This window comes from Phocoena sinus, chromosome 4 (assembly GCF_008692025.1).
Source record: "Phocoena sinus isolate mPhoSin1 chromosome 4, mPhoSin1.pri, whole genome shotgun sequence".
In the NCBI taxonomy this organism is placed as follows: Eukaryota; Metazoa; Chordata; class Mammalia; order Artiodactyla; family Phocoenidae; genus Phocoena; species Phocoena sinus.
The window spans coordinates 63,597,539-63,669,627 of NC_045766.1; the positions used below are offsets into that span (position 1 = coordinate 63,597,539).

At 40.4% G+C, this 72,089-nt stretch overlaps 3 protein-coding genes across 12 annotated transcripts in view; 1 reads left to right on the forward strand and 2 right to left on the reverse strand.

The window, feature by feature from the left end:
- LOC116752624 (mitochondrial assembly of ribosomal large subunit protein 1-like) overlaps positions 1-723 on the reverse strand; it is an 8,605-nt gene extending 7,882 nt beyond the window's left edge. Inside the window, 1 exon segment of the mRNA XM_032629396.1 lies at positions 687-723. Within this exon segment, the coding sequence (XP_032485287.1) occupies positions 687-723 (37 nt within the window).
- A 13,831-nt stretch (positions 724-14,554) lies between these two features.
- TBCCD1 (TBCC domain containing 1) lies at positions 14,555-43,498 on the reverse strand. 10 transcript variants are annotated; one of them, XM_032630963.1, is made up of 9 exons: positions 43,413-43,474; positions 40,543-40,636; positions 36,191-36,346; positions 32,478-32,844; positions 30,491-30,677; positions 29,859-30,356; positions 20,335-20,401; positions 15,471-15,713; positions 14,555-15,074 (listed from the first exon to the last, which is right to left on the reverse strand). In XM_032630963.1, the coding sequence occupies exons 1-9, from the start codon at positions 43,439-43,441 to the stop codon at positions 14,802-14,804; spliced, it is 1,914 nt and encodes a 637-aa protein (XP_032486854.1). In that variant the 5' UTR covers positions 43,442-43,474; the 3' UTR covers positions 14,555-14,801. The 10 variants fall into 10 exon arrangements, with proteins under 10 accessions (XP_032486854.1, XP_032486850.1, XP_032486853.1 ...); XM_032630959.1 differs by having other exon boundaries at positions 40,543-40,921; XM_032630962.1 differs by having other exon boundaries at positions 40,543-40,777; positions 43,413-43,463.
- Positions 43,499-48,190: 4,692 nt separating this feature from the next.
- Positions 48,191-63,381, forward strand: DNAJB11 (DnaJ heat shock protein family (Hsp40) member B11). Its single transcript, XM_032631244.1, is given in 11 exon segments — positions 48,191-48,453; positions 51,104-51,260; positions 55,015-55,112; positions 56,897-56,990; positions 56,992-57,030; positions 58,840-58,982; positions 59,805-59,887; positions 60,560-60,617; positions 61,749-61,860; positions 62,313-62,472; positions 62,932-63,381. Coding segments are annotated over 11 exon segments (1,077 nt in total). The 5' UTR covers positions 48,191-48,385; the 3' UTR covers positions 62,997-63,381.
- The last annotated feature ends 8,708 nt before the right edge of the window (positions 63,382-72,089 follow it).

Consider the following 72,089-nt stretch of genomic DNA (forward strand, 5'->3'; position numbering starts at 1 on the left):
ATGACCCCCACAGTCACACAGCCCTTCAGGGACTCAGTTTATTCACATGTAAAATGGGAATAACAATAACTGCCTTCTTTTTCTCACATAACCCGTGGTTAGGGGCACGTGTGGAATTGCACGTGAAAGAGCCCTGTAAACTCTGGACTAGCACCTGCCTACATAGCGCCTATAGCAGCTGCTGCTGAACGGCGGTGTGACACAGCCAGCGTGGTGTGAAAAGCGACTCCCTCCCCACTGCAAGGACCCCCGGCCTTTAGAGGAGGCCCCCGGAGCTTGTTAGTGGTCGAGATACTTTCGTTTCTAGTTTATAACCGACCTGCGGGAAGCCCCCTTCGCCTCCCCCGCTCACCGGAACACAATCTAAAGATTTCTCTCGCTGTCCTGAGTGCTGGATCCTGCAGGACCCGCCAAGCCAGGGTCATCGGCTTCCCCGTGAGCTCGGCATAGCGTGCGGGTGTGCTGAGAAGCGCCGAGGTCAGCACCCCAGCCGGGACCCCCTTGTCCGGCCCCAGTCAGCGCGCCGGCTAATGCGGCCTATTCAGGGAGGCGGGGCGGGAACAATGGGAACAAATCTGTGCCCACAGCGCTCCCAGGGGACAAAGTGCTGGCAGCCTTTCCCTCGGAGCTCATCAATTCCGGAACCACTCAACCAGGGTGCTGAGCCCCGGCGGCTGCTGACTCACAAAGGGCCACGTGGACGCCGGGGAAACAGGAACCCATTTCGCGCAAGTGAAAGGAAATGCGATCATTTAGCGGAGATAAGAGAAGACCGAGGGCATAAGGCCTGGCAGAAATGAAGTGAGAGAGATCACGTTCCCCTTTCTGTGCAAGTAGCTGCTCCTCTCCCCCTCCGAGGCACGGAACTCTCTGCTCTCCTGCGGCCCCGACCCCACCTCGCTCCACCGCGCCCTCCTCCCCTCCACCTGCTCCCCAGACACCATCTCATAGCCATTCACAGACTCGTAAGTCACTGGTCATTAAAGTGGGGAGGGGCTGAAGAGACCACCAGCCCACTGTTCCCAACCTTTTCAGCATCAGTGGCTCCTCTTAAGCCTCCTCCTGCAGGGATTCCATATTTGGAGAGATTTTAGAATAGCTGCCTTTATTGAGTACCTGCTCCTTTGGGTCGTTCCCTGGACAAAGAATTTCCCCCTTACTATCTCATCTAGTGCCAGCAAAACTACTGGGAAGTGGGTGTAATTATCTCTATCTTACATATGAGGAGGCTAAGACTAAGAGAGAGGTGTGTTTGCCTGAAATCCTACAGCTAGAAAGTAGCAGAGTTAGAATTGAACCAAGGTCTGTGTGGCTTCAAGTCCCCACAGGCTTCCAGCATTTGAGAAGAGATAGCTCATGCTCCCAGCAATTGCACTGCTAGGTATGTACTCAAGAGAAATGAAACTATGTGTCGACATAATAACTTATAGCAATACTGTTCAAATGTTCATCAACTGGTGAATGGATAAACAAAATGTGGAATATTCACACGATGGAATATTATTTGGCCATAAAAAGGAATGAAGCATGGGTACACACTACAACATGGCTGAATCTTGAAAACATTTGGTTAAGTGAAAGAAGCCAGTCACAAAAGACCCCATATTATATGATATCTTTTACGTAAAATGTCCAGAATAGGTAAATACATAGATACAGAAAGTAGACTGGAGATCACTCGGCTGAGGGACAATAGCAGTGATCCCTAAAGGATGCAGGGTTTCCTTCTGAGGTGACAAAAATGCTCTAAAACTGACTGTGGAGATGGTTGCACATATCTGTGAATATACTAAAAACCATTGAGCTGTACATTTTAAACTGGTGAATTGTATGGTATGTGGATTATATCTCAATAAAGCTATTTAAAAAGAAATAGCTCATGTTATGACTGACAAGGTATCCTGGCTCTGTGTCGTGAAGGTTGAGAAGCAGAAGCTGCATGGTACAGTGGAAAGAACCAGAACTTTGGAACCAGCGACCTTGGACAAGTTGTTCAGCCACTCTGAGCCCGAGTTCCTTGTCTGTAAACTGGGGTTAGTAAGCCCATCTCACCCCATTGTTACAGTGTAAGGGAAGGCCCCCAGCCCCTCCAGGTATACAGTTCCCTGATTTTGAAGTTTGAGGCTTGAGTGAAGAGGCAGAGGTGGGAGGTGCCTGCGGGCAGAGTGGTTTCCCCTGCATAGAAGGGATCCTTCTCTCCAGATGTACCAAAGGCTAATCAGGCAAAGGGCTGAAAAGAAAGCTTGGTGATTCACTGCCCTCTGTTGCCTAAGCGACCCCAAATAAGAGAGGCTGAGAGGAAGTGAGAAAACAGGGTGGGTGTGTGTGTGAGGTCTCGGGGCGACCCTGCTGGCCCTGGGACTGGTGGGAGCCAGAAGCAGGAGGGAGGCAGATGGGAGAACTAAAGGAAACCAGCCTCCCATGGAAAGCGGCTCTTTTTCAAGGCAGCAGGATGGGTTGGGTGATCCTGATGTATTTCTGCCCGACTATGAAGCATCTGCCAAAAATGCCGCGATGTTTTTCTGAAAACAACTGGGGCATTAGAAAGAGGTACGAAAAAGCTAAACAAGTAAAATAACAAAACCCAGAAAACAGAGTCACTTGGTAACAGAGGTACTTAAGGTCTAGGAGGTGGTACCAGCATGTTGGCCACGGTGGGAAGTGCAGTCGATCTTCGTCATTCACAGATTCTGTATTTGTGAATTCACCCACTCACTAAAATTTATTTGTAATTCCCACATCACTGCTCATGGCGCTTTTGAGGTCATTCCTGGACATGAGCACAGCAGCAAAAAATTTGTCGCCCAGTGTGCACGTTCCCAGTTGAGGTAGAATAAACGCTCTGCCTTCTTGTTTCAGCTCTCATACTGTAAACAAGAGTCCTTTTTGCAGTGTTTAGTGCTATGTTTTCTGCATTATTTTCCTTTGGTTCATGATTTCACTGTATAAAACAACCCACAAAGGCAGTGCTAAAGTGCTGTCCAGTGTTCCCAAGCACAAGAAGGCTGCGATGTGCCTTACAGAGAAAACGTGTGTTATATAGTCTTCCTTCAGGTATGAGTTAGCTATGAGTTCAAGGTTAATGAATCAACAATGTATATTAAATAAGGTGTCTCTAAACAGAAATACACGTCAACAAAAGGTTATGTATTGATTAGTTGACAAGAATGTTGTGACCAGAGGCTCACAGGAACCCAGCCCTATATTTCCTTTAGGAAAAAGTACTTCAGTACTGTATCTGCTGTTCAGGGTTCACATAGGATTCTATAGTCATAGAATATAACTACTACAAATAATATATGCTCTGTATTTTTCATATATTATCTCATTTTAATGCCCACAAAGTGTTATATTTTACAAATAAGGAAATTGACATTATATATATTAGATTATGTGACTTCTCTAACATGTGAAAGTGGCAGGATTTGAACCCATTTCTAACTCTCCAGTGGGGAAAGGAACTCTCTAGCCCTTGAGCTGAAATGCCAGTTCTTAGGGAAGTGTGATCAGGCTCATATCAGGGCTTGTAGGAGGGCACAAGGAGAGCTGAGCTTGGTCAAGAACAGTATAGATCTGAGAAAGGAGGGTGAAAGAACTAACACGACCCTCCAGTTGTAGTCTGCACTGATCAGACTGTAGCCAGGACAGCGGGGAAAAGCCAATCTGCGATCAGCACAGAAGAGAGACACCAGTGAGGGGAGGAGACTGGGAGCCAACCATGTCCAGAGAGAAACAATGGAAGGACTAGGAATTGTTCAGCCTAGAAATGAGAGCATGGAGGCAAACAGGGAGGGATCTTCAAATATCTAAAGGATTATCTTGGGAAGGCAGAACTAGATGGAAGGCAGAACTAGGATTGAGGGCTGACAGTTAGTTACAGCGAGCAGATTTTGACTGGGTGTAAGGAACATTTCCTGATACTCAGAGCTCTCCAACAAGCCAAGATTGGAAATTGGTGGTCCACATGTCAAATCAAGCTGCAGACATGTTTTGTTGCCTCACAGAAAGCACAAAAGTGTTTTTTAAAAATTGTATGTAAATGCCCCATGGGACATGTATCCCAGGGCCACAGCCTGCAGCACTCGCTTTTAGTCCCATGTCACTCATGTGTAACTTGCCTTACCCGTCATGTATGGGGTTGACTGATTTAGCAAATAAAATACAGGATGTACAGTTTAATTTGAATTTCAGACAAATACTTTCTTAGTATAAGTATGCCCTGCAATACTTAGGATATACTTATACTGTATTTGTATCCCAACACTTGAGACTTACTAATACTGTCCTGTATTTAATCTGGCAACCCTACCCTGGTAACTTAAATGGGAGTCCCTGACATTGCATTTTGAGGAAGTGGGCTCCACCTTTGGGAGATAACCAGAGACTTGTCTCAGAGGAATGTTCAGGATGGAAGCAGAGCTAAAATGGTCTAAGAATGCTTTTGCCCAATTTTCTTGAAAACCCCCATTTCAGAGCGACAAAACAATAAAAGGTAGAGGAAGTTAATAATTCTAAGTAACACCCCCGGTGCTCTTCTGGGTGTGCTTCATGGGAGAACGCTGGCTTCTTGCTCTAATGGCAGAATATCGTACCAGAACTGGGACTGATTGCTAGATAAGGACATAATGTGTTCCTGACCTCTAATATCAATTGCTAGTAAAATTCCTTTTAAGTGCAAGTTTACTGATGTCTCTACAGCTTGGGAGAAAGGTTGCAATCTCTTTCTGGATCAGGGCATGAACAAAAAGACATCTAATATCTCAAAATTATAATTCAGTTTTATCTGTCAAAAGCCATCTTCTGATTCTCTGAGGCTGTGGTTAGTCATACTGACACTTGTTTTCCTGCCCTGCTGCCAGAACTGCTTTTCTGGTTGTTTTGAACAGACGGTGGCTGACTTACCATGGATTGGAACGTGGTAGCAGTTGATACGGGAGGAGAGACTGGCCCTAACTCACTGCCTCAGTTTCCTGGGCAGAAAAGGAGGAGCGGTATCTCTGAGCCACTTCCAGAAATTGTGCCTCTAAAAATGAATGTCAGTAGTCCTTGGTCATCAGCTAGTCCTTCAGCCTCCAGAGAATCCAAATGTTGATGTTTGACGGAATTTGAGTAAGCATTTGGTTCAACTCGCTGTTTTGGAGATCAGAAAAGTTAGCTTCAGGTAGGGTGACAGCGCCCAGAGCCCTCTGATGCTCAGCGAACGGCCTCCCATTCCTCCGCCCCAGTTCATCGTGGATCCCTCCCTTATTTTCACTCAGTTTTCTCAAAGCCCCTCCCTCACTCAAAACAGACAAAATGGCAAAAGGCAGGGGAAGTTAACAAAATGCATAAAAATACTTGAGGGAAAGTATCTACCACACATTAGAGTGTAGACTAGAGTACACACAGAGGCCGTGTCCCCAGCCATCCTAACTTGTCCTTCTGGGGACAGCTCCTAGGAGACGGGCTTTGCTGTCTCTTTTAAAGACAGATGAATTCAGCATATCCCCAGGTTCACTTGTATGCTCACAGAATATTCCTAACGATACTGTTTCCTTCATCATTCTTCATTAAGATTCAATAGGTAAGATCCCAGGGGTCACTCAAAGTAAATAAAACTCCATGTCAACTACTGTAGAGTAGGGATAAATTGTTTAATATGTCCTTTTGTTTTAGAGGAACTGAACTTAAGTTGAGAAGTAAGAGACCTAGGAGTCTCTGGATCTTAAACAAGGGAATTCCAGTGACTTGTGGCTCTGTTATTTTCCAGTAGTAGTCCTGTTCTTACTGGCTATTCTTGATAGGTGTTCTGTCTCCTCAAGCAGAACTTCAAGGGGACCTGTCCTTCCTACCTTTTAAATTTCTCAGGGTCTTATTCTTACATTATGCACACAGATCCCCAGCCAATATGTGTTGAATGAACGAGTTGGAACTAAAAAGGACAAGGACTTTGGAAACATTCATATCCTGGACCAAATCCAGGTTTCTCCATTTACCAGCTGGTAAACTTGGGCAAATTTTGAACTTCTCTAGACCTCAGTTCCCTCATCTGTAAAAAGCAGATGGACCCCCTCTCTTATAGGGCTGTTGTGAAGAGAACATGGGATAATGAAGGCACACGATAAATGGCAGCTGTGATTATTGTACCTGTTGAATTAATACAGACCTTTTTTTTTTTTACATTTTAAAAATCAGTTTTATTGAGATATAACTTACATGCAATAAAATTCACTGATTTTAACTGTACAACTAGATGAGTTTTGACAAACATATACAGTTTTGTAAATACCACCAACAATCACGGTATAGATTTCCATCACCACAAAGAGTTCCCTTGTGCCCTTGTGTAGTCAGTCCCCTCTCTCCATCCCTGACCCTTGGCAAACACTGATCTACTTTCTGGCACTATAGTTTTACCATTTCTAGAATTCCATATAAATGAAATCATACAGTATGTGGTCTCATGTGTCTATCTTCTTTCACTTAGCTTAATGCTTTTGAGATTCATTTATATTGCTGTGTGTTATCAGTACTTCATTTCTTTTTACTGGTGAGTAGTAGCCCATTATGCAGCTATACCACAATTTGTTGATCCATTCACCTACTGATGGATATTTGGGACTTCCAGATTTTTGGCTATCATGAATAAAGACTGAAGTACAAGTCTTTGTGTGAATATCCATTTTTATTTCTCTTGGGCAAATACATAGGAGTGGGATTTCTGGGTCAAATGACATATTAATTTTCTACTGCTGTGTAACTACATATCACAAATGTAATGCCTTAACACAACACCCATTTATTACCTGATAATTCTCTGTCAGAAGTCTGGGTGGGCTTGACCAGATTCTTTGCTTAGGGTTTCACAAGGCTGAAGTCAAGGTATTGGTCAGGCTGGGTGCTTATTTGGGAGAGCTGGGAAAGATCCACTTCTTCCTCCCGTTGCAGGGGGGCGGGGTGGGGCTCTTTCAGATCTTTAAGGTTGCCCACATTCTTTCTCACACACCCATTGCATCTTCAAACCAACAATGCATGATGAGTCCTTTTCACACTTCCAGTCTCTCTGGTTCTTCTTCTTCTACCAGCCAGAGAAAACTGCTTTTAAAGGACTGGTGTAATTAGATTGGACCCACCCAAACAATCTCCCTTTTGCCATGTAATGTAACCTAATCACAGGAGTAACATCTGGGAGCAAAGGTCATGGGACCATCTTAAAATTCTGCCTACTACATACGGTAAGTGTATGTTTAACTTTATAAGAAACCATCAGACTGTTTTCCAAAGTGGCTGCACCATTTTTCCTTCCCTTCAGGAGTGCACGAGAGTTCCAGTTGCTTCACATTCTTGCCAACATTTGGTAGTCAGTCAGGTTAAGCTGTTGGTGAGTGTGTAGTGGTATGTCAAGGTGGTTTAATTTACATTTTCCTAACCCTAAGTTCTTTGTTATGCTTATTAGAGCATAAAATTTTGTTTGATGAAAGGTTCTGCTGCTTTAAAAATAGATTTACATGCACTGGTTTAGATAAACTGTGTGGCTCTTACAGAATCTGTAATTTGTGAATCTTTTTTTTTCACATCTTTATTGGAGTATAAATGCTTTATACTGTTGTGTTAGTTTCTGCTGTACAACAAAGTGAATCAGCTATATGTATACATATATCCCCATATCCCCACCCTCTTAAGCCTCCCTCCCACCCTCCCTAACCCATCCCTCTAGGTCGTCACAAAACACCAAGCTGATCTCCCTGTGCTATGATGCTGCTTCCCACTAGCCATCCATTTTACATTTGGTAGTGTATATAAGTCAATGCTACTCTCTCACTTCATCCCAGCTTCCCCATCCCCCCGTGCCCTCAAGTCCATTCTCTACGTCTGCATCTTTATTCCTGCCCAGCCACTGGGTTCATCAGTACCACTTTTTAAAATTCCATATACATGCATTAGCATATGGTATTTGTTTTTCTCTTTATGACTTACTTCACTCTGTATGACAGACTCTAGGTCCATCCACCTCACTACAAATAACTCAGTTTCATTCCTTTTCATGGCTGAGTAATATTCCATTGTGTATATGCGCTACATCCTCTTTATCCAATCATCTTTTGATGGACACTTAGGTTGCTTCCATGTCCTGGCTATTGTAAATAGTGCTGCAATGAACATTGTGGTACATGTATCTTTATGAATTATTGTTTTCTCAGGGTATATGCCCAGAAGTGGGATTGCTGGGCCATGTGGTAGTTCTATTTTTAGTTTTTTAAGGAATCTCCATACTGTTCTCCATAGTGGCTGTATCAATTTACATTCCCACCAACATTACAGGAGGGTCCCCTTTTCTCCACACCCTCTCCAGCATTTATTGTTTCTATATTTTTTGATGATGGCCATTCTGACCAGTGTGAGGTGATACCTCATTGTGGTTTTGATGTGCATTTCTCTAATGATTAGTGATGTTGAGCATCTTTTCATGCATTTGTTGGCCATCTGTATGTCTTCTTTGGAGAAATGCCTATTTAGGTCTTCTGCCCATTTTTTATTGGGTTATTTGTTTTTTTATATTGAATTGCATGAGCTGCTTGTAAATTTTGGAGATTAATCCTTTGTCAGTTGCTTCATTTGCAAATATTTTCTCCCATTCTAAGGGTTGCCTTTTGGTTTTGTTTATGGTTTCCTTTGCTGTGCAAAAGCTTTGAAGTTTCATTAGGTCCCATTTGTTTATTTATTTTTTTTTTTTTTTCATTTGTTTATTTTTGTTTTTATTTCCCTTACTCTAGGAGGTGGGTCAAAAAGGATATTGCTGTGATATATGTCATAGAGTGTTCTGCCTATGTTTTCCTCTAACAGTTTTATAATGTCTGGCCTTACATTTAGGTCTTTTATCAATTTTGAGTTTATTTTTGTGTGTGGTGTTAGGGAGTGTTCTAATTTCATTCTTTTACATGTAGTTGTCCAGTTTTCCCATCACCACTTATTTTTTTTTTTTTTTTTGTTGGTGCGTGGGCCTCTCACTGCTGTGGCCTCTTCCGTTGCGGAGCACAGGCTCCGGACGTGCAGGCTCAGCGGCCACGGCTCACGGGCCCAGCCGCTCCGCGGCATGTGGGATCTTCCCGGACCGGGGCACGAACCCGTATCCCCTGCATTGGCAGGCGGACTCTCAACCACTGCGCCACCAGGGAAGCCCCATCACCACTTATTGAAGAGGCTGTCTTTTCTCCATTGTATATTCTTGCCTCCATTATCAAAAATAAGGTGACCATATGTGCATGGGTTTATCTCTGGGCTTTCTATCCTGTTCCATTGATCTATATTTCTGTTTTTGTGCCAGTACCATAGTGTCTTGATTACTGTAGCTTTGTAGTATAGTCTGAAGTCAGGGAGCCTGACTCCTCCAGCTCCGTTTTTCTTTCTCAAGATTGCTTTGGCTATTCGGGGTCTTTTGTGTTTCCATACACATTGTGACATTTTTTTTTTTCTAGTTCTGTGAAAAATGCCATTGGTAGTTTGATAGGGATTGCATTGAATCTGTAGATTGCTTTGGGTAGTATACTCATTTTCATCAAGGTTGATTCTTCCAATCCAAGAACATATTATATCTCTCCATCTGTTTGTATCATATTTAATTTCTTTCATCAGTGTCTTATAGTTTTCTGCATACAGGTCTTTTGTCTCCTTAGGTAGGTTTATTCCTAGGTATTTTATTCTTTTTGTTGCAATGGAAAATTGGAGTGTTTCCTTAATTTCTCTTTCAGATTTTTCATTATTAGTGTATAGGAATGCAAGAGATTTCTGTGCATTAATTTTGTAGTCTGCTACTTTACCAAATTCATTGATTAGCTCTAGTAGTTTTCTGGTAGCATCTTTAGGAGTCTCTATGTATAGTATCATGTCATCTGCAAACAGTGACAGTTTTACTTCTTTTCTGATTTGGATTCCTTTTATTTCTTTTTCTTCTCTGATTTCTGTGGCTAAAACTTCCAAAACTATTTGAATAAAAGTGGTGAGCGTGGACAACCTTGCCTTGTTCCTGATCTTAGAGGAAATGGTTTCAGTTTTTCAACATTGAGAACAATGTTAGCTATGGGTTTGTCATATATGACCTTTATTATGTTGAGGTAAGTTTCCTCTATGCCTACTTTCTGCAGGGTTTTTATCATAAATGGGTGTTGAATTTTGTCGAAAGCTTTCTCTGCATCGATTGAGACGATCATATGTTTTTTCTCCTTCCATTTGTTAATATGGTGTATCACATTGATTGATTTGCATATATTAAAGAATCCTTGCATTCCTGGTATATACCCCACTTGATCATGGTGTATGATCCTTTTAATGTGCTGTTGGATTCTGGTTGCTAGTAGTTTGTTGGGGATTTTTGCATCTATGCTCATCAGTGATATTAGCCTGTAGTTTTCTTTCCTTGTGACATCTTTGTCTGGTTCTGGTATCAGGGTGATGGTGGTCTTGTAGAATGAGTTTGGGAGTGTTCCTCCCTCTGCTATATTTTGGAAGAGTTTGAGAAGGATAGGTGTTAGCTCTTCTCTAAATGTTTGATAGAATTTGCCTGTGAAGCCATCTGGTCCTGGGCTTTTGTTTGTTGGAAGATTTTTAATCACAGTCTCAATTTCAGTGCTTGTGATTGGTCTGTTTATATTTTCTAATTCTTCCTGGTTCAATCTGGGAAGGTTGTACTTTTCCAAGAATTTGTCCATTTCTTCCAGGTTGTCCATTTTATTGGCATAGAGTTGCTTGTAGTAGTCTCTTAGGATATTTTGTATTTCTGTGGTGTCACTTGTAACCTCTCCTTTTTCAGTTCTAATTATATTGATTTGAGTCCTCTCCCTTTTTTTCTTGATGAGTCTGGCTAAAGGTTTATCAATTTTGTTTATCTTCTTGAAGAACCAGGTTTTAGTTTTATTGATCTTTGCTATTGTTTTCTTTGTTTCTATTTCATTTGTTTCTGCTCTGATCTTTATGATTTCTTTCCTTCTACTAATTTTGGGTTTTCTTTGTTCTTCTTTTTCTAGTTTCTTTAGGTATAAGGTTAGATTGTTTACTTGAGATTTTTCTTGTTTCTTGAGATGAGCTTGAATTGCTATGAACTTCCCTCTTAGAACTGCTTTTGCTGCGTCACATAGGTTTTAGATCGCCATGTTTTCGTTGTCATTTGTTTCTAGGTATTTTTGATTTCCTCTTTGACTTCTTCAGTGACCTCTTGGTTATTTAGCAGTACACTGTTTAGCCTCTGTGTATTTGTGTTTTTTACTGTTTTTCTTTCCTGTAATTGATTTCTAATCTCATAGCTTTGTGGTTGTAAAAGATGCTTGATAAGATTTCAATTTTCTTAAATTTTCCAAGGTTTGATTTGTGACCCAAGATGTGATCTATTCTGGAGAACATTCCGTATGCACTTGAGAAGAAAGTGTATTCTTCCACTTTTGGGTGGAATGTCCTAAATATATCAATTAGGTCTATCTGGCCTATTGTGTCTTTTAAAGCTTGTGTTTCCTTATTTATTTTCTGTCTGAATGATCTGTCTATTGGTGTAAGTGGGGTGTTAATGTCCCCCACTATTATTGTGTTACTGTCAATTTCTCCTGTTATAGCTGTTAGCATTTTCCTTATGTATTGAGGTGCTCCTATGTTGGGTGCATAAATATTTATAATTGTTATGTTTTCTTCTTGGATTGATCCCTTGATCATTATGTAGTGTCCTTCCTCATCTCTTGTAACAGCCTTTATTTTAAAGTCTATTTTGTCTGATATGAGAATTGCTACTCCAGCTTTCTTTTGCTTTCCATTTGCATGGAATATTTTATTCCATCCCCTCAGTTTCATTCTGTATGTGTCCTTCAGTCTGAAGTGGGTTTCTTGTAGATAACATATATAAGGCTCTTGTTTTTGTAACCATTCAGCCAGTCTGTGTCTTTTGGTTGGAGCATTAAATCCATTTACATTCAAGATGATTATCGATATGTATGTTCCTAGTACCATTTCCTTAATTGATTTGGGTTTGTTTTTGTGGGTCTTTTTCTTCTCCTGTGTTTCCTGCTTAGAGAAGTTCCTTTAGCATTTGTTGTAAAGCTGGTTTGGTGGTGCTGAATTCTCGTAGCTTTTGCTTGTCTGTAAGGCTTTTGATTTCTCCATCGAATCTCAATGAGATCCTTGCTGGGTAGAGTAATCTTGGTTGTAGGTTTTTCCCTTTCATCACTTTAAATATATCCTGCTACACCCTTCTGGCTTGCAGAGTTTCTTCTGAAAGAGCAGCTGTTAATCTTATGGGGATTCCCTTGTATGTTATTTGTTGCTTTTCCCTTGCTGCTTTTAATATTTTTTCTTTGTATTTAAGTTTTGATAGTTTGAATAATATGTGTCTCGGCGTGTTTCTCTTTGGGTTTATCCTGTATGGGACTCTCTGCGCTTCCTGGACTTGATTGACTATTTCCTTTTCCATGTTAGGGAAGTTTTCGACTATAATCTCTTCAAATAATTTCTCAAAGCCTTTCTTTTTCTCTTCTTCTGGGACCCCTTAATTCAAATGTTGTTGTGTTTCATGTTGTCCCAGAGGTCTCTTATGCTGTCTTCATTTCTTTTCATTCTTTTTTCTTCATTCTGTTCTGCAGCAGTGAATTCCACCATTGTCTTCCAGCTCACTTATCCATTCTTCTGCCTCAGTTATTCTGCCACTGATTCCTTCTAGAGTATTTAATTTCGGTTACTGTGTTGTTCATCACTGTTTGTTTGCTCTTTAGTTCTTCTAGATCCTTGTTAAATGTTTCCTGTATTTTCTCCATTCTGTTTCTGAGATTTTGGATCATCTTTACTATCATTACTCTGAATTCCTATTCAGGTAGTTTGCCTATTTCATCTTCATTTATTTGGTCTTGTAGATTTTTACCTTGCTCCTTCATCTGTAACGTAATTTTTTGTCATTTCATTTTTTTTGTGTGTGTATGTGTGAGTGGGACTGTATTCCTGTATTACTAGTTGTTTGGCCTGAGGCGTCCAGCACTGGAGTTTGCAGGCAGTTGGATAGAGCCAGGTCTTGGTGCCGAGGCGAGGACCTCTGGGAGACCTCACTCCGATTAATATTCCCTGGAGTCTGAGGTTCTCTGTTAGTCCAGTGGTTTGGACTTGGAGCTCCCACCACAGGAGCTCAGGCCCGACCCTACAAGCCGCATGGCATGGCAAAATAAAAAAAGAAAGAAAAAGAAAAAAAGGAGCAGTACAATAACAAAGAATAAAAAACAATATAAAATTAGAAAGATAAAAAATACATTAGGAAAAATAAAACTATAATTGAAACAACTGCAACAAGGTAGAATAAAACCACAACAGAAAAAAGAAAAAAAAAGGGGGGGGGGGAACAAGCCAGAAGGAGCAGAACAGTAACAAAGTATAAAGCATAAAATAAAATTAGAAAAATAAAAGATTAGAAAAAATCAAAATATAAGTGAATCAACAGCAATGAATCAACAAGGCAAAACAGAACCCCAATCTAAAAGAGAAAAAAACCAACCCTTGGCTATGGGGGTGGAGTTTAGACGGGGGGTGGAACTTAGGCAGGGGTGGGGTTTAGGGTGGGGTAGGACCTAGGCAGGTGGGGCGGTGACGTTTGAGCGTGGGCGGGGTCTAGGCTCAGGACCCTAGACTCAGCTGGAAAAGGCCTTCGGGGCACAGCCAAGGTGGGGCGGGGCCTCTGCTCAGGACCTGCGCAGAAAGGGAGAGGCCGCACGTGGAAAGAAGGGCCTCTGGAATGAGGAGTTACAGAGTTTGGAGGTAGGGCGCTGAGTGAGGGTGTGGGGGTGGGGTTTAGGCCCCGTGCGTTGGAGGGGGACCGAGTGTAGAGGTGGGGCCCTGGGTGGGGGTGAGGGGGCGGGGCTTGGGTTCTGCACAGCAGGAGGGAGGCTCTGAGGACAGAGGATTAGGCCCAGGAGCCCAACAGGCTTCCCGGTGCCTAAGTGGACAGGGAAAGCGCTGGCCCCGTTCCCTTACGTTCCTCCGTGCCCCTCCCCCACCGTCTCCCCCAGGGTCTCCCCCGTCCCGCTGGCCCCCTAACCGTGGGTGGGTCCCGCTGGGTGTAGGAACTCCTCCCCTACCCCAGCCGCCCCTCAGGGGTGCCGGTCCTGGAGGTACGGCCTTACCTTTGCTCCCCTTTCCCTCCCTCCCACTCCCTCAGGACCCGCACGGCTGGAGGGGGCCTAGGTGGGCAGAGGATCAGGCCTGGGATCTCAACAGGTTCCTGGGGGCCCAAGTGGACAGGGGAAACCTGGCCACGCTCCCTTTTGATACTCTGCCCTCCCAGTGGTCCCGCAATTTCCCCCATTGGGCGTGGGATCCTTTTCTCTCCCCCAGCTGCCCCTCAGCGGCGCCAGTCCCGTCCTGCCTCCACTACTCCTCCCCCCTCACTCTGCCCCACATCCTACCCGGTTGCTGGGGGTTCCTCCCATCCCCTTCGGTGTCCGTGGCCCCCAACCGGTGCCTGATAGGTGCCCTAGTTGTGAGGAGACGCGAATTCCGCATCCTCCTAGTGCACCATTAATACAGACCTTAAGCAACAAGAACCACCACATGGCAGTACGATTTTCTAACCTTTTAATCCAGTCCCATTTCGTCTGGCACAAAGATATAACCTGAAGGATGAGTTGCTTTGTGTAACTGCCTGCTGTGGTGGGCACTACTTTACTGGTGCCTACAAGTGTTTAAGGAGAGGCATTATAGTAAACAGTGGAATGCATGCCAATTGTTTTTATTTATGATGCTTATTTGGACGACAAGGCCAGCCAGCATTTGGCCCCAGGAAGACGCTTACAGCTGCATCCCTATCATCACTCCACAATGCGGCGGAAAGACTGGACAGCTGGGGAAGCTGCGCCCCAGTCGACGGGCTTCCGGTACTCCTTCTTGTCCAGGAGGTACTGCCTGCCGCGGTAGTTGGGCAGCTCGTAGAAGATCCACGCACCCTCCAGCACCTTACAGGAGTGGACCTCTCGCATGTGAAACTGCTCCATGATGGAAGGGCAATCTTCGGTGGTTTCATACATCTGACCATTAAAATCCCCTTTCTCAAAGATCTGAATCTTATACTGGCCTCCACTAGACTAAAGAAACAAAGGGGGAAATGAACAGCAAACATTAGCAAAATCAACAGCAGGCCAGGAACTCAGAGAACAGTGAGGTTTGGGACCCACCATCTTGAAAGTGAGATGATCTGAACGCCCATCCCCACTGTGCACTGACTGAAACAGCTGACGTTCAATAAGAAAAACAATTCCTTAAAGTATACAAGAGGTAGAGAAAGTACTATGGAAATAAGTCACATAGTCTTGTGATGAACTGACCTAAGATTTTATTGAAGCCTCAGCAGCCAACAAGAGACAACCACCCATTAAGAGGTGGGAAAATCTTAAGAAAACTCTTTCACGTAAAAGCAAAATGGCAGGGTAGGGGGTAAGAGACGGAAAGAGAGGGAGCACGCCCATCCTCTGCAGACTCACCAGGTGAACAGCCCTGCAGGAGCTGAGGCGGTCATTGAGGCCCATCCAGTGCTGGTACTCAGAGTAGTCGCCCCGGGGTAGGATGTACATGTACCCAGCAAAGTTGGGCCTTTCATACACAGCCCAGGTGCCTCCTTCCACTCTAATGGAGTTGCAGCGACTCAAGTACATGTGGAAATCTGCACAGTCGCAATCGCTGTCATAGTGGCGGCCTTGAAAGTTTTTGTCTTCAAAGAAAGTAATCTAGAGCACAGGGCAAACAAAGTGGAAAAACTGAGGGGTTAAGTGGCTGTGTTCACAGAAAAATGAAAGTTAAGAACACTTTCCCCACTTTAGAATTCCTTTCTCCTCCATTTTGAGGAGGAAATATCTAGTTCTACCATACCTCACAACATTTGCCTTCTGGCAGACAACTTTAGTTGTTAACAACAGGAATGAGCACTTTCTGAGGCCTTAAAATGAAGCAAAACAAAAGAATGCTCTGCTGTAAGCCAGCATTTTCAGACTCAGGCTCATGGCTTCTTTCTCACTGTACTTACGTAATAAATTTTCCACTTTTCTATCTGTCTCTCCCACCGACACCTACTAGACTTCTTCCAAGGGCAAGGACCAAGCCTTATTTCAGCTATGGACCTCTATACCCTGCACTTGACAAACCCTCAACAAATGCTAGATGAAGATGAGTGAGTTCCAAATACAGAAATCCATTCTAGGTGATATGGAAGAGATATACAGAGAAAAAGAAAACACAGACCTTAGCATTAGAGCTTATTTTAGATGGATATAGAACATACAGACATGAAAATATATCATATGTTCTGTATTATTATTTCGTTGCCAACAAAGTAGTTGCAAAGTAACAAAATGATAAGGCAAGAATGTCCTTTGCTTCAAACTCTTACCAAGTTGCATCACAATCTTTGGGGTAAACTTCTGAAGCCTGTGATGGCACTGGGAAATATGCAGCCCTGAGAAACGGGAAATACTACGCCTGGGCTCTAGAGCTGCATCTCTACAATCAGCCCTACTATTTTAGTCAAGCCACCTCTCAGGGCTCCAGCTTCCCATCTGTCAAATGAAAGGACTGGACTAGATTTGAAGCCCTGGCTATAAAATAAAACTTTTCTGTTTGAAACAGGCAACAGAGTTCCTGGGAAGTCCCAGGGATTCATGATGCAGTTTCTGAAAACCACTAGACCAAATGGACCACAGAGTCTGTCCCTTCTTGTTCTGTAATTCCACATCCAAGATCAATGCCAGGTTATAATTTAAACTGAAATCACAGGGGTCATTGATTTGAGCAGTTAATTCCCTGGTGTTGTGCCGCCACCTTGTGGCTAATTTGCTTTGCACGTTTAGAAGGCGAAAAACCATGTCAGCCATTTCAGATGAAAGAAGCAGACAGAGCCAGTTAGAGTCTGGAGAAGATTTTTGAGGAGAGGATCTTTGAGGCAAGGATTGAAGGATAAGTAGGGAGTTTTCCAGAGGCAGAGCAAAAAGAACAGCTCGTTTAATGGAATAAAGGAGTGGAAGGACATGGCCCACTATAGGGACAAGTAGTTAGTTCATTAAGCCTGGTGCAGACTGAGCATGAGGTGAAGTGTTAGGAAATAAAGCCAGAAGTGACACAAGAGCCATGCTAGAATCCCTCTGGTGATGATGTGGGAAATGTAATGTAATGGTTTGTACCTAGAAATAGCTGGTTGCTATGGGCGGAGGTGAGAGATGCTGAGGACCAACCAAAGGCAACTGCAATGTGAATGACCATGAGGACAGTCACAAGAAATGAGGATTTGGTGACTAATTAGATGCAGGGAATGAAGGAAGACACTAAAAATAGTTCGCAGCTGGGCCTCATTCTTTTTTAGGCAGGTGAGCCTTTCTACATAGCAACCTACTAATAGCTTTTCCTTCCACTGTAAACTTTCTCCTTCCTGCCCTTCCCATTACTCAACTCTTCCCTTTCCTGTTCCCTAAAAGGCTCCTTACCCTTCCTGCCCCTAAATCACCTACTTCACCTCCTTTCTTCCCTTCCCACAGTCATCTTGATCTCTTCCCGCTCCCTTTCCCATTTTAGCACAGCACAGATTTAGATACGTGGTACAGGTGAGAAAACAAAATCGCAGCACCACTAGTTAAATCTGGGTAACATTATGCACTGTAGAGGGTTGTTCTGAGGGTCCGATGGCACAGTGCCAATAGAGCAATTTTAATAGCTGCCTCATGATTTCCAATAAGCTTTCGCTACAACTGTTACAGATAAAGAAGTTAAATGACTTGCCTAAGGTCATTAGCTAGTTACAAGTTGGTTGCAGGCAAACCAGTGGACAACAGTGCAGACTCCTGGTTAGTAATCTGTTGTTCACTTTACTTTACTTCATCTCCCTCTGTTGTCTTCCTACCTGCACAGCTAACTCTGTTCAAAATATACCATTTACTCTCAGCAATGGAACAAGACCAATCCTGAATCTCAGAGGCTTTTCCCAAAACCTGTGGGAAGATCTTTAAGAAAATCAAGGTAAACTCTCTAAGAATTGATAGATTCTAAACTTAATTAAATTTACCTTTGGTTTTTGGCCAACTATTCACCAAAGAAGAGGCTCTGCAAGGGATATGCCATGGGAAATTAATATTATCTTTCTTCCTTCATTGTTTCTCACACTTACTACCCTCTGCACACTTACCTGACTGATTTCAGTATATGAAAAGTGGAAATATATATGATTTTTTCCTTGCTGTCCACCTTTCCAGCAGACCAGCCAACCATCCCAAGGCTGAAACAAAGCACTAGCATTGCCACAGAACCATTACTGAGCTCCAGGGCCAAGCTCTTCTTTCAGTAGCAGACCTTCCAAGTTTCAGGGCCCAGAGAATGTTGCACCTTTACTCAATTTCCATTTGTAGAAGACCATGAAATCCACTTTACGGTCAGCTGAGAAGTTGGGACTCTTGGACAAAAAGTTTTGTAGAGAAGGCTAAGAAATGTGCAGGAGATTTTCCTAGAAGTTATTACAAAATTACTCTAATTGTCAAGTTAATTTTTTGAAAAATAGCCTACCAATCCAATATAGCAGAGGGGAAAATGTCTTGACTATTCCACAGGTAACAAGAACAAACTTATTAAAATGCATTGCTTTTGCCCAGCCCATAACTCCTCTGATTAAACTGCTAGCAAGACAATGAGAAAGGGAGAAGAAATAAAAAAGTAAAAGATAAATTGCTATTACTATCTCCTTTGGCTTAGCAAGCAAAAGTTTTTACTAAGTGAACAGACCAGCTACAAGAAATAAAAGAGTACATTATCCCTACACTGGAAACCATTGAAAGTGGGGCTGTTCTGTAACCACCTTCCCTCCAGGCACGTGGATAGCCCTCTAAGGACTTCAGATGCTTTTTAGTGGGATTTTCATGGCATATTTTTCAAAAACCTCAGAGCACTAAAGACCCTGTCTCATTTTTCTCCCCAAACCTTCTGGATGCAAATACGACTATTAGTTCTATTTTCCAAACGGGAAAAAAAAACAGGCACTCACCAGTTATGCAACAAGTTAACAGGTGCCTCCTGAAAAAATGCAATGCAAAGTGCCTGACATTGCCTATGTAGTTTTTGTGCCAAGGTGGTTAGTATGAATCTAAACATGAGAAAACAATTAGACAAGTCCAGATGTCAGGACTTTTTATAAGACACCTGGGTTTGGACTTTGAAAAATGCCAATGTCTCACAGCAACAAAAACTAGGGGGATTGCTCTATATTAAAGGGGCTAAAAAAAAGAGGCTAATGAAACTTGACAACCAAATGAAATTCATGACCCTTGACTGGATCCCACATCAGAGGAAAAGCCAGCCATGAAGCACATTTTTGGGAGCAACTGGAGGAAATGTGAATATAGTCTAAATATTAGGTATTATATTCTGATAAATTTGGAGGACCTGATAATGATATGATGTTTATAAGGGAATGCCCTTGATTTTAGGATATACATGCCTAAAAACTTAAGGCAAAAGTATAATGAAGTCTGCTATTTATTTCCAAATGGTTTAGTAAAAAGAGAAAGAGAGACACAGAGAGAAACCAGATATGGCAAAATGTAAACAATTGGAGAATATAAGTAAGGGACATACAAGTATTCATTTACCATCTCTTACTTATTCTTTTAAGATTCAATGGGCTTGAACATTTACACAGTAAAACATTAGGTGGAAAAATCAAGCACCAGAGGCTTTGCTTTAGACCTACAGTCAGTGAAGAACTAGAAAGAGAATGAAGGTATATTCCCTCATTCCCAAAGAGAATCAATTTCCAGTCCAACAATCGTGAATCACATATTTTAGAGGCAATTTTCCTAAAGTAAGTAAACAATTTTTTGGGGAAAAGGGATAAGAGTAGCTGCTGAATGAAGGGGATATGTAGGATTTAATTCACTTGATTGGTCCATCCGTTTTGGCCATTTAGAATATTAACGGTTGATGCTAAATTTCAAAAGACAGATTTTTAATTGAACACTGAAAGTTTTCTACTCCATATAATCCTCTTATCTGCATGTCTTATGCCTGTGGAAATACAGAGATTAGTTGCTGGAAGGCAGAAATCATGACGATATTTACACATTACATACCTGTACAGTATTCAACATAGCAAGTACCACACATGAAGATAAACCCTTAATAAATTATTTGGTAATTCTGTTAGAATAGAAAATAAAATAAGCATTCCTTAATCTTTTCTTCAATCAATCCCAGCCTTCTATCCACTATCATACTCACCTCCAGGTGAAGAAGCAAAAGCTTTTCTCCATGTTTCTTTCAATGTATCATTAGGTGAAAAAGTGGGTAGGCTAGAAATCAGCATGACCATTTACTTACCTTGGTTCCAGCTTTAGACATTTTTGGTGCATAGATTGGTTTCCCCAGTGCTGAAATCCAGGAATAGCTACAGAGAGTTAGAGGCACAGAGACATTTATACTGGGTTGGTTTCAAATCAAACATTTGCTTAGTCAAGAGAATAGGATCCAAAAATTGAGTCAGTCATTTAGAGGCTATTGATGGTTTCTAGAAAAACAATCAGGATTATGAAATAAAGGAAAGCTTCAGTACCCTCTTTAATGCTTACCAAGCCTTGCTGCATTATAGACTTTGCTGACTCAAGACACCAAAACCCAGCCAAATTTTTCAAAATTGAAAACAGAAAAGTTCCTCTTACTTGGGCAATTTGGTTTTCTAGCAAGTAGCCACCTTGAAATCCCCCATGTCTTTTTTTCTTCAAAAGAACTTGCAGGAGATGAGTCAAAAAACCACCCTCTAATTCTGAACAGAAGTGAAACATGTTCCAAAGCAATAAAACTGACATGACAACTAAAGGCAATGCATGATCTTGTGTTTGGGAAAAAAGTCAACACAAGTGATATTTTGGGGATAATTAGAAAATTTTAATACAGTCTATATATTAGGTACTACTATTGAGCCATTATTAAACTTCCTGAATTTAATCATATGTACTACGACTATGTAAGAGAATGTCTGGTTTTAGGAAATACATGCTAATATATTTAGGAGTTAAGGTCCCAGATGTCTTCAACCTACCCTTAAATTGTTGAGCAAAAATAAAATAGTAACACTATACAGAGGGTTGGTAAAGTGAAAGTGGCAAAATGTTAACAGTTGGTGAATCTAGACAAAAGGCATGTGGGAATTTACATTCCTGCCACTGTTCTTTAAGTGTGAAATTTTTTCAAAACACACACATACACCCAAAAGATCCAGTCCACAAGAAAGGGTGGTACAATGTGTAGCCCGAGAGACAGAAAGTTACTGTGCAAATCCTGAATTTGCAAAGGTTTAGCTAAGCCCAACTTGCCACCTGCTAGGTGGCATTTCTCTGCCATGATATCATATTGGAACCTGTGTAGGGAACAGTTTTTGGTGCTTCATATACCTCTGATTTTAGGAACGAGATTACATCTTACTGAAACTCAAAGAAACAACAAATCAACTGTTCTCCATTTTAATTTTCCTGGTCAAATATAGTCTTCTCAAAAGCCCAACTTCCTCATCTTTCCCCTTAACAAAGCCTCCAGCAAATATTTTTATAAATGGGATGCCCCTAAAGTATATTTTGGTCAGCCAGAAAATGACAAATGTGCCTTGATATGAAGACTGTTGAATTACAAAGTATTAAGTTATATGCTTAGTTTTCTGAACTTTATAAACTTTAAAGAAAGTATCTAATTAATACCATTAATTTCATTAAACAATAGCGGTTTCCAAAAAGACACTTCTATTATTCCAGTGTTTCTTTATTTGGTAATGCTCTCCTTGCTTGAATTTCATCAAGCAAGTTTAAAATAAAAACTCCAATTATAATTAAAACACATTCTGAGGGTTAATTTTCATTTTAGAAATAAGAGGTCAAGCGCTTTTAGATATAATTACTAATTAAATGGCCAAAAAGCATATGAAACAATGTTTATCAGCAATCAGATTCATTAAACTGGTAACTGTTTTATCTTAAAGAACATAGCTTTCCCATCAAATGTAAACTTTATTTTGATATAACATCACAGAATGACATTGGAAATCTTTTCTAAAATTAAAAGTAAAGCTTTATCTTTTTACTGAAAGGAGAAGATTACTTTTTAGAGTTTGTTTATTGAAAATCTGAAGCAGAAAGTGAAATGAAAAATAAAGATTTTATAGTTTAATTGTTGCATACTTTAAGAACTAAAATATCTTTATATAAAATCTTTCCTGCTGTATTTATACTCCAAAAATCATACTTTCATTCCAATTCTTTTCTAAAAGGAGTAGTAATTTCCTTTTAAATAGTTACAAAGAACTATAAAACCTATTCTCAATCACTTTAATATTAACATATATACAATGCCTTCATCAACTTTTTCATTTTAGCATCACAAAATGAGCCTTCTGATATTCTATAAACTATATGTTTATATAATAGAAGTTTATCTAAAATTCAATGTAAACAGTAGCAAATGACATTGGAAGGAAACTTAAGGGAAGGTCTTAAATAGGAAGAAAAATCCCCAAAGTCTCTTAAGCAGCAACAGCACCTTCCCAGTTTAGTTTCAACACGTGCACCATCTTGCATTCATCCTCCTGTTTCCAGGGCCCTGAATATGAAAAAAACAAAACAAAACAAAAAAACTAACTTTCTATCACCGTGTAAAAATAGGAAAAAATCCTTTTCGTAAAATCACATAAATCGGTCAGATGATAATTTAGAGTGATAAAATATGTGAAGTTAAAAGTTAATTACATTCCTTTTCTCTGAGGGTCACATTAGTTCATAATAGAAGAAAAGAAGTTCATACATAGACATAAAGTAGCAGGCTGTGGGGTTAGTCTAAAGTAAGATTTTATCCTCTTATATTTCCCATTTCCTTTGTATAATCTTCATCAGATTTCCAATTCTTAATCTCAGTATTTATTAACTAAATATTATAAAATTCTTTTTTTTATAAAAAGTAATACACACTTTGAAAATGTAAACAATATATGAAAAATAAAGAATAAGTTTACGCAGCTTTGGAAAACAGTTCAGCGGTTCCTCAAAAAGTTAAACATATTATCTTGCAATTCTACTCCTCTGCATAGTATACTGAAGAGAAATAAAAACATCTCTACACAAAAATTTGTACACGAAAGTACATATAGCAGCATTATTCACAATAGCTAACAAGTGGAAGCAACTCAAATGTCCATCAACTGATGAACAAATAAAGTGCAGTATATCCGTACAATGGAATAGTATCCAACCATGGAAAGGAATGATGTACTGACACATGCTAGAACATAGATGAACCTTGAAAACATTATGCTAAGTGAAAGAAGGCAGACACAAAGGCCACATATTGTATGATTCCATTTATATGAGATGTCCAGAACTGACAACTCAAGCGACAAACAGTAGAAGTTAGAAGTTGCCAGGGACCAGGTGGCAGAGGAGATATGGGGAGTTGGAGGAATTGGGAGTGACTGTCAATGTATACGGGCTTTATTTTTAGGGTGATGAAAATGTTCTCGATTTGTTAAATGGTGATGATTGTACAAACTTGTGAATATAATCAAAGCTGCTGAATTCTTCACTTTAAAAAAGTGAAGTTTTAGGCTTCCCTGGTGGCGCAGTGGTTGAGAGTCCGCCTGCCGATGCAGGGGACACGGGTTCGTGCCCCGATCAGGGAAGATCCCACCTGCCGCAGAGCGGCTGGGCCCGTGAGCCATGGCCGCTAAGCCTGCGTGTCCGGAGCCTGTGCTCCGCAACGGGAGAGGCCACAACAGTGAGAGGTCCGCGTACCACCAAAAAAAAAAAAAAAAAAAGTGAAGTTTATGGTATGTGAATATCTCAATAAAAATTAAGAGTAAGTTTTCTCCTACCCTAGACACCCAGTCTCATTCCTCAAAGACGAACACTGCTAACAATTTCTTTATATCCTTTCAGAAATTTTTAAGGCATATAACTAGCATAAAAATATGTGATTATCCCTTTCCTTTTTTCAAACACACGAGGCAACATTTTATGCCCCCTGCCAGCTTTCACCATCACCCCCTAGAGGTCATTCAGGATCAGCGCATGTGGGTGTGCTTCATTCCTTTCAAAGACGCATTCCGTGGCATGGATGAATCAGTTCATTAGGCACCTGCCCTCTAATGGGGAGCATTTGGCTGGTTTCCAGCCTACAGCTATTTCAAACAATGCTGCAATGAACATCTCTTGTATATGTATGTATGTATGTACTTATTTTTTATTGGAGTATAGTTGTTTTACAATGTTGTGTTAGTTTCTGAACATCTCTTTTAAACAGATCTTTACATACATGAATGTACCTGTAAGATAAATCGAAGAAGTGAAACTGCAAAGTCAAAGAATGTGTGCATTTTTAATTCTGATTTTGTCAAACTATCCTCCAAAAAGGTTGCACAAATTTACACTTTCCCCAGAGGTAACTGAAATGTCTTATCAGTGTTGTATACTATGTTTTTGAACCTTGCCAGTGTGATACATGAAAAATAGTATCTTACATTTCTTTAATTTTAAGTGAAAGTGAGCATCTTTGTGTTTGTAAGTATCTTTCTGTGAACTACCTATTTATGTCCTTTGTGTTTTTCTATTGTTAGTCTCTAAAGATACTTTAAAATAGCAAAATAAGCTAATTTCTATTAAAAAAAAGAATACTATGTGTTTGGATTAAATAACTTCCAATAAATTTGCCTGTATCCATGTTCTCTTCTACTGAATCTGTAGGTCTCCTAGAGTTTAGTATTCAAATCTTCATTTGGACTAATTCTGGTAATTTATTAATGCCCATATGTACAATTAACAAAGATTAGCTAATTTATTAATTGATTTATGTGTGGGATTATGGGAAAGAGGAAAAATGTGTCAGAAAGGGTAAAACTTAAAACCATATATGGGGAAGTACAGAACAGCTTTGGACGGTCTAACTCGTGCCAGGCAAGAGACAAAAAAGACAAATTTGGCTATTATATTTGCCCCTAACTCTATAGGCTCCACCTGAAGATTTTGCTTGACCTTCTCACTATAAAATGTAGTATATATGGGTATGTAAAAATCTGTATATGCTGGTGGGAGCGGTGGAAAAAATCAGCAGTAGTTGGTAACATAATATTCTGTGTGGTTTTTTGGTATGCTTGTAAGATGTCCCCCAAAGAACTTGTTTTAAGTGCTCTCCACTATAAATGCCTACCAGTGTTTTGATGAGGAAGTCTTATCCTGCTGCTTGTTTGGAGCCTGCTGCAGGGGGCACAAGACTGTCCAGCTGCTGACGATGTCCTGTATTAATCAACCACTCATAAAACTTGTTTTCCACAAGTACCTGGAACTGCTTCCTTTGATCCCTAAAATTGCAAAAAGAATGTAGCAATACTAATTCACATTAATTTTACTCCAAGTGATTATAAAATACTTTAATGGGATAAATGTTAAATTATTTCTAGTTATCCATTCGTTCTCTCCGAATAACTGCTCTGTTCAGTTCTATACACTGAATCACCACCACCACCACCACCAAAAAAAAGATTGGTCAGATACAATTCCCTCTTTGTAAAAACTTATCAGTAATTATATATTTTGTTCTACTGTGGTTATTCGCTCAACAGATATTTACTGAGGACCAAGTGATGCTGGGTAGTGTTCTGACTGATGAGGATAAATGTGTAAAGAGAAGAGAAATGGTCTCTGCCCGGGCAGGTTTGCACTGCATGATTCTAGAGGGTGCCATTCATATTGTGACCTATGTAGTCTGTGCTTCTTGTGGACCGAATATTCTAGTAGGGGAGATAGGTAATAAAATAAACATGTATATGAACTTAAGTAGTTGTAAGTGCCTTGGAGAAAAATAGAGCAGAGTAGGGAAAACAAGAGTATTTGGAATGCTAATTTAGAAAAAGGATGGACAGAAGCCTAAGATGACACGTAAGCAGAGATCTGAATGAAGTGATGGATTAAGCAAAATAAATATCTGGAGAACATTCCAGGCAGAGGAAACAAAAAGTGCAAAGGCTCTAAAGTGAGAGAATATTTAACATATTCAGGATAAGCAAGAGAAGAGAAGCTCCTGACAGCCAGGAGCTAGCTTAGCACCATCAGCTAGGCCTAGGTGTAGCTGGGATCTGGCCTGCTGCTTTTCTGTTGAACATAAATAATCCCATAGCACACCAACAGGGGACAAGGCCACTATGGGACAATGCTAGATCAAGGCAAAAAAAAAAAAAACTCATTCCATAATCATATCTCAGGTCCAGACAAAAAACAAAACTATTTTGTGGTCCAAACCACAAAAATGACCGAGCATCACCCTTTCCTGGCTAATGAGTGACTGCTGTTTCTTTACAATTATAGTTTTAGCCCCTTTATTCCCTCCTCTTTAATATAAAAATTATTACAATACCAAATCATAGAATTACCCTTACTTCCAGATTGCATCCAGCCCACAACAAAACCTTGCTTCCTACACTCCTCCCCCAAATCACCTAACAGCCAAAATCCAATTATCAGTTCTTTTAAACACGCTTTTATAGAGATGAAACTAGTTCTCTCCCTCCTTGTAATGAGTAATAAAATCCAACTTTATTCTACAGATACGTTCCTGGTGGTGTTTGGCTGGACAGCAATGACTAACACTATAGTATGGTGGGAGGGAAGTGAATGAGGAAAAGAATGGCAGAAAATGAGGCAGAGAGGGCCTGGTAGGTACTGTGAAGGTTTTATATTTTATTCCAAGTATGATGGGGACCCATTAGAGGGGACAGAGCAGGGAAATGACATCATCTTATCACTTTAAAAGGATCGTGTTGCAGTTTCTTTTCAAATTATTCAATAGTTCTTCTGTCTTCCCATGTTCCCAAAGTTAAATTGCATGCTCTTGCTGGTTTCTAGTGTTATCATGGATCTCATCACTTGCACATGCTATGATTCAGAGTCAATATTTATTAAATGCTTACCACATTCCAGACTCCACACATGTGTATAAGCTTTTCATATGTGTAAGAAAATCTAGCCATCTAAATACTACCAGCATCCAAACAACAGAATTGCTTTAAAAGAACATTCTTCCAATGATCCATTTTGATATCACATCAGTATAATGATTATATTATAAATGACAGTAGTTCACAGAAAACAGTAAAGACACTAAGAACCCAAGTTCTGGAACCAGGCTGACTAGGTGTGAATCCTGGCTCCTGTGTGACTTTGGATAAATTACTTAAATCTCTCGGTTCCTCAGTTTCCTCATCTGTGATAGGGAACTATTAGGAAGAATAAATGAATTAATACATAGAAGGTGCTTAGAACAGTACTTGGCACATAGTAAGTGCTCAATACATATTACCTATTATTATGGTCATCAGCACTATTCTGCTAAATTGAGAATGACTGAGCTGTAGTATTAGTATCCTGGTGGCTCAATCCATGAGATACAAACCAGGTGGAATGTTTGTAACAGATAACAGCAGTATTACAACAGTGGATTCCCAGGTAAAGCATGAGTTGTGACTGTTATTGATGTTTATATTTTTGGCAGGTAGCAACTGTTTTAAAGAATCTAAATGCAACTATGTAATTATATATTATATACTTCCTTCCTTAATCCATATGCCACAAGAATGCATCCAGAAAATACCATGGCTGGATCAAGTCTTTTTTTCAACAATTTCTCTTAGAATGAAGCTAATTCTAACAGGGCAGGTCTCAGATATTGTGGGTAAACAATCTCACCCAGAAAATGTGTCTCACAAACTCATCACTAAGCAGGGTGCCTTACACTCACATTACTACACACAGTACAGCACACACCACTACAGTGTCTTACACACACATCGTTACTATAAGTTATCTTATTAAACTTTTATATCAATCTCATCAGGTAGAAAATATACTTTATATATGATATAGCTAAGAGCTAGACAGGTCAGATGACGCATTCAATGTCACACAATAAGTGGCATGATCTGTACTAATTCCTGAGTCAGAGTACTTTCCACTACAATATAGACACAGCTATCCAAAGAACACTAATTTTAACATCTAATAAAACCAAGAGATCTAATTAAAATAAGCATTTTTACTTACACATCAAATCACAGTTCTGGATCATCAGAAATAGAAATATTTTTAGAATGGCTAATTTTCCAAGATAATGACAACCAGAAGAAACAACAACAAACAAAAAGACTGATACCAAGCAAATGGAATCCAATTATTAAAGTAATAGTTTTTCTAAGTCTCAAGGACCAAGACATTATCAGAATATAGGACATTTCATGTAAACATCCTCCAAAAGAACTTGATACCCTTTTCTCAAACTAGCTCCAGCTCCCAAATGGACAATGCTGTAGAAGAAGCACCCCTCCATCTTTCAGTACTATGTTTCCTCTCCTAATATCTCTAACAAATAAAATTTAATTAAATCCCAAAATACTTGTATAGACAATAATTACTTATTCTGAACATCCACTACTTTTAAGCTGTACATGCTATTCTGTCCAGAAGAAAACTGATCAAATGTTTCTAAACTGGGCTCCAATTTTTGGAGTCATCGTTAATTTTCTTGTCTTTTTTACAAAATCTTGCACCAAGTCTAGCCTCCTGTCAAAGTATTTCTGGTCTCCACCCCCTTCATCTCCACTCTAGTCCAGTTTCTTAGTCTAGAATATTGTAATATCACCCTGACTTCCCTCTTTCAGATCTAAGTAGAGGATTTCCATATGTGCCAATCACATTTTTAAATCTGCCATAGCATCTAATAAAGTGGTTTGCATATTGTAGGCATTCTATAAATGTTCCTGAATAAATGAAATGGCTTTCATTCCATTGTTCAAAACCCTTTTATGGCTCCTATTAGTTAATTCCACTTAAATCTAACCTTTATTGCCTGATATTCAAGATTCTACATAATCTGGCTTAATCTACCCATCCAAGTTTAAATATCATTATCCATAACCAGAATCTTGTTTCAGCAACTGATTTCCAGGATACCTGAAGTCTGCTTCTGCTTCCACATCTGCTCCTCTAGTGCTGTTAAAAGTATGCTGCCCAACCCTCACTTCTTCTCCAAACTCTGCTCATTTTTCAAGGTCCAACACAAATTCTATTTTCTCCATAAATCTCTGACCACCCACACTGATGTTTTCTGAATCTTTATATATGGTTTATATATAGCGTGTCCCTGGCTTCTAGAGTTCAAAGATCAAAACGCTTGAAATAAAATTTTGTGGTGGACATAATAAACTATAACCATCTACTATCACAAGCATGTTATTAAAAATAAAATATTTTAGTACCCCCAAAGTAAAAAGTAATTTCAGAATAAAAGACAGTATTCTAAACTGACTAAATTTAGCATTATTTTAAAACACTGTACTTATTTTTCACATTTTACCATGGATTAGGAAAATTCTGACAAAAACTGGCGTTAGTCCATGGACCAGCATTAGGAGTCCACCCTTGCACGTCTGCCTGTGGAGTGGTGGAGCCAGGAAACCTGTATTTTCAACGAGCTCTTTGGATGATCCTGATGCACAATGCAGTTTGAGAACCACTAGTATAGTGCAGAGAAGTAAATTAAAAACTAAAACCAATCCATGTATGATTGACCTTATATATGATCTTTCATTCATTTAAGTCTTATATCTTCCAGTTAAACTTAAGCTACTTAAAAGAAAGGAATCTAATACTTGAGTATCCACTTGCTCCCATCCCCCAACCAAACTGTGCCTGGGATACCGACCTTAGTGAAAGACACACTATGTCTTTTTGATTTCTTTAGCACAATTATAAACATGTGCAGGTTCACTTGCTTTCCCATGGAGTTTTACATAAGACAAATTACTACTTTTAGAAAATACTCACTTTGTCAAACGAGCCTCCTTCACAGTTTTCTGCCAGGTCTGTATCTTTTTTTCTCTTTGGCCAAGTGCTTTCTGATATGCAGATGGAAGACCCCCAGGTATCTCTGTTGTGTCCCCTTCCATTTCAAAGGGAATAATAAACACATAGAATTCACATGGTGCTAAGAGTCGGAAGACACTAGTGCTGCTGTTCTCTCTGCACACAATCATGGGATTATCCCAATAGTTAGGCACTGTAGCAAGGCCAGTCCTGGCCATGTGGTCCTCCAGCATTGGGTAATGGGTATGAAAGGGGGCAAAAGTTACTCTCTGGTTCCCAGAGAGAATAAGTGGGCGTGTAGGCGTCAGAATGTGAAAGATGCAACCTGTTGTAGAAGAGATGGACAGACGATGGCAAACAGCAATGACTTTAACATTGTCACAGCTGTGGAGATGAAGAGCAGTCTGTACAGGGCCCAGGATGAAGGTGCTATTCCTGCACTTCTCAATTGTCACAGATCTGGAAAATGAGGTAAATTTCTCTGAATAAGAATACGATGAAAAATATCTGACTACAATATTATTCTGATGGCAAATAAAAGGACAAATCCTGGTCCAAAGAAAACGTCACAACATCAAAACACCCTTGCTTACCGTAAGGGAGACAGCAGATATACAAAAGTCTCGTTGCAACGATGAATCTTTACATGTGCCCCCACCAGAGTATCTGAGCTCTTGGCCAATGTCTGCTTGTAAACCTGGCTCATCACCACCAGGCGGTGCATCCTAGGGGCCACATGAGTATTACAAGCAATCTTAGCTCTTTTGGTCGTCCCTTCAACTATTTAAGAAAAATATAAATAAATGAGATTGCTTCAAAGAAAAACAATCAACCATACGAGGTTACACATGTCTACATGTATACATGTCTAAAATTAGACCCGTGTGAGGTTTAAAAAAATGTTAGATTTGGGTGTTGGGTATGCTATATTATTCTCTGTGCTTTTCTGTATATTTGCAATATTTCAAATTTTTTTGTTTTTTAAAAAAAGGTTAAACCTATAATTCATTCAACATTGCCTATAGATCTAAGATTTTTTTTCATGCCTACCCTTTAACGTAAGTAATGTGCCTAAGGCCATATGGCTAGTAAGTGGCAGAGCTGGCCCAACTCAAATAGTATCTTCTCCAACCAGCCTTAATTTATCATCCCAACTCTTAAATAATCTCTTTAAATTGCCATAATACTAATTCTGAACCCCTCCTAAGTTACTCACCACATCATTCCATGAATTGTATTTGGGTTCACGTCTTTACTCCCAGGATCATTACTGACAGCACATCTTCCTATCGAACGTGGTGCCTTAAACACAAACTCACCCCTCAAGAAATCTGTGCAGGCTGCCCTCCTAACACAGTCCCACCATTACATCATTGCCTTCTCAGACTGTACTTCCCAGAAAACCATCAGGATACCCTTGTAAAGAAAATTGGCCAAATGTGGAGAGGTCACATAGTACACTGTTCTTCTTTTAAAACAATTCTTATTGTTTCCTTTTATTAGAAAAGTAATATATGGCTCCTGTAGAAAATTTTAAATACTAGTAGTAAAACAAGATAAAAATTATTTGTAATCCTACTATCTAATATGTTTTGGTATAATCCTAAAAGGTCAGATGTCCTTTTTCCTCCAGTGCCTACCTTAACAACATTTAAAAACTTACTTATATTCTTTTACCAACATCAAGAATTATGTAGTATCTCCTGTATATTTGTAGGAGCCTTACATATCTGAGAATCTGAGCTCATGCTAGAGCAATAGCTTGGTTGCATATATAATACTTGGGTCACTGTAGATGTTGCTCAACCATTTTCTGGTTTTCAGAATTATAAACATTTGATATGAAACTGATTTTTTTTTTTTTACATTTGCACGGAAACTATTTTTTCTTGGCCTTTGAAACTCAGAGATTGTGGAAGTATATTCTAGTTTTTTCCCATTAATTTTGCTTGGCCTTAGTACAGATACTTCTCTTTAAACTTCTATCTGGGCCCCTCTTCTCTTAAAACTTATATCTGGGCCCGAAGAAGTCATACAGTACCTGAACCTATCCCTCTAGCCATCCCTGGACTATCAGGAATAGATACATTTGCAACCAAAGCGTAATTCTCTCTACTATGAATTTAAATTTCCAATTTAGAAATAGCTAGTCTGCTTGTGTCTGTGTAGCTAAAAAAGAACCTCATCTTTACACCAATTCTATGAAGTTGTAACTATGGAATGGCCAATTTCTGGTAGGGTGCCTAGAAAATAGGAAAGCTTCAAGTAAATGAGCATATGAGAGTGAGAGGGGGAAAAGAGTCCGAAAAGAGAAGAGCAGAGCAAAGAAAAAGGACCAACCGAAGTTGGAGTTTCTACTAACTGCAACCAAAACAACCTGGACTAATGAATCAACTCTCTCAAACTGTTGCAGCCTTTGAGAAAAAGTCATATACAAAAGAGACGTTCCCTTTTTCTGTTTATAGTAGCAATATTTTTTTAGGTCCTCCACAAAGACATGTGATCATTAATATACCAGAAAACACTAGGTTCCTTAACCTGTCAATTCAATTTAATATAGATTAAAATATTAATAAATACCTTGGTGAGCCCAAGCCAATTTCTTCCCAGACTTGAGGCAAGCAGATATACCAAATGGATTCCCAGTTAAAGAGGCTCTCAACCAGGCTTCCAGCTTGTAGAAAGAAAAGGCCTTAGAGGTCTTTGAGAAGCCACTTTCTGCATGTAGTGGTTGCCACAGTGCAAGTTCATAAAGTGGATATATCTTCCTGGCTCCACTCACTGTACCTTCAATAAGAAAGCTGAGTGCTACAACAGCTTCTCGAGAGACTAGACTACTGTGGGTCGAATGAAACGATGCAGTGAGTTGTTCTGGATCTACAAGCAGTTCAAGGAGATCTGACAGATGATCACAGACAAAAGCTTGGTGACTGTAATCATTCCAGTTCTAAAAAATACCAAAAGAAAGCACTTTTAACAGATCAATGAGATTGAAACTCATTGTTTCAACAGAACAGTAAGACCTGAGACTTTTATATTTTAATTATTTTGTATTTATACTTTGCCTCATCCTCCCAAAAGCATTTAAAGTGGCTATATAAACCTTATAAAGATTTTCTGTGCACGTAATAGGTATAAACAGATTCTCTCTCTACCTTAGATAATTCAAAAGTAATACTAGTAGCTAACCCTCAGTGTGTGCCAAGCACTGTTATACAAACTTTAACATATTTATTTTATTTTTTTTTTTTTAATTTTTTATTTATTTATTTATTTTTGGCTGTGTTGGGTCTTCGTTTCTGTGCGAGGGCTTTCTCTAGTTGTGGCGAGCGGGGGCCACTCTTCATTGCGGTGCGTGGGCCTCTCACTGTCGCGGCCTCTCCCGTTGCGGAGCACAGGCTCCAGACGCGCAGGCTCAGCAGTTGTGGCTCACGGGCCTAGTCGCTCCGCGGCATGTGGGATCTTCCCGGACCAAGGCTCGAACCCGTGTCCCCTGCAATTGGCAGGCGGATTCTCAACCGCCTGCGCCACCAGGGAAGCCCTAACATATTTATAACTAGCAACAGTCTTAGGATAGATGCTATTACCGTGCCCATTCTACAGATGAAGAAATGGAGATACAAAAAGGTTCAGAAACTTGCCCAAGGTCACACAGCTAGTATTAAATATTCTAAAAGTTTCAGATCAAACATAAAAATAACCGCCTCGGACATTCATTTCATGAAGCACTAGGTTTTTAAAAAAATTTACCTTCTCAAAAAAAATAAATAAATAAAATCAAAAAAAAAAATAAAATTTACCTTCTCAAATTACAGAAGGAATTTCAAAATCTAATGAAACAAGGCAACTGATCTTACCGTAACCAGATTTAAGAGAAGTTATAACCTTGGGGGCTTCTCTGGTGGCGCAGTGGTTAAGAATCCGCCTGCCAATGCAGGGGACACGGGTTTGAGCCCTGGTCCAGGAAGATCCCACATGCCGCGGAGCAACTAAGCCCGTGCACCACAACTACTGAGCCTGCACTCTATAGCCCGTGAGCCACAATTACTGAGCCTGCGTGCTGCAACTACTGAAGCCCGTGTGCCTAGAGCCTGTGCTCCGCAACAAGAGAAGCCACCACAATGAGAAGCCTGCGCACAGCAATGAAAAGTAGCCCCGCTCGCTGCAACTAGAGAAAGCCCACGTGCAGCGATGAGACCCAAAGCAGCCAAAAATAAATATAAATAAAATAAATAAATTTAAAAAAGAAAAGAGAAGTTATAACCTTGGGAATAAGCTTTGAGTTGGCAGACGTACCAATAACTTGGCTTATTCATTTGACAGATATGTGATATGAGCAGTGTTAAGTGATGAATTATGCAAACTAAATAAGACATAGTTCCTGTCCTCAAGGAATTCAACAACTATGTAGTGAAATGACAATATAAACAAATAACTATAACACAGTGGGATGAGACCTATAGCAGAGATCTGTAAGATGTTCTATGAGCATGAGAAGAACAAAGAACTCCATTTGGGGAAAACAAATCTTAGTGGAGCGCTGTTTGAATAGATTCTTGATTGACGCTGGTAGTTATGCAAACAGAGCAGGGAAAAAAGCATTCTAGGCCTAGGGAACAGCAACCAAAGGCCCATAGGAGTAAAATCACCTGCTGTGTTCAGAGAAACGGAAGTTCTGGGTGGGGTGTAGGGCGCATGCTGGGAAGTGGTAGGTAAAGGTAAAATGGTAGGCAGGGACCAGTCACAAAAGGCTCTGTATGAAATACTAAGATATCCTGGACTTTATTTTGTGTGCCAGAGACAAAATAAACTATTTTGTAAATAGCTATACCATTTTTCTTTTTAATAAACTCTCATTTGGACGCCAAAGAACATTTCAAAGCAGAGCTGTCCACAGCCTCACCTGCTCTTCCTCCCTCTTGCTGCATCTCCCTCCCCCACGGTAAGTAGGCCTAAGAAGGCTCCAAACAGTACAAGATGAAAACAACAATGACACTGAGAATTCACTGATGGAGTTCTGACAGGAGATGGATACAAAGGATCTGTATTTTAGAAAGTCCAGTGTAGTAGGTGGACTATAGATTGAAAGCAGGGTGACCAAGTAGGATCTAATTATAGAAATCAAAGCAAAAAAGAAAAATGACACTAGGGCCTATACAGAGGAAGAAAAAGGATAAATTTTATTTTGGCTGCACCTCGAGGCTTGCAGGATCTTAGTTCCCTGACCAGGGATCGAACCCAGGCCCCCGGCAGTGAGAGCACCGAGTTCTAACCACTGGACTGCCAGGGAATTCCCAAAAAAAGGACAAAATTTTAAAGAGTTATTTTGAAGGCAGAATCAGTAAGACTTGACAACTAACTAGGTATGGGTGGTGATAGAGAAAGCATGGGTGGCTGGTGGTAACTTTCACTGGAATGGGGAATACAAGATAATTCAAGTGAAGGGAGATTCTACTGTAGGGACATACAATCATCTCCCAAACTGAAGTACAGGGAAACCTCATCAGAACTGGAACTGGAAAGCCATCTTGAACCTGGTTCTCTCTCAGGTCTCTCTGCATGTCTGTTCCATTCTCTTCTTTATCTCAGAGTTGTTAATCCCTCATAACTCCAGGTCACTCACGGATGTGGTAGCTATTCTGGTCCCAATGCCACATGAGCTACCAGCAAATACCTATCACCAACTGGGTAATTTCTTCAATCCTGGGGTACTGATTGGACCAGATCATCATTTCAAATCAGACCAATTTCAAATACATACCTAGGAATGGGTTATTCTAGTCAAGTGTCCATCCCTTGTCCAATCAGTTGCTGGGAGAGGTCATGCTATAGCACAAACTAAAGTCACCATATACTGCTGCTTACGATGCAACAAGTCTCATGCTATGTATTACTGAATTCTCACAGCCATTCAGAAACAGGCATTATCATCTCCATTTAGAGAAAAGAAGCCAAGCTAGAGAAGTTAACTGAGTTGCCTACAATCATGTGAAATCAAATTCATTAACATTTGCAAAAATGGGAATGCTAGTAAGAGTAGAGTGAACGATTTGCCTGAAAATTATCTAAGTGATTTTTGTGTCGTTGCAGGAACTGAAATCACTTCTCTATCTTGATTAAGATTGCACATATTGATTTCGTTTTATAATTAGGAAAAGAAAGAAAAAACGAAACAAATCAAGCCAACAAATCTCTGGCTTATATAAGCAATTCAAAGTAATTTTTAATGAAGGCAAACTGTCTCCCTCACAAATTGTCCCTTTCAGAGAAAGAGATCATCATTTAAATAGTACCTTATTATGACAACTGGATTTTTCAGTCAGGTCAGGAGACTGAGATCTATGTCTGGGACTAGGCCACTCTTCTCCAATCAAAGATGTCCTCAGGGAGACCTTGTTTAACTGTTGTATATATAAGAAGAGCAGAAACTGTAGGGTGTCCACTGAAAGCTGTCCAAGAAGAAAATAAATGATGAACACATGTCTTAAAACAACATCAACCACTATTAGATACAGTAACTAAGTAGATATAGTAAAAGAAATTCACAACAGTGTGCTGATCCTAAGAAAACAAATGTGGAAACATTGCTAGCATTGGATATGTATGTCTCTGATACCCAGATGCAGGAGTTTCTAAAACTAATTAAACTGGAGTCCCTTACTTTCTCAGAAAGCTATGTAGCATCTATGGCCATAGTCATTCTCTCCCAAAACTGATGAAGTGGAAAGGATGAAGTACATACTTTTTTAAAGTATATTATTTCAGAAGTTTACAATTACAATTAAAAAAAACCAGTAATCTGAAAAAACAAATAGATGAAAGAAAGGAAGAAGGAAATTTAATCAAGACACAGAGGTTAGTTTAACCTGATCACAGACTTACCAAGAAAGTTCAGGATATCAGTGCAACACCTGAAATTGTACGCAATTTTTTGGTGTATATGCATTTTGTGGGGAGTAGGCCTCAGGTTCTCATCAAATTCTTAAAAAGGGTGTTTGACTTAAAAAAAAAATACTACTGGTCTGACAGATGTTAAGTCATTTCTTATTTGAAGAAGGGTGTGGTTTGAAGCTCAGGATTTGAAGCTCATGGTTATCCTCATATACCCATTCCCATACACATACAAGAGAGGCAAAAAAGTGAAGTAATACATCTGGGTCTACAGCTATATTCACCCTGATTCCCAACATGGCTAAAAATCAGTATGCCTAGAGAACTTAAAAATATGGATTCTCAGGATCACCTAAACCTACCAATTCAATCAGCTGTCAATGTGGAACCTCATGAATCTATATATTTAAAAAAATTTTTACTTGCTTAATTAAACTTTTTGAGGTAACTGCAGTTTCACATGCAAGAACAGAGAGATCCCATGTACTTTTTATCCAGTTTCCCATCTTGCAAAACTATCATACAACAGCACAGCCAGGGTATTGACACGGATGCAGTCAGGGTACAGAACACTTCCATCCACGCAAGGTTCCTTCATGTTGCCCTTTTATGTATAGCCTTTTATTCACGTGGCAATCCAACACAGGGCATCTGGTTGGATGAGTCTCTAGGCTGCTGTCATCTAAGCAATGACTCAGGGATCTAGGCATCTTCTGTCTTTTGAAGCCACTATTATACTAGTGGCTCCACTTCCTACCCTACCTCACCCCTTCTTTAGCCCCTAACCACTTATCTGTTCTCTATCTACATAATTTTGTCATTTCAAGAATGTTACATAAATGGAATCATATAGTATGTCACCTCTTGGGATTGACATTTTCACTCAACGTAATTCTCTGATTTTATACATACTTCCATTTAACAATTATTTGTTATATTAGCGTTATTCCTTCATATACCTGCCTCTCCATGAGACTGTAAGATCTTTCTCTCTTTTGCTTTTATATTCCTAGTAACTAGCATAGAAACTAGTACATAGTAAGCACTCAAAAAAAGTGGAGCTTCTTGAAGGTTTTATTCATCTCTGTATCCACAGCACCCACTACTGTACCTAGCACATAGTAGGTACTCAATAAATGTTTAATTAATGAAAACTATAATGCCCTTCTCCTCCTGGTTGCTTGCCAAACTTTTTTTTCAATCTCCAAACCCTTGTTTAGATATTATACCGTGTGGTAGAGACTGGCTAGATGCTAACTAAATGCCTTTCCTTCCTGATCACACAATTAGATGGCATTTCCCAGCCTCCTTTGAAGTTGCATATGGTATAACTGGGTTAGTCAATGGAATGTGGGTGGGTGGGTTTACATATACTGCTTTTAAGCCTCCCAAAAACTTTCCCAAAGAAATGGAAGTGAAGGACTCAGGCCCTAGTGGGAATGGCTGTGGCAAACTGTATTTTATTTGCAATTGTTCATTTCCTCATCCTCCAAGAGGCTTACACGGCCCTTCCCATGGCCATGGGATTTCCCTGCCTCCTGTGAGGTAGTTTACCTCCCATCTTATTAATTTCAGGCATGGACATGTGACAAAGCTTTTGGCCAATGGAACAAAAGTGGTGGTAGTTTATGTCACATCTGAGCAAAAGTTTTAAGAGGCATCAAGACTTTTCTCCTGCTCTGTTGCTCTTCCCTTCTATCCCAAGAATAGACATGACCTACATAGAAGCTGTTTCTTCAGCCTGAGTCTCCAAATGGGCAGACACATAGAGCCACAGCCTGGAAAAGAGCCATAGCTAAGGTGCAGCCTAAATGTAAAATAAGCAAGAAATAAACCTTAGTTACTGTAAGCCACTGAAATTTCATTTTTGTTTGTTTTTCACCTAGTATAATAGTGGCTCCAAAAGACAGAAGATGCCTAGATCCCTCAGTCATTGCTTAGATGACAGCAGCCTAGAGACTCATCCAACCAGATGCCCTATGTTGGACTGCCACATGAATAAGAAATAAACTGTTATTGCACCAAGCCACTAAAATGCTGGGATCACCTGTTACTGTAATAGTCTACCCTGATTAATATACTTTCTCTGTGAAGTCTTTCCTTATCACCAGAATTGATCATTCTCTTCTCTATTCTATTTCTGTACTTTATGCATACTTTTATTGCACATTCCATACTATTAAATAGCACTTTTTAAACTATAGTCGATTTACAATATTGTGTTAGCTTCAGGTGTACAGCAAAGTGATTTGGTTATACATATATACATATGTTATATATTTATATTCTTTTTTGATTCTTTTCCATTATAGTGTATTACAAGATATTGAATATAGTTCCCTGTGCTACACAGCAGATCCTTGTTCCTTATCTATTTTATATATGGTAGTTTGCATCTGTTAACCCCATACTCCTAAATTATCACTCCCCCTCTTCCCCTTTGGTAACCACAAGTTTGTTTTCTATGTCTGTGATTCTGTTTCGGTTTTGTAAATAAGTTCATTTGTACTATTTTTTAGATCCACATATAAGTGATATCATATAATATTTGTCTTTCTCTGTCTTACTTCACTTAGTATGATAATCTCTAGGTCCATCCATGTTGCTGCAAATGGCATTATTTCATTCTTTTTTATGGCTAAGTAATATTCCATTGTATATATACATACACACACACACACACACACACACACACACACATATATATATATATATCAAAATATATCACATCTTCTTTATCCATTCATCTATTAATGGACAGTCAGGTTGCTTCCATGCCTTGGCTATTGTAAACATGCTGCTGTGAACATTGGGGTGCATGCATCTTTTCAAATTAGAATTTTCTTTGGATATATGCCCAGGAGTAGGATTGCAGGATCATATGGTAGCTTTATTTTTAGTTTTTTAAGGAACCTCCATACTTTTTTCCACAGTGGCTGCACCAATTTACATTCCCACCAGCAGTGTAGGAGGGTGACCTCTTCTCTACACCCTCTCCAGCATTTATTATTTGTAGACTTTTTGATGATAGCCATTCTGAACAGTGTGAGGTAATACCTCAATGTGGGTTTCTTTTTTATTGGAGCATAGTTGATTTACACTGTTGTGTTAGTTTCTGCTGTACAACAGACTGAATCAGTTATACATATACATATATCCACTCTTTTTTAGATTCTTTTCCCATATAGGTCATTACAGAGTACTGAGTAGAGTTCAGTGTGGTTTTGATTTGCACTTCTCTAATAATTAGTGATGTTGAGCATCTTTTCATGTGCCTGTTAGTCATCTGTATGTCTCCTTTGGAGAAATGTCTATTAAATAGCACTTTTTTACACACCAGCTTCACCTAATAGTCTATGAGCTCCATGAGGTCAGAGCTGCTATTCTAATCAGCTTTGAATCTCAGCATATAGCAGACGCTCACTTAAAAGGAGTCAGGTGCTCGGACCATAACATGTCAGCAGTTCATAAGCACTCATGTAACTCAATAGTTTTAATGTCAATGAAAATATTTCTCTTCCAATTACAGGGTCTCTATAACATTACTGCTTTAAAAATAAGTGAATAAGGATTGCTAAGTAAGGACTAACTCACTAAATATTTCCAAACTGGAACTGCTAAAACTTAAATGGTGCTTTGGCATCACATGGTCATTAAAACCTTAAACTGCACACTGTACAGCTAGTACAAAAATTTTAAATTGTTTATTTCCCAAAGTAATTAAACACACATACATGTACACATAAATCCATACCTGATTTCTTTGCTTTTCGACTTCATCCTCAGACATGCAGTTGGACAAAATTTCAGACCATTCCAGGCGCTCCTTCGGTGTCTTCACTGCAAGACTATCAAATATTTCAAAGTAAAGCCATGCCAGATCCTTAGCCAACTGCAGCTTTCCACACGCAATGTGCCTCCATGTAGACCAGGACAGGCGTGGGTAACCTCCCTCTGTGGCCCGGGTTCGCACATAGGTGGATATCTTCCTGAGATAGTGAAGACTGAACTTGGATGGAGGGGGGACCTGCAAGGCGCCCACTATAAAGGGTTCTGCTTTCACCCAGAGGAGAACTCCGGACTCATCCATATTATCTCTAAGGACATCTGTGTGAAAAGGCTTCTTTGCATACCTAGGAAACAAAGTTTCTTCACAAGCTAATTTGAAATAAAATGCATTTACACAGCTTCTTGTAAGGTGACCCCTCCCTTAACTGTTTTTAAATGTACTATGTCAATTTAAAAAGTGGATCTAGTTCATCAAACAAAAGCAGAATAGATTTTTGGTCAGATCTCATTATAATCTATTTGAGCAAGAAAAATATTGTAATAAAATTATCTCACTTGAGTTGTTCAAAGTGGTTGTTCAAGGAAGTGTGTAAATGCATGAGGTATGAGATAGATGCCTGCTCAGGACGAAGAAAAGAAGAAATGGGAAAGAGCCATCCTATCACCAGAAATCTTGCTCTGTCCTGAGGGGAAACACTAGTCAAAATAAGGGGAATAAAATTTCAAAGTCCAATCACTTACACATAGAGGATGCCTGATTAAAGATCTGGACGTGTTAGCTGACCATATGAGCTCAATATGAAGCACTAGCACAGGGTGGCAGACAAAAATGCTCAGGTAGGGCTTCCCTGGTGGCGCAGTGGTTGAGAGTCCGCCTGCCAATTTCAGGGGACACGGGTTCGTGCCCTGGTCCGGGAAGATCCCACATGCCGCGGAGCAGCTGGGCCCATGAGCCATGGCCGCTGAGCCTGCGCGTCCGGAGCCTGTGCTCCGCAATGGGAGAGACCACAGCAGTGAGAGGCCCGCGTACCGCAAAAAAAAAAAAAAGAAAAAGAATGCTCAGGTAAACGTAGGCTGCAAAAATAGATCAAGGAAAGTCAAAGCATCTTTAGTCTCTATAACAGCGAACCTGCTCTGGCATATTCTACTGTCCTTAGTTCAGATGCAATATTTTTAGATTTTGTTTGTTCATTGTTTGTTATAACAATACATGATTTTTAGGAAATATTTGTTAAATATGTAAAAATAGAAGGGGAGGAAATCATCCACAGTCCCACCACCAAAGGGAAACTAGTTAATATTTTACTGTACTTCCTTGCTTTTTTTTCTACACAGGTTAGATATTAGTTTTTGAATTGTCATAGTTGTGATAATACTATATATTCTGTATTATTTTATAATACAATTCTGTCTTATTTTAAAAGCTTAATAGCACTCTAAATAAATGTACCCCAGTTTATTCAACTGTTCTATTTTCAGACATTTCATAGGTTTAAAATTTTTCACAAAAACAAGATAGGCAAACTATTGATCATTGTTGAAGCTGGATGATGAATACATGGGGGTTCACTTACCTATTCTACTTTTGTGTATGTTAAAATTTTCCACTAAAAAATGTTTAAATGTTTTCACTTTTATAAATAATGCTATAATTACCATCTTTCTGCATATTTTCTGCATGATCATTAATTCCCAGAGAAAATTTTCAGATGTGCATTTGTGAAATGAAGTAACTGAGATTTCTGAAGCTCCTGACATATATTACCATTGCTTTCCAAAATGATTATATCAAATTGTTCCATCAATTTGATTATATCAAAATGTTTTATTGCTATTATTATGTTTTGCATTTGACTTTAAGAAAATTCTGCTTCTTTTGGGAATTCTCTGTTCAAAAAGTAATTGACATCAATTGAGTGCTTACTATGTGCCAGGTAGCATTCTAAGTATTTCATGTTCTTCGCCTTCCATCCGCACAACCACCTGGAGATACATATGATTATCCCCATTTTCAGATGAGAAAACGGAGGCTTAGAAAAGTTAAGGGACTTACCCAAAGTCACATACTTGAGTTGGCAGAGCCCTGGATTAGAATTCAAGTCTGTCTGACTTGAGAACTGTGTTACTTACAAATGTATTTTAGGAACCCAGTTTTGGGAGACTCTGGAAAATAGGAGTGAATCCAGAAGGGAATGACCAGAATGGCCTTAAATGGAAGGTCACCTAAGGACCAGGTGTAAGATCATGGAAGCATAAACCCAAAAGAAGGGTGTGAGAGGGTAGATGGCAGCTGTCTTCCAAATTGGGAATGGTTTAACGTCCCTCTGAGTAACACCAGACGATGAAAGTTCTGTGAGGAAGATCTTAGTCCGCTCCAAAATGAAAATAGGCTGCTCTGTGAGGTACTGACTCCTGTCCCTGAAGTTAGCAATCAAAAGCCAGAACCTGGGGATGAACCCTCTATTCTAACCTCGAAACTAGAGAGGGCTAAATTCGTAAACATAAACTGGGGCTCCTTCCCTCTTCAAGAGCTCCCCTGGGATGCGGTGGGATCCGGCTTATTCAGGCAGGGAAATCGGCGTGAGGCCCAAGGCGGTCCTACCGAGGCTTCGCCGCCACCTCGTCCGCTCTCTGGGGTAGGACGCGGTCCAGGATGGGACTCTGAGTGGGCCGCCCGAGCGCGCCCCGATCTCACTTCAGAAACCGAGAAGCCCCAGCTTACAGGGTCCGTAGAGGACCCAAGACCTGGCGAGAGCGAAGGCGGCCTCCCCAGCCCGAGCCCGAGGCGTGATGGGCTCCTCCCTCCTTCCCTGGCACCGGCCCGCGCACGGTTACCTGCGAAGATAGGGGCCAACCGGCCGCATCTCCCAGCGCGCAGCCGCGCCTCGCCCGCCAGACCGGCCCGCCCCGCCGCCCACCCACTGCGCAAGCGCAAGGCCTCGCACCACCGAGAGCTGGACGACTACGTTGCTAGAGCGGCCCGGTACTTCTTCCGCGATTTGGGAAACAGTTGGCTGAGGCTGAGAGTCCTTGATGCTGGAACGTGGAGCCAGATCCGGCCGCTTTGTGGTGTCGTGCCTTTCTACTCAGGGTATTAGGAAGTTTTCCATTGCTCCACAGAGCTGTGGTCAGCCACTAGCTGCTGGTAAGGTCAGCACGCTTTGATCAGTAACAATAATGATAATGACAGTTTACATTTATAGAATGCTTACTGTGGGCTGGGCACCGATTAAAGCACCTTTACGTATCTTATCTCAGTCTTCCTAAGAGCCCTCTAAGTTAAGTACGTTTGTTTTACTGATGAGGGCTTAGAGAGGTGAAAGTAACACAGAGACCGAGCTAAGACACAAACCCCAGGATGTCTGAAGCGAGAGCCACCAGGGTTAGCTCCTTAACTCTTAGCTTTTCCTACATGTTACCGCCTTCAGGAAGCTTTTTTGGATTTCACCCATCATAGGAACATAACTCCTTCCTCTAAAACTCCATATTATGATTTTTGGTCATTTCCTGCTTTTTTAAAAATTTAATTTATTTTTTATACAGCAGGTTCTTATTAGTCATCAGTTTTATACACATCAGTGTATACATGTCAATCCCAATCTTCCAATTCATCACACCACCACCACCACCACCCCGCGGCTTTACCCCCTTGATGTCCATACGTTTGTTCTCTACATCTGTGTCTCAATTTCTGCCCTGCTAACTGGTTCACCTGCACCATTTTTCTAGATTCTACGTATATGCGTTAATATACGATATTTGTTTTTCTCTTTCTGACTTCACTCTGTGTGACAGTCTCTAGATCCATCCACGTCTCAACAAATGACCCAATTTCGTTCCTTTTTATGGCTGAGTAATATTCCATTGTATATATGTATTACATCTTCTTTATCCATTTGTCTGTTGATGGGCATTTAGGTTACTTCCATGACCTGGCTATTGTAAATAGTGCTGCAATGAACATTGGGGTGCATGTGTCTTTTTGAATTACGGTTTTCTCTGGGTATATGCCCAGTAATGGGATTGCTGGATCGTATGGTAGTTCTATTTTTAGTTTTTTAAGGAACCTCCTTACTGGTCTCCATAGTGGCTGTATCAATTTACATTCCCACCAACAGGGCAAGAGGGTTCCCTTTTCTCCACACCCTCTCCAGCATTTGTTGTTTGTACATTTTCTGATGATGCCCATTCTAACTGGTGTGAGGTGATACTTCATTGTAGTTCTGAGTTGCATTTCTCTAATAATTAGTGATGTTGAGCAGCTTTTCATGTGCTTCTTAGCCATCTGTATGTCTTCTCTGGAGAGATGTCTATTTAGGTCTTCTGCCTATTTTTGGATTGGGTTGTTTGTTTTTTTAATATTGAGCTGCATGAGCTGTTTATATATTTTGGAGATTAATCCTTTGTCTGTTGATTCATTTGAAAATATTTTCTCCCATTCTGAGGGTTGTCTTTTCTTCTTGTTTATGGTTTCCTTTGCTGTGCAAAAGCTTTTAAGTTTCATTAGGTTCCATTTGTTTGTTTTCATTTCCATTACTCTAGGAGGTGGATCAAAAAAGATCTTGCTGTGATTTATGTCAAAGAGTGTTCTTCCTATGTTTTCCTCTAACAGTTTTATAGTGTCTGGTCTTACATTTAGGTCTCTAAACCATTTTGAGTTTATTTTTGTGTATGGTGTTAGGGAGTGTTCTAATTTCATTCTTTTACATGTAGCTGTCCAGTTTTTCCATCCCCACTTATTGAAGAGACTGTTTTCTCCATTGTATATCCTTGCCTCCTTTGTCATAGATTAGTTGACCATAGGTGTGTGGGTTTATCTCTGGGCTTTCTATCTTGTTCCATTGATCTATGTTTCTGTTTTTGTGCCAGTACCATATTGATTACTTTAGCTTTGTAGTATAGTCTGAAGTCAGGGAGTCTGATTCCTCCAGCTCCATTTTTTTCCCTCAAGACTGCTTTGGCTATTCAGGGTCTTTTGTGTCTCCATACAAATTTTAAGATTTTTTGTTCTAGTTACATAAAAATGCCATTGGTAGTTTGATAGGGATTGCATTGAATCTATAGATTGCTTTAAGTAGTATAGTCATTTTCACAATATTGATTCTTCCAATCCAAGAACATGGTATATCTCTCCATCTGTTGGTATCATCTTTAATTTCTTTCATCAGTGTCTTATAGTTTTCTGCATACAGGTCTTTTGTCTCCCTAGGTAGGTTTATTCCTAGGTATTTTATTCTTTTTGTTGCAATGGTAAATGGGAGTGTTTCCTTAATTTCTCTTTCAGATTTTTCTTCATTAGTGTATAGGAATGCAAGAGATTTCTGTGCATTAATGTTGTATCCTGCAACTTTTCCAAATTCATTGATTAGCTCTAGTAGTTTTCTGGTGGCATCTTTAGGATTCTGTATGTATAGTATCATGTCATCTGCAAACAGTGACAATTTTACTTCTTCTTTTCCAATTTGTATTCCTTTTATTTCTTTTTTTTCTCTGATTGCCGTGGCTAGGACTTCCAAAACAATGTTGAATAATAGTGGTGAGAGTGGACATCCTTGTCTTGTTCCTGATGTTAAAGGAAAGGTCATTTCCTGCTTTCTTAGTTTGTTTATGGCCTCTCTAGGTGTGGGAGATACAAAGGTAAATAAGACCATAAAATGCAATTTAGTTCCTCTTTTATGTGGCCTCTCTCCCCTAGTAGGCATCTTCCTGAAAGCAGTAACCTGGTCTACCTCTTAACTCTGCACTGTGTCTGGCACAGTGCTAAGCACTAGGCTTACAGCAGTGAACAAAACAGATAAGGTTCTTGCTTTCTTGGAGTGTATATTTTAATAGGGAGAATAGATAATACATTAGGAAAATAAAATAGAATAATTTCAGTTGTTAGTAAGTGTTATGAAATTTGGGGAAAGGGGTGAGTGCCGAATCTGAGCTGAGGCCTGAAGAATAAGAAGCCAGCACACGAAGATCACAGTCAAAGCGACTTTGTCTCTGTCACAAGCTCTGTTCTAGGTTGCTGTTCTAGACAGATGTGAACAAAACAGTACAGATTCATGCTTTCATGAAAGTGGCATTCCAATGTGTGTGAGTGTGGGGGGCAGGGATGGAAATAATAAAATAGCACACTGTAAGAATAGAGACTCAGTAGGGGCTAATTTTGATTGGTTGGTCAGGGAAGTCTGCTATGAGGTGGTGAATTTAAGCTGTTATCTGACTTTAAAAAGGAGTCACCCATGTTAGGATCTGAGGAAAGAGCGTTTCAGGCAGAGAACAGCTAGAACAAATGCCCTAGGCAGGAATGAGCTTGGCGTATTCAGAAAAGAGAAAAGAAACCACTTTTATTGGAATGTAGTAAGGAGTATACTAGGTGAGGGTACAGATCATATAAGATTTTTGTTCTTTTCCCCCAGCTTTATTGAGAAATAATGTTTCTATAAGCTAGTATAAATATAAAGACTTGGGATCTTATTGCAAGTGCAATGAAAAGCCATTCGAGGCTTTTAAGCAGACAAATTATATGATCTGACATGTTTGTAAAAAATCATGGCAGGGGGAAGGGACGGGGTGAAAAAAAGATACTAAGATATTACGAGTGGAGTCAGGGAGACCAGTTAGGAAGCCCTTGCCAGGTAGGAGATGTTGTGACTTAGCCCAGAGAGGTAGTGGAGATGTAGAATAGTGGACAGATTCAATATATGGTTTAAAGATAAAGATTTGGATAGGGGATACAGGAGAGAATCAAGGAAGACACCTAAAGTTTTGTAGTGAACAACTAGGTGGTGCAATTACTGAAATGAGCAAAAATGGGGGGGGGATCCGTTCTCTTCTTAACTGTAATATTTATTGTTCTTTGCGTGCTTACTATGTGCCAGACGCTGTGCTAGACGGTTTACAGATTTTCTCCTACTAAAATTTCACAACACTACCAGTAAATGCTTTGCCTCAGGTTTGTAGATAAAGCAGCTTAGTGTCAGGCTGGGAGCGGGGAGGGAGCATGTTCTCACCGCTAGGAAGTGGTGGAGGCTGAATCCGAACCTAAGTCTGCTTCCAGGGCCACTCCTCATCAGGCCTCTTCTTTGCGAAACCGAGACAATTTTCTCCTAGGTTTGTTAGAAGATAAAATATGATCTAAGCTGTGCATCAGCCGTACTGTTGGCGTGGAGTCATTGTCCCCGCCCATTTCGCCCGCGTCCTTCCTCTCCGGCGTACAGCGCCTAGCTCTAGGTGAATGAAATTCCGAGACTCGTAACCAAGATAAAACCTCCCTCCCGCAATTGGTCAGTGCTGGAGGAGGAGCCCCGTGATTGGTGGAGAGTCCAAGGAGGCGGGCGGAGGGAAACTTTGTGTACCGCGATGCCGGCTTTTGGAACCCTTTCCCCACCACCAATCTTTACGTAATTTTCTGCGACTCGCAGGTGCCCGGGCTGAGCGGATTCCTGCAGCGGCACGATTCTCTGACGTTTCCCCTTCTAATTGGCCGGGAGCTGCGGCTGTAGTTCCGAAGCCTAACTGGCCGGCCTCGCCGCCTCGGAGGTGAAGTGTACTGCGCTGATTGGCTGTGAGGCGCCGGCCGCGTGTGATGTCCCGAGCAGCGATTGGCTCTGGCCCGCTGGGTGCTTCTCTCGCCGGGACTCGGGACTCCCGGGAAGTGGACTGGTAGAGGAGGGGGGCAAGCTAGGTGTCGCTCCCGACTAAGTCGGAGACTCCGGCGTGAGGCGGCCTCTCAGGGCCGGGTGGGCTGGCGAGCCGACGCGGCGGCGGCGGCGGAGGCTGTGAAGAGTGCGGGGGTCAGGGGCCCGCACAGAGAGACCATGGCCCCGCAGAACCTGGGCACCTTCTGCCTGTTGCTGCTGTACCTCATCGGGGCCGTGATCGCCGGGTGAGGAACTGGCATCCGCGGGCACGGGGCCCTTAAGTCAGTCTTGGCTGGGGAGGAGGCTTGAGGGAGGAGGGGGCATTGTCAGACTGGGAGAGTGGAGAGCGGCGTTGCTATGGTGAGGCGGTGGAGCGGAGGAATGGGTAGCGTGGGCCAGGCTTGTGGGGTGGAGAGGAGAGCAGAGGGTGATACGGGTGAGAGGGGCTTAGACCCAGAAGACCTAGAGCTAGATTTGCCTAGAGAAGTGAGGGTTGGATGCAGTGCCAAAAGCAACGTGGTGTGAGGGGGCTGCTGAGCTGGAGAAGAGGACGATGCAGTGTTGAGCCTGCAACAAGCCATTGGGCGGACATTAAGTGGGTGGGTTATGATGCCAGGCCAAGTGAGGAAGTGGGGAGGACAGGTTAGGGAGGCCATGCTGGGATTGAAGGAAGTTGGATTGAGGGAGCAAGGCAGACCCTTGGGAGAGCCCTTGTACTTCTCAGCTTCTTGACATGCTGAGCCTGAGTTGTCATCATGCCTCACTGTCTCTCCATGGAGCATTCTTAGGAAGCTGAATGGTATTACGAGCGGGGAAAAAACATTTCCACTACTACACTCATAGGTAGTAGACTGGGATTCTAGCCCACCCCCCCACCCCCACCCCACTTACGAATTATGTGACCTTGAAGGAACATTTCAATTCTCATCTGTGACATGAGGATGATAATGTGCCACCTGTTTGAAGGAAGTAGGACCACCTGAACTTTTGAGATTCTCCGGCCTTTAATAAGATCCACTATCGTATAGGCCTGCTGACCACAGGGTATGATATGCCAGGCTCATATTTTAGAATGCGGGGAATAGTAAAGTCTTAGCTTTTGACAAATTTATAGGTTGCTCTGAATGTAGAAAGCACTACCTAGCAGAGCTTTAAACTTTAAGAACTTGTTATTCTCTTAAAAGTTTTTTCCCTGTGCATATATGCTTCAACTTTGTTGGGTTTTTTTTCTTGTGAAACATATTAAATTTCTAAAAAAATTAACTTCTCCTAGGTAATGCTTTATTGGGTTTTTAAACATGTTTTTTGTTAGTACTTTTTGCACGTAAAGCAATGGGTACCTTAAGTTGTTTAAACAAGATGTCAGGATAAATACTGTTAGTACTGTAGCTATAAACTTCAGTTTTTCCTAAAGGATTCTCTTGGGAACCGTCATGTTGATGCTGAGTTATGCCAGCCATTTTTTCCCTGTATTTTTCTCAGCTGTTACTTAACCATTTTTATATTAAGTATATCCTAAGCCTCATTTTTTATATAGCTAGCTCTTTTGTCATTAGCATTAGTGAAACTTTTGATTTATTTAGTTCTTGTCTCAAGAGATGTCAAGTTTTTGCAGATTTTTGGGGTGTGGCGATAAAGCACCTAAATAATCCTCATGGAAACCCTTGTCAGTGATAGTTTTTAAAATTTATACATAAAATGATTAAATGATTTTCCTGAAGTGTGACTAAGAGCTTATGAAATACATTTTTTTAAAAAGTTCTGTCATATATTACGTGGATCTTGATACCCCAATGCATTTTTCCCCACTGCATTTTAAAATTACCATGATTACTACATCATTCTCCCTGTGAACAACTTTCCCATCCCTTTGGTTGAGAGAATGCATTTTCAGAGTAATTTCTGCTGGCTAAAGTGACTCTGGCAAAATGAATAGACTTTCGTGAGCATGCTTATTTATTCATTTCATTCAACGAATATTTATTGGTGTCTTCTGTGGGCTGGCTATGGTCCCTGCCCTAAAAGTTTGTTAGTCTTATTCTGTCTTCCCATTGGCCCTTCCTGCAAAGATTCCCTTTACAATTAATTTGGTTCCAACATAGTTCCTGGCAAGGAGGTCAGTGGATCTCCACTTTATCTCCTAGCTCATGCCATGTACATATTTGCAGCTGCTGGGACTTATAGGCGCCTGCATATGGGTTCCAGCAGCTGTCTCTAATTAAGATTTGACCTAGACAAACTAGTATAACCACTAGTAATGACTGCAAAATTGAAATTTTCTCTCTCAGCAAAAAACTCCACAACTCATCCATTCAAATGGGTGTTGTTCTCTCTTCAAGCTTTTTATTTGGGCTTTGACTTAACCTCTGTGTTAACCTCTGAAGTTAACTTCAGTCACTTCATCTTTAACATTCCAAGAGTGCTACTGTTAGAACATTTCTGTGACATAATCTTTTTGAACAAAGAAATTCATCCTTTGAGATTGACCTTTGGAAGCAGTCAAAAGTCATTTGAAGTCAATAATAGGGGAGAAAAAAGAGAGTCAATTTGAGTATACAGTTCTTGGTTGAAAATGATGTGTGACCATAAAATAAGAAAATGACTTTCTTGACTAAAGGTAGTTCTAAGAGAAGAATGCCAGAGATATTTTGAATAATTCTAGTATTGTTCAAAAAGTACATAGCCTCTCATTGTGATTACTTCAATATGAAACTCATTACAAATTCTGGTGTGTTCTCTTTTTCGTCATTCTTTTTCGTGTGTCACGTGGGTACCTTCATTTTCCTACCTCTTTGCTCAGACACAAACCTAAATGTAAAGGAAAAAATTTCACTTTTAAAAATGTAATGTATTAACTCTTCAATGAAGTATCTTCTCCCTCTCCCCCACCCTCAGGCGAGATTTCTATAAGATCTTAGGGGTGCCTCGCAGTGCCTCTATAAAGGATATTAAAAAGGCCTACAGGAAACTAGCCCTGCAGCTTCATCCTGACCGGAATCCTGATGATCCTCGAGCGCAGGAGAAATTTCAGGATCTGGGTGCTGCTTATGAGGTGAGTCAGGAAAAGGATAAAGTGTGAATAAAACCTACAGATACAGAAAAAACCATGTAACGCTGAGTAACACTCCCATTTTTCAGGTCACTTTAAAAAAAAAAATTGACAGTAGATAAAAGTAGCAGTTGATGCTATATTGTACATTAATGTTAGTAGGTGCTACTTCCTGCCCTTTTCATTTCAGTATTTGTCTTATTAAGGAGAGTAATATTGAAAAAGACGAATGAAAGAAAATAGGATCGGTAGGTTAATACGTAGATTGATGATCAATCAATCCGTTTGAGAGTTGGAGCCAGAAACAGAAATAAAATCTAAATGAGGATTGCAAATCCACATGTGCCCATGTGGATCAGGCAGATAACATTCAGGGCAGGTATAAGATAAAACAGGAGAGTGGATATTCTACCTCCACGTTAGGAATCAGTAGCGATTGAAGAGGACTGTGACAAGCTGAAGACTTCTTGCCGCATTTCAAGGGAACAGCTGTTATTCAACACCAGCCAGTTTTTGCCATATACAGATGCAAACACTGTGTTTGCACACCGTGGCCAGATCATTTAATTTTTCAAGAGGAGTGGAAATCCTGATTTTTTGGTAAATTCTCCTGGTTGTAAAATGTTGGTAACTAATTCAATTTAAAATTTTCTTTTTCGTGCAAATCAAAGAAAACACAGCTGTAGTTTGAATTTGCAACTTGTAATCTAGAGGTCAAAATACTTTCATGTGTATCATCTCATTTAATCTTCATTAGGACACCTTGAGATATAGTAGAGCTGGGCATACTTCTTACCATTTAAAAAAATTTTTTTAACAACACAGAGGAATATTTACTGAATGCTTAATAATCTTTTTACTATTTGAAAAACCATTATACACAGAACCTTTCAACACTGTGGTGAAAAAATTTACAAATAAGTCACTGATAATCTTTCATATGTATTAATTTAGGAGTTAGCTGTTTGTGTGTGTTGCAATTCACCTTCCCCTAGAAATAGAATACTATTATTCTGTGGTTATACTTTTTCTTTTCAGCTTTATTGAGATATAATTGACAAATAAAATTGTAAGATATTTAAGTATACATTGTGATTACTTGGTACACATATACATTGTGAAAGGGATTTCACCCATCTAGTTAATCCATCACCTCATATATTTATTGTTTTGGTGAGAACATATTAAGCTCTGCTTTCTTAGCAAATTTCGTTATACAATACAGTGTTATCAATTCTAGTCACCATTTATTCACATTTTCTAAAAGGGCACAGAAAAAAATAATTTGACTCCAAAAGTCAGAGAGCTACAACTTCTGAATTCAATTAAACCCTGTATAGTGAGAAGACTGAAAACAAATCTGAAAAATATTTTAGTGGAAAAAACCCAGAAGGAAGGGATCCCAAGGCCTCCTAGGTTAAAGAAGTGAATGAACCAAAACAGTGACTTATATACCCAGATGAAACCTAGAACTAATGGGGTTTCCCTTTCTCTCTCAACACTGTAGGACCAAAGTTCCTAACCTCGGGCCCACAAATAAACTTGAGAGGGTTGGTGGACCCTCCTAAATTACTGTATGTAATATTTTCTGTCTCATTGATAATATGGATTCCATATTTCGCACTGTGTTTCCCATGAGTATTCCCATTGCTTGCTAGGAACCCAATAATCAAAAATATTTTCTGGGGAAGCTGTTGCTAAGAATTTACCATGCTCTTTAAAGACTCTACCATGTTCTTTAGCCATGACCTAGGCAAGGCTATACATAGATCATTCATGATATTGCAGTTTAACTCTTAAGAACCTTTCTGGTCACTAGTTCAAATTTTCTTTTTGCTTTGTATCATTCACTTGATTGCCTGCCTTTGGTCCTTAGATAAATTAGTGTTCACCAATCAGAATCCCAGTAAAGTTGAAGAGTCTTTTGTGAATACAAATCTGTCTTTTCTACTGAGCTGGGATTACTACTGGCATTTTAATTAGTTGAGACTCTGGTTGGTTGGCCAATCAACTAAGAAACTCCTTTTTTTCTTTTAATAATAAAAGTTTCCAAGACTATGGAATAAAGTTGCATTCCTTAGACAGAAGAAAAGTGAGGAGTAAGTGAATGGTAATAGATAACTTTAAGAGTAATTTGGGGGTAGTTATTACAGAAGCCTCCTATGTCCAAAAAGAAGCTGACTTAAAAAAATAGTCTTTGTTTTGGGGTTTTGAAATGGTGTTTCTTATGGACCCAAATGTGGGGTTCATTTCTTTGCCAAGACAGGAACAGAGAAGTAGACTTGAAAGTGAAAATATTGGAAATCCAGATCACGTAATAATGAGTTTTGTTTTGTTTTGTTTTTAAAGTTAACTCTGCCCATTTCTACTTCCCCAAAGTGGCTATTTTTTTAGGATATTTACCAAACTATTTTTTTTCTCACCTGGTCTATCACAGTGGCTTTAGTTGAGTACTCTGGTCACTTCTAGACTAACCCATTTGTCTTTGCTTTTAAGAATGCTCACTCTCTTGTACACTGAATTTCTTTTTATCCTTCTAAATGTATCTTAAATGTTAGTAGATTTTTGCTGTGGCACCCTACACATCATTCAGGCCCTGAGCCAAAAGTGTGTCCTATTTACATACGCCAGTTAGATCTTCCCTTTCTTTTGCTGAGTCAACAAGCCCCATCTACTTCCAACCTCACGTTTCCTGAGCCAACACAAGTATGGGTTTGAAATAACTTTCTCCTTCAGTCTGCTATCTAAATAGACATTTAAGAATATCAAATAACATAAAGTTATTCAATTTTCAAAGTTATATATGTGCATATATTTCAGAATGCTCTAAGTAAATGGGAAGCTTTTTTTTGGGAGGGCAGATTTTGAAGAACATTGAAGCTTATTTTGTTTTACATTCTTTAGTTCTATATATGGAATGGTCCCAATGAGAAAGCATATACCTGTGACTGAGTATGTAGTTTTCTAAAACCATTAAAACTTCAGAAAGTCTTTTCAAGTTGTGAAATTGAGCTTGAGCGTCCTTCATAGAGCAGTGTCCCTTTTCACTCTTTGCAGTTCAATCTCAAATGCTGTCTGTGTGTGGCAGACAGCATTCTTCCACAAATGGATTTCTACATGAATCAAAAGAATGAAAAGGGAATATGAAAATATTGCAGTGTAGAGCTTTCTGGAGACCTGTCATTGGAGTCCCTTGACTTACCAGTCTCTTAATGTGTGTGTGGTAGTGGGGTACAGGGGTTATGGTATAGATGTGTAGGGCTGAGCATACTTGACAGCTGTCCTAATTTACTGCTTCTGTGACTAATGACAGTCTGTCATAGTCATGTCCTAGTTTATAGTTTAGAGAGAGAATATAACATAGTGGTTAACAGCCTAAACACTGGAGTCAAACTACATGGGAATTAAACCTGAGGAATTCATCTCACCTCTTCCTGTTACTGCCCTCACATTCATAGCCATGTCGCTAATCTCCAGCATGATATTTATGGGGCTAGGTGAGTTTTGATAAATTTAAATTAAAAACATGAATGGAGCATTGTGGAAAGTTACAAAATGGGCACTGATCAGAGAATTTAGTCTGATAAAGAAAATAACTTTATAAACATGCCTTAATACCATACATAATGAAAACTGAATTCCACTAAAATTTTACATACAGTATCAGAGTTTAAAAAAACAAAAACATAAATGTGAATTCACCTTACCTGAATATTACCAACTCATAATCTTTTCTTCCACTGGCTTTTACCCCCAGGTTCTGTCAGATAGTGAGAAACGGAAACAATATGATACTTATGGTGAAGAAGGATTAAAAGATGGGCATCAGAGCTCCCATGGAGACATTTTTTCACAGTAAGTAATTTATCTATCTGCAGGGTATTAAGTGTCTGAGAATGGATCACTTAGTGATTATTAAAGAATTATCCTTGCTCCCTTGTTCAGAAGCTTTCGATGAAGAGTACAGCTCAACTGATCCTTGACCAAGAGGTCATTCATCATCCTTTCTGTGGGAATATACTCCTCTATTTTCACAAAGCTCCAGAAAAGACAGGTGGCACTAAAAGGGATGTCCATCTAGCCAACCATATCAATTAAATCAACCCTGACTGTGTTGGGGGGGATATATGTTGGAAACCAGTTCATTTTATCTCCTTGCTGTCTTAGAATCTGCAAACCACTTAATGAGCAAAGGAGATTCTTATAAGCGGAGAGAGAAATTCCTACTCACATACCCAAAGCTGACTCTTCATCCTATCCACAAGAGAGGGATGATTATGATAATCAGCATTGTTGGAAGGAGTTGGGTTAGAGGCTCTTCATCCCTTGCTGGACCCAGCTTTCTGGGAGTGCTGAGAGGCTGGAATAATAAACATCTTTCCTTCCCGCTCTTTGAGCCCCTCTTTGTTGAGCATTTGAATTTTCATATGTCCTGATGATGCATAAATAGGAGATCTTGATCTGGGGTTTCAAGTCAAGTTATAAATAAAAAGATGTTTGAATATGCATTTCTATGGGGAGAGGATGCATTGCTTTCTTCAGATTCTCTTCAGATTCTTCAGATTCTCAAAGAGAATTTTCTTTAGATTCTCAGATTTCTTCAGATTTGTGAACGCTTCACCAAAGAAGTAAGAATCACTGTTGCTACAACAGCTTCCCTCATTTAGTGTTTGGGGGTGACAGTAGATTTTTAGGACTTAGGACGACGTGTGAGTAATATTATTAGGAAAATCTTTCTCTTCCCCAGGATTGATTTGGCTGCTGTAGCCTACCAGGGAAGTGTCCTGTTTGAACCCCTTAGCAGTTAGAAGTGATACCCAAGGATGCCAGGAAAGAAAAAAAGGCTCTGCCCTTGCTCCTTCCCCACCAAAATCCTCCCTCTCTGCTTTTATTTAAGATTCAGGGAATCCATGCCACAAGATGGGTTCTGTTTTTATTTTTTGAAGGGGTTGGGGTTGTTGTATATTTGTCATCACTATGCTAACATCTGAGGCTCTTATAACCAAAACTTAACGTCAAGATTAGAACTCCTATACAATTGAAGGTCACTGTTTATAGTAATCTCAAAGTGACGCTTCTGTTACTTAACACAAATTAATTTTGGTCTTATGAGACCAGAACTTCCTTTCTGTAAGATCCAGAGTTTTACTAAGGCTGATGCTTTTTTAGTTTATTATGTATCCAAGATTTTGGTACAAAGCAGTAGCTTGTTTCAAGCAAAGTTAGTTTCTAAAAAAGCATGTAAAGGTGAACACTACAAATGTCCAAAATTACCATTAGGTTTGGCAATACGTGAATGTATATAGACTATACCTTTCTCAATGTCTCCATTATATCCTGATATTTGTCAGTATTGAGAGAGATTATTTTTTCATTGATTAGAATTCATTGGCATACTGTATACACTGTACTGTGTGTCTGGACAATATTAAAAAGTAAATTTTTTTGTAGTAGGGGCAATATTAGTTGACATTATATAAATTAAAGATTGTGTATGATGTATGACTCCAATGTATTAAAATGTCTTTCAGTTTTTGCTCACTGGTGGGACACAATATTTTATCAATGTGAAGAAAACTAAAAATTGTAAGAGGTGAACTCTGATTTCTTTTCGTGATGATTTTACACCTTACCAACAGCTTCTTTGGAGATTTTGGTTTCATGTTTGGAGGAACCCCTCGTCAGCAAGACAGAAATATTCCAAGAGGAAGTGATATTATTGTAGATCTAGAAAGTCACTTTGGAAGAAGTATATGCAGGAAATTTTGTAGAAGTAAGTCCAGACTATACAGCTATTCCTATTGACTCCCAGAATGTGTTCTTATGACTAAAAACAAGAGGTTTCTATGTACCTTCTCTGTCTTTTAGGGGGTGGGGAGGTGTATAGAACTGAATTAATCATAATTCTTGGTTCATGATATGCTGTTATTATTTCATGAACTCATCACTCAGCCCAAGAACTAAATAAAACAATACCAGGAGTTATATCTACCTACATGCTACTTCCCTGTTCCATTCACTTGCCTCCTTTCCCAGGTAACTGTCTAATATCCTGAGTTTTGTCTTTATTGTTCCCTTGCCACTCGTGTTTGTTTGTTTTATTACATATATAGGAATACCTGAATAATATATTTACTTTCACTGTTTTTGACTTTGTAAAAATGATACCATACTATACATTAGCTTCTGAGACTGGCCTTTTTTACTCTTAATATTGTCAGAATTCATCCATGTTCTTGCTTATAGCTATAATTCTGCTGAATAGAATTTCATTGTGACCACGTTGCAACAATAGGCATGTAGGTTACCTCCAGTTTTTTTCAATTCCAAGCTGTGCTTTTAGGAAGTCTTGTACATATATCCAGGTAAAAAGATTAATTTCCCATGTTCCCTTGCAGACCTGTTGTCTGTCATCATTGCTAATACATAATGTGCATCACTCTTTGCAGTTAGCATGCTCCTAAACAAATTCCTTTTCAATCTAATTATTGTAAAGGATGTATATAACCTTGCTATTTAAATGCCTCCATGGTAGGTTCTTTTTAAGAAAAAATTACCTTGAGAGAGCATAGTGATTAAAAGCACAGAGTTTGGAGCTAGACTGCCTGGTTTAGAATCCTGGCTCTACCATACATTGGTTATGTGACCTTGGTCGTATTACTGAGCCTTGCTGTGCTTTCATTCTTTCCTCTGTAAAATGGAGATAATAGCATCTACCTCATAAAGCTGCTATGAGGATTAAATGAGTTCATAAATATATGTGATTAGGGCCTTGCTTGGCACATACGAAGTGCTATAAAGTGTTGACTGTAATTATTGTTATTGTTATTTACTCCGTTGACCTGGGCTTTCATATGTTCGTAGGCTTTGAGGGATTTTTCTCCAAGCATTCATGTCATCTTACTGCCTGAGCATGTGCCCTGTGATTAGGTGTTTGACTGAACAGGCAAAATCAAGAGTACATTTCTTCATATATTTTAGTTTCTAGTGATTTAGAGGGATCAGAATGTTTAATTGCAATCAGCTACAAGGAGATGATCGTTGTGTCTTTTCTTACGGGTTAGAGTATCTGAATCGAGACAGCACTGGAAAACACTGCCAGATTGAGTTGCCTGAAACAAGGAAGTGTTTTCATGAGGTTAATCATGACTAATCCTGGGGTGGGAGCCACAAACCAGCTTTTGAAGGCTGTGGTTGTTCTTCAGGGCTTATGCTTTACACAGCTCAGATTTCTCAAGAGATAGTAATTCTGTGCACTACTTTAACTCAGTAGTATTTTGTCATGGCTTAGAAAAAGTGATTCCATACATACTATCTTTCAGTTCTCTTCTTTCTTACCCTCCTCTCTCTTCTCCAACTTTAGAATTTGAGTCAGTGAAAGATCCATTTGCTCAACTCCTATGTGGGAGCTGACTTGTAACTCCTCCAAGACTTCTCTCAGCTGTGGGTCTCTCTGAGGGATGGCTTGGGAGAGAAGGGGAAGTTGCGAACCCCGGCAGGTGCACAGAGTCCCGATCTGGTGAGGAAAACCAAAGGCTGTGGGACACAAGAGAGAAGCTGATCCTGTGTGTGTACTTGCTAGGTGGTTAGAAACAAACCCGTGGCAAGGCAGGCCCCTGGCAAACGGAAGTGCAACTGCAGGCAGGAGATGCGGACCACCCAGCTGGGCCCCGGCCGCTTCCAGATGACCCAGGAGGTGGTCTGCGACGAGTGCCCGAATGTCAAGTGAGTGCAAGCACCTTCTTTGCTCTGCCAAGGGACACTTTAATCATCTCATTTGTCTAATAAAATGCCAATGGTCCATACCTAGATTTTTTTTCCCTCCCTCTCCCCCATCCTTCTCTCTCTCCCTCATGTTCTGCCAGAGGATAGAGCAAAGAAATGTACAGTTTAATTTTTCCGAAAGTATCTATTAAGAATATCTCCTTTTATGTTTATGAACTAATAAGCAGTGCCCTTTATTTCTGAATATACTTAACAAAAATGTTGATATTTTTCCGTTTTCCTACTTGGAATGTTTCCTTTTTCCTACTTGGAATATTTAGAGCAATCTTATGTGTACAGCTAACATTTCAGATTAGAGAAGTAGTATTTGCTGATTTATGTTATAAATACAACTGTTTAATTGAACCTTCAATTGTATATATTAAAACTAGCTCAGTTATTTGTGGGATCAGTGAAAAAAATCAAATAGGATAAACTCTTCTGTTAGATTTTCTGATAAACGTGATGCTGTCCTTTCGGGTGCACATTTATGTAAATGCGGGTAGTTTTCTCTGTTACTGATCACTCACTTCAAGGCAATCAATCTACTGCAGGCTTTTTTGGAGTCAGCAGTCGCATGGTTATGTGATATATAGTAGCTTTGCCCTGGCTTTTGGCAGGAGGAAGGTGTAAATGGATATCAGGTGGTTTTGTCATTTAGGGATACAGGATAGTCTTCCAAGAGAAAAGGTCTGATTGAGTAGATAAAACTTTATTATCTGTATCTGGGGTTTGGTTTATATTTTCTTTTTTTTTTTTTCTTTTAAATGCTCTTTGTCTCAGACTAGTGAATGAAGAAAGAACACTGGAGGTGGAAATTGAACCTGGGGTGAGAGATGGCATGGAGTACCCCTTTATTGGAGAAGGTGAAATATTGATATTAACGTTTTATTATTGTAACGTTATGCTCTCGCCTGCTTATGTACACCTCCCACCCCCACCTCACCCCATACCTCATGGCCACCTAGTAAATGCATATATCATTTCCAACACACTTCAGTCAGTTTTAGGACACAGAAAGCCTTTTTATGACCATCCTTAAGCATCCTGGCTGGTCCACTTAAGCAGTAGCATTACTGTTTATCCTTTGACTATCATGGCCAAAAGTTACTGCCACGTAGCCTAAGTTAGGTCAAAGTTTAAATGTTCAGAACTTACTGGATTAATTTTAACTCAGCAATGAAAGAAGTTATGTAACTCTAGTTGGCATTAATAAGATGCTCTCAGACCTCACTTAGGGGTTAAATTTAAATCTCTAGAAGAAAAATAGCTTTAAAACATCAGATTCAGGTGACCAGTGAATCATTCCTTGTTTAGGAAGTAGGTCAAGTTATTTATTGCTGTGTCTGAGTCCCAGGTGATCCTCGCTAATAATCTGAGACTTGACATAACCAGGTAGACACGCTGCTCTCACAGATAGGCTTGACAGTCAAAGCCTAAGGTAGTGGCTTTAGAAAATTCTCTCAACTGCTAAATAGATTTGCAGCGTTCAACTTGCGTGGCTTACAGTGTGCTGTAATCTCTTCTCTTCTGACAAGGTGAGCCTCATGTGGATGGAGAGCCAGGAGACTTACGGTTCCGAATCAAAGTTGTCAAGTAAGTAATCTCAGTTTAGAGGCCTTCTCTTTAGCCCTTGCTTTTCAGAGGAGTCAGGTTAAAGAAATATCGGTAGCCACCAGGGCACTTCCAGACTTTTTCCTCTGTCATGCCCTTAATACCCTAAATATGTAACTCTACAGCCATACTGAAAATTTGGGGTTGGAGCCTAGGATTGAGTCCATTTATTTATTTACTTCCAAGTCCAAGTCCAAAAGATGTTGGGAGGAAAGCATCGGTATTATGAGTAAGGAGCTGTGAAAGAGAGGCAGACAAGGAGACCAGAGATTTTAACTGAGGAAATACGGCCCCATACAAGAATGGGAGACTTTTCCGTAGAAAGGAGCTTCTGTGACATCACCTGCAGCTGCTGGGCAGCTTCTCTGGTTGGCTTCTCTTCAACGTGCAGTTCTGCTTACATAAGAATTTTACCTGGGACTCAGGCTTTCTTGTTTATCACTTGTCTCTTGTTACCACTTTGGAAACCAGTGATACCTCTGTTTCTAAGGATTCACTGAAACAAGGTTCCCACCCAAACATGGAGAAATGGGCCCCCAGTGCCAAGGACTTTTTCCCCTCATAGCACTCTTTAATCTCGGTGATCTTTCCCCAACCTTCCTCACCTACCTTGTCTTTCCCATCACTTCCCAGAGAAACTGGCACATGTACTGTTCCCTGAATAAACCTGGTACCTTCTCAAGTCCTTATCTTTGCCAGAATTCCCTCTTGCCCTATCCCCACCCTCCCCTGAGCCCACCTTATTTGCAGCTTCAGAGCTGATCAGGCCTTACAAGCCCAGCTCTAGAAGCCCCCCAGGACCCGTCCCTGATGCCCTTCTCCCCCAGTCCCACAGCCAGAAGTTGTCCTTCTCTCTTTTCCATAATCTAGTTACTTGTATTTTAATTACGTGCTTTGACTTCTGCTGATTATAAGCTCCTTAAAATTAGGGTTTAATAAATCTTAGGCTACTTTACAGTCTTGATTAATACTATACACGAAGGAGTGTCTAATAAATGCCTATTTCTTGAAAGAGTGGCATTCATCCTTTTCCATGATTTTTCTAAAAACTTTTTGAACTCTTCCCAAAGAAAGACTTTGGAAGTTAATGATCTTTACCTTGTTCTGTTCTAGGCACCCAATATTTGAAAGGCGAGGAGATGACTTATACACAAACGTGACAATCTCCCTCGTGGAATCTCTGGTGGGCTTCGATATGGATATTGCTCACTTGGATGGTCACAAGGTAAGCAAACCAGTTCTCCCGCTTCCGGTCCTTTTAAAGCCTTCACATGGCTGCTGTTGAGGTTACTTCAGCCACTTCGGTCATTTGGAGGCACGGGGACTAAGTGCTCAGGCTTTGTCCTGTCATCTTTCCTCACTCTGCTGCTGAACATGTAGCAGTAACAACGCCACAGACCCCTCAGCTACTCAGAGGTGATTGCACAGCCTTTGGCAGTCTCATCTTTACAGTCTCCGTTGGTAAAAGCCTTACTTTTTTACGTGTTTCGTTTTTCTTTTTCTTTTTGAAAACCTTCTCTTTCTTTGGCTCGCACTGTCCTAATGATGTTTCCCCTGCCCCTTCATCCTGCTGCTCTGAGCCATGACATGGGCTCTGGGCGCCAGTACCCACTGGAAGCTGTGTGTTGTGCTTCGAGAGTACCAGTCCTGCTCCAGTCCATCCCCTTTGCTTTCCAGGTACATATTTCCCGGGATAAGATCACCAGACCAGGAGCCAAGCTATGGAAGAAAGGGGAAGGGCTCCCCAACTTTGACAACAACAACATCAAGGGCTCTTTGATAATCACTTTCGATGTGGATTTTCCAAAAGAACAGTTATCAGAGGAAGCAAGAGAAGGTGAGGGTATAATATTTACTGTTCAAGGAAAGATGAGGTCTACATTAGAAGGATTAGAGGCTTAGGGGTGAAGTCTGTAATGACTGATTGAGAAGAGGGCCCAGTCAGTGGGTCCTAAGTAAAAAGGAAAAGGTGAGAGAGGTCAAAACTGGAAAAGAGGACAAAGAATAAGGAATGGAAGACAGCTAAAGAGCTTTCTGTCCATTTCAGTTGCCTCTTATCGGATTTTGTGGGAGGTATGTGTGGTATGTGTGCCTGAGACACAAAGACAGGGGGTCACCTTGGACGTGCATGTATGGGTATCCACATGCGATAAAGTTAGACATTGGTAGTTACTTGTTTAATTCAGATCCCTGGTTGTCATAAGGCCTTTTGTGAGCCTCCCCATGAAACATGCTCTTCAAACTCTGGGGAAGTCATTTTTTTGTTAACGGAGTCATTTGTTCATTCTTCCCTCAGGTATCAAACAGCTGCTGAATCAAGGATCAGTGCAGAAGGTATACAATGGACTGCAAGGATATTAAGAGTGAATAAAATTGGACTTTGTTTTAAAATAAGTGAATCAGCGATATTTATTATCTGCAGGGTTTTTTGTTTTTGTTTTCATTTTCAATATGCAAGTTTGGTTTAATTTTTTTTTCTTCTAATGATCGTCATGAAATGAATAAGAGGGCTTAAGAATTTGTCCATTCGTGTTGAGAAAAGAATGACCAGCAAAAGGTTTAATAATACCTCTCCCTTTGGGGATTTATGTCTGGTGCTGCCGCCTGAGTTTCAAGAATTAAAGCTGCAAGAGGACTCCAGGAGCAAAAGACACAGTATAAAGGGTTGGAGTTAATTGTTAGCTATTTCATTCGAAATGCCAGCTGGAGAAGTCTGTTTTTAAATACAATTTTGTTGTTAATTTTTTCTTGACTCCTGTTTTCTTGTTGGTGTAGTTACCCTGTTGTCTCTTCCACCTCCATTTTGGTCATTTTTCCTTGATCAGCCTCATTTCCCTCCTTGGGGCCTGTGAGCTAGTTGGGTTTTCCTCCCATCAAGCAAGATGAATGCACAAACCTGTGGAAGAGTGATGAAGATCCAGTCGCTGTACCCAATTAAACACACATGGCACTTTCTAGAAAGGAGCCTGAAGAAAATTAGAGATTGGAGTAGGTGAAACAAGGTCACACAACCACCTAATCATCCTTGAGAAAGTATATTCCCTCTCATTTAATTTGGGAATAATCAAATCTGACACGGAAACTCTACTGTTTAGAAAGCACTTTTCATGTATCCAATCTCAGTTGACCTCATGTTTGAAAAGTGTTCGGCTTGTGTTAGGAACTAGGATTATTGTCGGCCCTAGAAAATGAATTTGAAGCAGTAGAGTTGCATGTTGTATTTGCTTCTCCCAGTGGAACCTAATTCAGGTGGTATGTGACGTCAATATATTTGACTTTGTAACCTCCTTCCCTTTTCTACATTATACAGTCAAATTACACTCTTTATGTTACTTTAGCTAGTGAATGTTTCAATGTTGTTGAACAACTGCTGTTGCAGAGTGTGTGTGGAGCTGCCTTCTAGCCATCAGTTTGGTTCCAGCAACATTCCCACCTTTGGCTGTACAGCAGCCAATGCTGCTATTGCCTTTTCATTTATTTTGCCCTGTTTTATAAAAATTATGAGAAAGGCGGTGGGGAGGAAATTTCATCCATTTAGAACAGTTAAGAACAAGCACACCGGGACTTTCCTGGTGACACAGTGGTTAAGAATCCTTCTGCCAATGCAGAGTACATGGGTTCGAGCCCTGGTCTGGGAAGATCCCAAATGCCATGGAGCAACTAAGCCCTTGGGCCACAACTACTGAGCCTGTGCTCTAGAGCACACGAGCCACAACTGCTGAGCCCGCGAGCCACAACTACTGAAGCCCACGCGCCTAGAGCCCACGCTTTGCAGCAAGAGAAGCCACCGCAACGAGAAGCCCGCACATCGCAACGAAGAGTAGCCCCCGCTCGCCGCAACTAGAGAAAAGCCCGTGCGCAGCAATGAAGACCCAATGCAGCCAAAAATAAATTAAAAAAAAAAAAGAACAAGCACACCTTTTAACCTCAATCAGACACTATTTTTTTTTAATTTATTTGTTTTTATTTTTGGCTGTGTTGGGTCTTCGTTGCTGTGCGCGGGCTCTTTCTCTAGTTGTGGCGAGCGGGGGCTACTCTTTGCTGTGGTGTGCGGGCTTCTCATTGTGGTGGCTTCTCTTGTGGAGCGCGGGCTCTAGGCACGCGGGCTTCAGTAGTTGTGGCACGTAGCTCAGTAGTTGTGGCTCGTGGGCTCTAGAGAGCAGCCTCAGTAGTTGTGGCACATGGGCTTAGTTGCTCTGCGGCATGTGGGATCTTCCTGGACCAGGGCCTGAACCCGTGTCCCCTGCATTGGCAGGCGGATTCTTAACCACTGCACCACCAGGGAAGCTCCCAGACACTATATGGACTTGAGTGATCCAACTGTGTGTTCACTTGTGAAGAAAAAGAACAAAATTCAGAGGCTTATTTGAAATGCTGAAAATCTATCTTAGAAATCAAATGCACCATATTAATACATATGTGTGTTTCATGAACTTTTGTATATTTAATATTCATTATGTACTGAGTTGCTGTAGTTAAAAATTTCTTAGGAATAATTATCAACATTTCTCTTCTATATCTTAGCCCAGGAGAGCTCTTGATCATTTTTTGCACTTGCTGATTTTTTCCAAGATTTTTGCAAGAGTCGGTCACGTACCAAACTAGAGTTATTTTTCTTAGCTAGAAAGACCCCAGATATAACGCTTTTCTGTAAATAAGAATGTTCACGGGGCTTTGTCACTACTGTTTATCCATGGTCCAGATGGCCATGAATGAATGAGTTAAAAAAGAATATTCTTTTACCATTGACTCTTTGTGAGCTTCAGTTTACTTGTAAGTGCTTTCTCTGAAGCACATTATAATGTGGAAAGACTTGTATCAAAGATTTTCTTGTAATAAAGCATAGTAACAGGGTGGTGTGGTGGAGATGACAGGAAGATCGTAAAACCAGGCTTTAAAGCCCAAGCTTTTTGCACTAAGGTACAACTGCCTTCCCAGAAGTTAATGCTGCCCAAAAATGGAGCGGTGGTCCCTGAGGCAGCAAGCTCCCTACCAGAAATGGGCTTGGGAGGTTGTAACGGTCAGTATATGTTCCCTTCAAGCCGAAGTTTTCTATGTGTTACAGAGTTTTCAAGTGAAGAACTGAAAACTTGCTCTCTTACTCATTTAGTAACAAGTATTTATTGAGTCCTTACTATGTGCCAGTTTCTGTTCAAGTGCCTTATATAGATGAGGTTGTTTGTATGGAAGAGGGAGTATTATCCTCAATCTGCAGATGAGGAAATGAGTTACATCTCACAGCTTACTAGTGTGGGTCTGGCATTTGAAGCCAAGCAGTCTGCTTCAGAGAATGTGCTCTTAACTACCATGAATTCATGATTTCTACTTAGAGAAAATAAATGGTGTGGAAGAAGTATTCTAGGTAGTTATGGTGAGAGAACAAATAATAATGTCTTCACCCCTGCAAGGAAAAATGTCACTCCAATGAGATATGTAATGAAGCAGAAAGGGTGGTTGGCCTGGGATGGGATTCAATTCTGTGATACTGGGCAAGCCAGTTAACCTCCCTGAACCTCAGTTTTCTCACCTGCAAAATGGGAATAATGAAGGGTGATATATTTTAATTTGAGCTTTTGTGATTTCTAACATATTTTAGCTACACATTTATTTATGTTTAATTCCTGGTCCTCAGCTGCATTCACTATTGCTTATGTTGCCAGATTCCTGAATCCTAGATGGGTGTTAGTGCTCAGAAATCACTGTTTTTGGAAAAGGGAACAGGATATGGAAACAAAACCACTGGAAAAGTTGCATTGGTTGTTCTTAGAAATGGAAGGAAGATTTTACTCTATTCCTTGACAAAAGATAAGCTGCAATTAGCTCCAGTAAAAACGTCTACCTTGAACAAAGATACATATCCAAGGACTCCAGGAGATAAGCAGAGAGGAAAAAATGGTTTGATGAGTATTCACTTTTTTAAAATTCTAGATTTTTAGTCACTGACATGGTACCAGTACTCATGATCAAGGGTTGACTACAGGTCACAGGCAGTGGGTACCGGTACAGCTTCCACAGTGATTTATATGTCAAAGAGCCCAGACCCTTTCTCTTTCCACTAAATGAAATCAGTACTTATGAGTGGTACAACTTTAGGTATGGTACCTCTATTGATGCAGCGAGCCTGAGAATGACATGAGTAGAGGGCAGTGCAGTCACAGAGCTGAGTGTCAATGAGAACCCTCTAAAGCTGCTCTGACCAATACGGGAGCCATATGTGGCTTAGCTAGCACTTGAAATGCGGCTGGTACAAATTGAGAGGTGCTATAAGTATAAAGTACACACTAGATTTTGAATACAGTACAAAATAAAGAATGTAAAGTAACTCAATTTTATATATTGATTACATGTTGAAATGATAGTATTCTGGGTATATTTAGTGAAATATATTATTAGAATGATAAATAAAATACATTATAAAATTCACCTGAGGTGGTTTTGGTTTTTTACTTTTTCAAATGTGGATACTAGAAAATTTTAAATCACATGTGTAGCTCATATTATCATTTTATTGATAGCGCTGCTGCCAGGTTACTTCTCAACACGAGAGAAGTTGACTAGCACTTTGGGATGAAGGACCTCCTTTTCCTCCCTATTCAATTACCTCTCATTCAATTCAGTCCAGTGGTCCAGACTGTCAAGGTGTTTTGAGATCCCCACTCAATCATCCAATATTCTGTCTGTGCCTCTCTGCTTGATGTTATCTGTCCGCCGTATTGGCTGAGACATCAAGATTTTTATCCAAACAGTGAAGAAAAGTGCTGACCAAAGAACTGAAGGACAACTCTTGGGTTTTGCCACTGAAAGCCTCTCTCCAGGTTGCCATTCATCAAAACATTGGCATATAGTCATATCAACCTCCATGAAAATAACTAATTTTGCATGTAGCCATATTTCTTATCATGTCCACAAGGATATGCTGAGAGGCCTTGTTGAAATGCATTTATACAACAGCCTATTAGGAAATGAGGTATATCTGACATGACTTCTTCTTAGCAAGCCCATATTGGGTCCTAGAGATCAGCACGTTCTCATCTACGTGCTTACAAATGATGCCTAAGTTGACTGTCCCCTTCTTAGCTTTTGGAAGAATCACCCATCTCCAGTCTTTCAGCCTCTTACCCCTCCACAGTGTCTCAAAGTCACAGCCGTGTTTAACAACCTCCTCTATATTCCTCTCAGTACTCTGGGATTCTGTCTAGTCCAGAAGACATAATTTCCTTTGAGGTGTTAATAAGTGTTTTTTGTAATCAGCTCTTCCCTCTTGGTCTTCCATTTGCTCTTACTGATGTTCATTCTACCCTTTATGTTTCAAACGTCATTCTTTCTGACAGAATATAGATGCAAAATTGGAGGTTTTATATACCATAATTATTTTTTTAAAGGCTTTAGTATTTATTGAGTCTTTCCAATGTATTAAACTTAGCTTTTGTAACAGATAATTCTCTTTTTTTTAACGTCTTTATTGGAGTATAATTGCTTTACAATGTTGTGTTAGTTTCTGCTCTATAACAAAGTGAATCAACTATACGTATACATATATCCCCATATCCCCTCCCTCTTGCGTCTCCCTCCCACCCTCCCTATCCCACCCTTCTAGGTGGTCACAAAGCACGGAGCTGATCTCCCTGTGCTATGCGGCTGCTTCCCACTAGCTATTTTACATTTGGTAGTGTATATATGTCAATGCTACTCTTTCACTTCGTCCCAGCTTACCCTTCCCCCTCCCCATGTCCTCAAGTCCATTCTCTATGTCTGCGTCTTTATTCCTGTCCTGCCCCTAGGTTCTTCAGAACAATTTTTTTTTTTAGATTCCATATATATGTGTTAGCATATGGTATTTGTTTTTTTCTTTCTGACTTACTTCACTCTGTATACCATAGTTATTTAAATGTATATACTCTAGAATCAAACCCCTTAGAATCAAATTCCAGTTCTACCACTTACAAGTTGTGCCTCAATTTCTCCATCTGCAAAATGGTAATAATAATAGTACCCCTTTCACAGGGTCATTGAATAATTGGACAGTCACAACTGGAATTGCTGGCTTGGGGACATATAGGCAAAAAGGAGCAAGTTAGTATCTCTACTTTGCTTAACTAAGGTTTTTTTTTTTTCGGTACACGGACCTCTCACTGCTGTGGCCTCTTCCGTTGTGGAGCACAGGCTCCGGACACGCAGGCTCAGTGGCCATGGCTCACGGGCCCAGCCGCTCCGCGGCATGCGGGATCTTCCCGGACCAGGGCACGAACCCGTGTCCCCTGCATTGGCAGGCGGACTCTCAACCACTGCACCACCAGGGAAGCCCTGTTTTTTTTTAAGTCATTTTCTGGTTATTACCACTAAAACTCAAGTTATTCATTAAAACAACAAGAATGATAATTTTCAATGCAAACTCAAATAAGTAATGCACCTCGACTGTGTCTGCCCTCTTCACTTAGCCTCACTTAATCCTAATGTAGAGAAGGTAGCTTCCACATGGGCTGGATTTTGATTTAGAGATAATTCTTCCAAAAAATAAAAATAAAGATGGCTCCTGAGATCTAATATCAGTTGTGGAAACCATTGTGAGGAGCCAGACTAGATGATTAAGAACAAGTCAGGTGATTAAATCCTCTGCCTCTTCTAACAGGTCACTAACCTAGGACAGCAGAAAATTGATAGACAAGGTTTTCAGCAAGGCATTTGATGATTCAGATCTTTGGGGGCAAAATAGAGGCATATAGTTGGATTCATAACTCAATAATTATGTTTGAACATGCTGTTGATTAATGAATCAATGTCAACCTGGAAGGGAGGTGGTCTCTGCTGGCACAAAACAGAGATATGTTCTCAGTCCTGATCTATTCAATACTTTTATTAGTGGTGAGCATTCAGGAAGAGAGTTTAAAATGCCAAGCACCTACTGTATGTGTAAGTAACAGTTTTCACAGGTGTTATATGCTTGTGGGTCCAAAAAGTCCAAGGAGAGAAGCAGGACACCTTAAAGCTGACCAGACAAGCTTTGACTCCTGCACAATGCTTACGGTGGGGGAAGCAAATTAACCTGGAAGGAGAGGGTTGGATGTACCAGCTTCATCCACAGCGCTGATGGCAAAGCATGACTTGGCAGCAACACTGTCAAGGTGTCACTTGAATTGATGTCTCCCAACACAATTACAAGAGGACTTGCACTGAATTTTGAGGGGAAGTAACCGTAACAAACTAAAGAGTCAGTTGAATAAAAGTTTTATACTATCAGGGCCGTTATACGAAGCTATAAGTCTTTAGCTTCTTATAAATTGTAAGAGTTTTTTGTGTTTTGAGGTTTGGTAAAGGAATTTTGACACTGGTGGGAGCAGGGAACTTCCCCTAATTCTGCTCAGCAACTGCTACAACTGCTACAAAAGGGAAACCATGTGAGCAGCCTTATGATGCCCTAAGAGTGATGTCCCAGTTACTACTGCCATGTATCAAATTATCACAAAACTTAGTGGCTTAAAACAGCAACATTTATTTATTTTGCAAATCTGCAGTATGGTCTGGGCTTGATGAAGACAGCTCCTTTGTGCCATGTGGTGTCCACTGGGACAGCTCAAAACCTGGGGACTGGAATCTTTTTTTTTTTTTTTGTGGTACGCGGGCCTCTCACTGTTGTGGCCTCTCCTGTTGTGGAGCACAGGTTCCGGACGCGCAGGCTCAGTGGCCATGGCTCATGGGCCCAGCCGCTCCGTGGCATGTGGGATCTTCCCAGACCGGGGCACGAACCTGTGTCCACTGCATCGTCAGGCGGACTCTCAACTGCGCCACCAGGGAAGCCCGGGACTGGAATCTTTTGAAGGCTCTCTACTCACATGTCTGGCAGTTGATCCTGGGAGGACTCAAGCAGCTGGAGACTGGAACCATGAGGCTCCTTGAGAATCTCTATCCCCATGTGGTCACTGTAGCATGGCAGCTTTAGCATAGCTGGACTCCCTACATGTTGGCTCAGGGCTCCCAAAATATGTGTTCCAAAAGACGGAAGAAAGGAAAAGCTTCATTTCTTTTTATGACCTAGCCTCATAAGTCGTGCAGCATCCTTTCCATCACATTCTATTCATGGAGGCAGCCATAAACACTCACCCATATTCCAGGGGAGAAGAAGTAGACTCAACCTTTTTTTTTTTTTTTTTTTTTGCGGTACGCGGGCTTCTCGCTGCCGTGGCCTCTCCCGTTGCGGAGCGCAGGCTCCGGACGCGCAGGCCCAGCGGCCATGGCTCACGGGCCCAGCCGATCCGCGGCACGTGGGATCCTCCCGGACCGGGGCACGAACCCGCGTCCCCTGCATTGGCAGGAGGACTCTCAACCACTGCGCCACCAGGGAAGCCCTGACTCAACCTTTTGATGAAAGAATCTTCAAGGTTTTGAAAGAGTATGCAGACCTGCAAATATTGCTGTGGCCCTTTTTGGAAAATACAATTTGCCCCAGGTGATCACATGAGGTGAACATAAGAGCAGCAGCCGTGACCAAGAGACAATGTCAGGACAGCATGAAAGAGGTCAGGGAAACTCAAGAAGAATGAAGGGACTATCTGCAAATCCGTGAGCACCACCCTGTCCCCCTGCCATCCAGGAAGGGAAGGATTCTGGGAGCAGAAGTTTTGGAGATGGGACCTGGGCCAAAGGTCACACCATTCTGGTCAAGGGGTTTATTCTCCTCCCTGCTGGGGGAGCCTGAAAAATGTGGATTACACATCAGTGACCTTCCATGAGAACATGAGGGATGCCGATCAAAGCCATGGACACTCAAAACCGAGAGGGTTGTCAAGATCTGGTTCCTGACTACAGTTGCCGAAACCTCTCAGAACCCAGTTCTGGGAAAAGAGGACTACTAATTGTTTTTTAAACCAGATAGCACAAGAAAAGTCTCTTAAAGTCAGTTGCATCTTCTAGCATTCCTCAGGACTCGACATAATATGATCACTGAATTCATTTCCACCAGCTGCCAGGCACTGTGCAAGGTGCTGAGGATATGTAAGGTGCTCAGTTATGATTCTTAGCATTGGGGGCCTCACATTCTAGTGCAGGGGGCTCCAGCACTTACCCCTCTCCAAATAATTCATGCTCAATGCAGAAAACTTGGGAAACCACACACACAAAGATGTGACATTCGAATATACTGAACCTGAAAATCTAGGGAAGAACTCAAAACACAGCTCATCCAAGAATGTATGTGCGTGAAGAGAATTTGAACAAGGAAGGAGATGCAAACTAAAAACTGTCACAAAATACCACACGATGAGTTGTTTTGTTTTGTTGTTTAATTTCTTTGATGGACTTTGAAGCACAAACCTTAGGGTGTATCTGAAGTTTCTGGCCCAGACTTTATCAGTGTGGCACACTTTCAAGGGGAACTGGTTGAGCTGAGAAGTATCCATGGCTACTAGCTATGGGCCTGTTGCCCCTGGAATTTTGGTGATAGTGTATGAATCCCAGAAT

Bases quoted from the DNA above. Each gene is read 5' to 3' on its own strand.
- TBCCD1 (XM_032630959.1), bottom strand. From the start codon at position 43,441: ATGCGGCCGGTTGGCCCCTATCTTCGCAG. The intron at 40,922-43,412 runs GTAACCGTGCGC...TTTGTTTCCTAG, and splicing joins GTTGGCCCCTATCTTCGCAG to GTATGCAAAGAAGCCTTTTC. The intron at 15,714-20,334 runs GTAAGTAAATGG...CCTGTGCTCTAG, and splicing joins TGTCTAAAGCTGGAACCAAG to ATTACTTTCTTTGAAGACAA.